The sequence below is a fragment of the Sapajus apella genome, unplaced genomic scaffold, assembly GCF_009761245.1.
Source record: "Sapajus apella isolate SASKATOON/1434 unplaced genomic scaffold, GSC_monkey_1.0 scaffold25, whole genome shotgun sequence".
Taxonomy (NCBI): Eukaryota; Metazoa; Chordata; class Mammalia; order Primates; family Cebidae; genus Sapajus; species Sapajus apella.
In genome coordinates, this window is record NW_022436965.1 from 25688061 (window position 1) to 25760149 (window position 72089).

Below are 72089 nucleotides of genomic sequence, written 5' to 3' on the forward strand. Positions count from 1 at the left end.
AAACTCCGCATAATAAAATTTTGTTATAATAGTTGCATTTCTAAGAATCACAGTCTTGTTTTGCAGCAGATCAAGGCCAATTTGTTTCTCTGAAGTGAATTAGGAGGCAAAAAGAAGTATTCTTCCTGTAGCAAGAGACATAGGAAAATGATAAACAGAAGCCCCCACTCCTAAGCTGTTTCTCCCGTAAGCTCTTTTAGGGGAGATCACATACCTTTTATTAAAGAGAGAAATTGGAATATTTGGGCTGGAATGGGGTCTATAGACTAAATGGAATTTCATAGGACCAAAGAGTACTGTATTAAAGCCCAAATTCTTCATTTCAGTTCAAAAACATGAAACATGATATACATTCTCAGGAACAAACAGTAAGAAAAGGATGCTCTCTCGTTCCCAATTTAGTACAAGCCCATAGTATTCAAGATCTTCCTCAATTAAAACCCAACTGCTATTGCATGTCTCATCTGTCTCTTTATACTCCCACCCACCATGTTACCTTGTCACACTACTACACTTTATACACATGCTATAGACTTGCCTGATTTTATGAATTTTCCAAATTCTCTCCAATTGGAATGCCTTTCTCCTTTTTTATCTCCCATGGAAATTTTCTCTATCTCTTCAAAGCCAGTTCAAACGCTACCTCCTCCAGGAAGTCTTCTTCAGGTTTTCCCAGTATTAGAAGGCATTTCTTTCTTTTTCCCTAATAATTATTCCCATATATTTCTGTTTGCTAATTATTTCATTTGGCCTCAGTTTCTGGTTAGTCTATTTATAAGTTCCTACATTGAATGCATGGTAAGTTTCTTAGGAACAAGGTTCTGCTTTATTTATTTAGAGTTTGTATTTTCCACAGCATCTGGACAATGTCTTGGACATAGTAAATGCCATGCTAACTTGAACAGGATTTGTCCGAGAAAAAAGAGAAGGAATGTTGGTACTAGGTTAACCATTGTAGAGCACTCCTTGGGGTGGGGGGAGGAATGAGGAGAGAATGAGTCATCTACTGGAGTATGGGAATTACTTTCTTTCATTGTTGCTCTCACAGGCACTTATTCATGGCTGTGAGATTTCACCTATGCAACATTCCTTCCCTTGTCTTCACTAGTCTCACGGAGGATAGCTAGTGACTGCAGGCCAACCCCTGACTTTATGGGAATAAGTATCCCCTATGGCTGAATATAACAGAGGTAAGGCATTGGTGTGGCAGCAGAGGGATGATAGAGAAGGACTGGGGCAATTCACTTCCCCATAATCAGAAAAAACAGAGGGAAAGATTGATCATTAAGTAGTCTTAATGGCATTTAGGTTACTTTTGTCTTGATTAATCCCTGGAGGAAATAGGTCTCCCGTTCAAGAAAATAATTATTTTCTTTGCAGCAGCTGCTGCTAACCAGTAACTGACACGTGCAAGGACTCTCACATGGAGAATGGCCTGAGCCTCCTTCACCACCGCCCTGCTTCTCCCCCCCCACAACTCCTGGGTGAAAGAACAGGCAGCCAAAGATTCCGTGGCCTAAATCAATTCTATTTTATCCCCAAGAATAATGAAGGCAATAGCCAGAAAATTTCCACTGCAACTGGTTAAATGATCACAAGAGAAAATTATAGGAGTCTCAGTAATTACTCACGGGTTTATTTCCTTGAAGGCATGTCTTATTCTATGCTTCTCTTGCATCTGAGACAGAGGGTTGCTCACCTCAGGGGTTCCATCAACTTTTGTTAAATGTGTTGATTGATTTATTTGTTGAACATCTACTTATCTGTTGGCTTGTGGCTTCATCTACTAAATATTCCCTGTCTACTTTGTCTTTCTAAATTGCACCCATGTTCAAATAATATTTCCCCCATAAAACCTTCTTGCATTAATTTTAAAGCACTTCCTGGCAGAATTCTGTAACTTGGTCCTAAATTGAGCAAACAGAATGAGGTATTTGTTCTATATAACCTCTCCATTGCCTTATTTGCCTTTCCCATCTAAACTTTTTTAAAGAGCTGACTGATTTAGACCAGTGCTTCTCAAATCTGAGCATGCACTGAAGTCACCTGGAGGGTGCCAGCACAGGCGTTTCTGATTCAGCAAGTCTGCTGTTCGGTGGTATGTCTAAAAAGTCCCAGAGATGCTAATGCCTCTGGTCCGGTGGCTACCCTTTGAGAAGCCTTGATTTGGGGAAAACTTGTTACAGCATTAAAGTGTCTCAGCACCACTCTTCTTTCTACATCTCTCTCTCCTGCTTCATCAGACTCCTAATGCCCTGTCAAGACACCAGTCTTCCTGCTGCAGCACGCACGTAGGACAGGGGATCACCTGCCGTCCTACCCCATCTCGCATCAAACAGTCCCCTGCAGTTCTGCTGGCCCTTTTGTGGTCTCCTGAAGACCTGCAATGCTGTTCCAACTTGTTTGCAGTGTCTGTACCTCTTGTTTGCAGTACCAGTATCTCTCCAGCTGGAGAGGTCTAGCTGAAGGAATTGAATTCAAAATTCAATTCCCACCCCCATCTTTCCTATCTGCTTTCTCTAACTCCCATCCTGACTCTCCTTCCGGAACCTCTCTTACATTTGCACATATAAAGTTAACCAATTTGTCCTCTAGCCTTTGCATAACAGAGTATCTGCCTCCATTTCCAGTCACATTATTTTGGATATTTTTATTTCTTTTAAGAGACGGAGTCTCGCTTTGTTTCCCAGGCTGGATTGCAGTGGTGCAATCATGGCTCACTGCAACCTCTGCCTCCTGGGTTCAAGCAATTCTGCTCCAGGCTCCCGTGTAGCTGTGAATGCTGGTGCATGCCACCATGCCTGGCTAATTTTTTGTTTTGTTTTGTTTTTAGTAGAGACAGGGTTTCACCGTATTGCCCAGGCTAGTCTTGAACTCCTCAGCTCAGGCAATCCACCCACCTCGGCCTCCCAAAGTACTAGAATTACAGGCATGAACCACCACACTAGCCTGGATTTTTTAAATGGTAGTCAGCTTCCCCCTACTGAGTATGAGTTCCTTGGGGGCTGGAATGATTTTTTAAGGGACATGGCCATTAAGTATTGATATAAATGAACATCTGAGGTTTGATATGTGTTTTACGTTGCCCTCTTGAAATACGATAAGTGGGTAGGGTGAAGGAATCACAATGATTAACAGACAAGAATACCGGATGCCATGGTCATGAAATTAGGGAAAATGTTAAAAATCTCCCTGAATAATGCCAGTGCTCCTGGCTGTAAAGTTTATGACAATAAAGTAAGACAAAGACTGTGAGAACAGTGAAAGAAAAGCCTAATACTCAGGGTGCACTGAAAGAATCAGGGTGCTGCATCCTGTAATGGCTTTTTATAGTGAGCAAGAAATGCTGTGAATCACACTTGGTTCTCTCCAGAAGTCACTTTTCTTCTTTTACTCACAGGATTTCCATTGATGCATTGCTTGAAAGGAGGCGTGGTAAGTGCTTGAAAAGAGCGTCCTCATCTTGGCTCCAGAGAGCCCACTGAGAGCTGACACACAAAGACAGTAACGGTGGGCCAACGTACAACATCCCAGGACAGGCGACAGGACCAAGGCAATGTGTCTCTTTAGAAACGTGAATTCTTGGCTCTTCAAATACGCATTTAGTGAGATTAAAAAGAACATCTCCAGCCTTTTGTAAAATGTAGAACCTTGAATTTTTACTCTCAGTGTGGAAAATGCCAAAGAAGTAACAACATCTAACAGAAGTCCAGAAATGTCTTCTCAGCTTAAGAGAACGGGTCCAAAAAGGTGACATCAAGTCTTTTTGTCTTTTCACTGGGATCCCACATTGGACACACGGTTTGTCTGTGCTATCCACAGCAAGCCTGGCATGGGGAGGATTTGTCCAGAGTGGGGAGGATTTCTGTGGAGGAGCGTACGCCCCTGCAGTGTGTTCCCTAGTCATGAAATGAGGTTGAATTCCAAAGCCCTCCAAATAAAGTTTTAATGCAGATACTTTAGTTGGAGGGAAGAATCTGTGCAATCAAGGGCCTGAGAGCAGATTTTAGAGGGAGCAGGGCAAAGACGACGAGAATATAGGTTGGGGAGAAGAATTAGGGGAATAGTTCAACAAGAGACTGTGGTTGACAGAGGATAAGGCCATAACCTGTCCTAGGGGTGCAAAGGCACCTGTGCTTTCTTCTAAAGTCCTCCAATTCCTGATCTGAAAATTGGCAATGATGGCCAGCTCTTGCCTCCTTGATTGGAGATACTAATTTTCTTCACACAGAGAGGGAGACATCCACTACATAGCTACTGCCACTTTCTTCCTGGGGCCCATTTCAACTCACAAGTTCTATAACTTCACAATTTTTCAAGAGAAAAAGAAGGAGGAATAAATATTAAATATGTGCTAATTCTTTTTGATGAGCTGAATTTGGGGTGGCGATGAGGGTTTCTAGGGGGTTGCATGGGAATGATCATTTACACTTATGGATATTAAAAGTGGTAAGGATTTTATCTCTGTTTTAATCCTATAGGCTTTACATTATATAGATGGCTGCAAAAAATTGTGTTACTTATCCAAGATCACTGAGCAGTTTCTGTGTTTATTCAAGTTAGAAAACCTCCTGAACCCATTACCCTATGAGATTTCCATTAGAACTTTAATCCCAACTGGCTTAGAGCATTCCAAAGCAGGATGCCTTTGTGACATGGAGTAAGAGGATCTGTCGGTCACATTTGGGTAACTGTTTTCAAAGCCAGACTTTGCAATCCTTTCATCACACCCTGTTCCTCCACCCCTAGACAGGATTACCCTGGTGATACTAACGGGAAGTGGGGTAAAGAAAGGTGTCATTACAAGTTTTCCACCCCCAGGGAATGCTCTATCTTGGAAAAAAACCTGCAGAACCCTCTGAGGCACCTGGTGGGTTTTAGATCAGGGGCACTGCTGGCCCTTACATGTGTCTCATGAAAAAAGAGAAAATGATTGATCTCAGCATTCTTTCCCATCACCGGGGCATTGGGTCAAGGTTATTTAAATATCATATTGTTTCCAAGTAGTTTAGATTTCCTGCTTATATCTCCCTACTTCACCCTCTGGGCATCCCTGAAATCAAATGTAGTTATACCCGGTGGCTATTTTGTCATGATGCACCTCTCTGCCCAACTCTCCAAAGCCTTCTGTCATGGCTGGATGCTCTGCTGAGTCCACTACCTTGTGCTGCCAACTTGCAAACAGCAAAATGGCTTTTCAGATAGCATAGTTCAGAGTACCCACACATCTTCCCACCAGGCATGTGTGCCCCATCTTGCTTGACCTTCTCCTAGGGTCCCTTCAGGGCATTCAGAAACAGGAACGCAGTTGTCCAAAGCTAATCATGAAGACAGCTGTGCGGCTGTAACTGAGAGCTGTGGCCGGGGACCATGAGTGGCTCTCTGAAGGATCCTGGGCTGTGTGCTCAGCAGCCTGCATAGCAGGTGCATATCTGGTGTTCAAGGGCAGAAGGGGCTGGGGAAAAGGGCCAGGCAGGTAAGACACTTTTGCCCTTCTCTTCCTTCTTCACCCTCATAAGTCAATGAAGTCTCCAAAATAGCAAACTTTTCTTAAACCAGGACTCTGCATGTGGGCCAGGGAACTGAGATATATCCAAAATATCAAGTGTTACAGGTGCTTAATTTTCAATATGAGAAGGAGCTCCTTGGAATCCCCTTTTCATGAGATGAGAATGGCACTGGTATAGGTAAAAATTCATGGGAGGGAGACGAACTGGAGAAGCCCTTCTCACCACACAGCTACTGAAGAGGTCTCTTTGCCTGAGACAGGCCATAAGCACCTGTATCACTCCCAGGGCTGCGAGCTTATTCACTTCTGACTCACAGGATGACTGTGATTAAATTTCATTATCCATTCAGTGTACAGGTCTAGAGGTTTTTGGCTTTAGGTTGGCCATAAACTTCAGCTCCTCTAAAGGGTTTTTGACTAATGTGTACTGTCATTGAATCACAGTAGATTTTCACACATTCATAATTACTCCTCTGAAGCAGCACATATTCACTGTTATCTCCGGATAAGAGGAGCAGAGAGAACAACAATGTCATTTCACTCCTTTCTTCTAAGAGATGGATGCAATTTGTGACCTAGTTTTTTGAGTATCCTAAATTCCCTTGAGGCTGAAGAAAAGAACACAGCCTTGAAAGACTGAAGTGAGGGTCAAATGGGAAAATAAAATCTGTTGCCACAGACCCCCGGCCTCCCTCACACTCATGAGGGGTGCTGCAGGGAAGTGGTGGGGGGAATGTTTATTCACTGTGCTATGCCTAGTGGTACACATAAAAATGGAAAAAACTGTTCATATAGGAGACAATAACGAATCCTGTTATTATACTTCCCAAATTTGTAATGGAATAGATCATTTTGATTTTCAATCTGCCCTGAGTTCCTTAACTTATATGTCAGTTCTAAATTACGGGCTTCAAGTACAGGGTAATAGTAAAATTGGGTTTCCAGAGGATGCACAAACCCATTTAAGATTTGGGGGGAAAAAGGGTTAAATAGCTACTTCTATGTGTAGGCTGAGTCAGGAATAAAACAGACAGGAAATCTTGTGTTCTGATGAGTGATCCAAGAAGCCCACATGATGGGGTCTATACCACATTCACACCCTTCAATATCCCCAATCTGTGTTTGAGTAGCTGAGTTTCCAAACATCTAAATACTACAGGGCATTTTAGTGTGGGGTCTATATGCTCTTAGCAATCTTCCCTCTTCCCCTACATTCCCTCCCATGCTAAGCTGCTTCTATCAGTAGACATGAAATTTTTGCGATGTAATTGGTAATGTAGAAGGTAATTCTGGTTAGAGAAAGAGGGGCAAGGTAAAGATGGGAGAGACAGAGGTGATGGTACAGAATCTTTTTTCTCCATTTCTTCATCCATGAGAATGCATACTTTGACCTCACCATCTCAAATGCTAATATTTGCTGTTTTAGAGTGATGAGGTATTACTAGCAGAAAGGAGATACTCTAGCAAGACTTATTCCTATCTTTCCACTTTGCAGAAGGCCGAGAAACAGGAAGTGATTCCAGAAAGGTATTACCACTCCTCAGTTATGAAACCCAAGTGAGATCACAATATCCTGTGTTCCAGCCTCGAGCTATCTCTAATGCGGTATATCTCTTTGCAGGAGCATATACACTGGGAACGGGACCTCTCATAGGTCAGAAAACCCTTCAAGCGCCAAATAAATGAAATAGAAAATATGCATGTGCAATAAGTGACAGGCTAAGGGAGAAACACTTGTATTCTGTCTATACTCACACAACTTAGCAGCTTTCCAAAGTGCTGGTTAAATGGCGGCAAGGTATATTTTTATAAGGCTAAAATATGTATGGTCTGAACTAAAAAGCAGCCTCGCAACTCCCACAACTTCTAAGGGAATTTCATACAAGGTGAGTAGGGTGAAAGTGGGAGTGAAATGACAGATTGTGAGGCCAACTACTTGTTTCTACTTGAGGATGGTCTTACTACTCCCTCTCCAAAACCAAACCTGTTCAGTGTGTCAGTAAAGCTAAACTGATCTGAGTTGCTATGGGAACACAGAAAGTAGTTCCTGGAAATATAATAATAATTGCTGTCATCTAAAAGGGCAGTAGCTTTCTACTTCAATATCCTCCCATTTATGTCTGCATTAAGCTGGCATTAGCAAATGGGTGTCAAAAGTCATTTGCATGCAAATTGCTAAGAAGATAACTTGCAGAGTTGGGTGCTGCTCTGCAGAGTTGATTTGCTAAAGGAAATTTTCATTGTTGTTTCCAGACTCAAATTCTTTTTGCATAGTATGGTTTGGCTGCCTGGGAAATAATTCAAATGTTACCTCTCTCACAAGACACAAATCTCAGGGCCCATGTAAGTCAGGCTAAGAGCTACATGTGATCAGAGTGTAGAGCTTGGTTTCTTAAGCTTGGCAAACATCTCACAAACATTGGAAACTTCATGAGCATCTTTACTTGGTGAAATGCTTGTGTTTTAGAGGAGGTAGTATGGAAACAGAGTGCTCATGATTTCAAGAGTCAAAGAACTAATGGAATCAGAATTACGAACCTGAAAGATGGCCTAAAGGAGTCTGCTGGTTTGTCCTTTGCTACTCAAACTATGATTGATTCATCAGCAGCACTGGTGTACTCTGGAAGCTTGTCAGTGATGCAGAATCTCAGACCCTGCCCCAGTCTTACTATCTCAGAGTCTACACTTTAACAAGATCCCTAGGTGATTTGTTTGCACATTGAAGTTTGAGAAGCATTATGGGGCCTAATGCTTTTACAAATAAGATGACTGGTGTCTGGGGAAGACAAGTGAATTGCTAACAGTCTTGTTGAAGATTAGTAATAGGACCAGAACAGAAGTCCAGTGTCTCTGAGAGTAGGACATCTGCCATTACTCCATGTAACTTCTCAGAAGCTGTGGTTGGGGCAGGATGCTAGAAGTGGCAGCCAAATTTCTGACTTTGTCCCTAGTTTTCTGCCATCCCTAGCACTGTTTCTCTTCCAATTTCAAATTTGCAGGTATTCCTGGCCCTGGTTATGTGCTCAAATTGGCCAATTTGAGCAGCAATTTGGGGAGTGTTCCATTGTCCTGTGAAAGTAGCTGATGATAGCTCCATTCCAAACTGAAAGAATAGATGATCTCTAGTCTTTGCCTTTCCTGTCTCCTCTTTCAAGGCCTCCAACAGGGGCAATCAATATGTCTTTGTGAATTACTCCAAAGAGGAATGTTTCTCCCATATTCTAAAAGCTAGAAGCAAGGTCTTTTTCTGGTAATTATGGGAATAAACAAGTGAGGACCAATAGGGAACCCAAAGAGATGTCAGATGCTTCCTGCCTTCCCAGGGCTTACAAAGCAAAGCTCTCCCTAGGCTAGGGCAAGCCTGGGTCAGTGTTCCATGTTTCACATATGAATCAGTGTAGATGGTGATTGCTTTTGCCTCTCCCTTAAAACCCTCTACTCCACCTCACCCCAAAGATAAGCTTGTTAGAAAGTGATATACGTCCTGCTTCCAGACACCAAAGGTACCTGAAAACACAGTAATTTTCTATAACTCTTAAAGCTTGGGATGAACTTGGCATATCTCATTTCTACTATCCTACTTCTCACATAAATTTCTGTGTTGACTGTTTTAGGCCCATTAATCATCACATTATTTTATGAACACAAATTATTTAATTCCCAATTTCTTATTTTTGTTCTAGCCATTTGTTTCTGATATCTACTGCTGCATAACAAATCACCCCCAAAACTTAGTGGTTTAACACAAGAATAGTTTTTATTATCTCTCATGATCTTATGATTTGACTGGGTATCCAGCTGGGCATTTCTGCTCCACATGAAGTCTGCTGGGGCTGTAGTTATCTGGTCGTGTCACTGGTGGGAACATTTAAGACGGCTCATTCACACGCCTTGGCAGGGATAGATGGAGAGCTGGGTTCATCTGGGATGTTGGTAGGGCTAAGTCTCTTTTTCTCTTTCTCTTTTAACTTGGCCTTTTTAGATGTTCTCTCTAGCAAGGTACACTTTTATATGGCAGCTTAGGGTACCCAAACCACAAAAGCACAGTTTCCACATGTTATTATGGCATAATCCTGAACGTGTTAACTCCAACATTATTGTTGGTTAAAGTGAGTCACAAAAGAAGCCCAGAGATTACCAACCACAGGATTCTCAAAGAGCTGCAGGGAACACCAAGTTTCCTTCTTTTTGCTAATCATTGTCACTTATCTGCTTTAAAACTGGGGTGGGGGGGCCTTAATCTAGAAGTCTGTAGGTACATTGCAAGAGAGTCTATCAATATGTAAACATTGTATTTTTACAAATATTTTGAGTCGTGATGTATTGTGCACTTTTCTAGGTAAAGGATTCCTAGAATTCTTATGCTAAAGGATTCTAAAATCAGATTCTCAAAGGGCGTGTCTATGACCCAAAGAAGGCTGCAATATAGGAATGAATGAATCGTACCTGATTCTACATCCCCTCTGCCCAATAATTATGTGTTGATGTGGGTCTTTTGAAGATACATGGTATGTGCTCATAGTGCCTTCCACCAACTAGTTTTGAAATTCTGCTAAGAGCCATATCTCTTCTTTATCTCAAGATCCCCTAGTTTTTAGCACTGTCTTTTAAATAATATTAATATATACTGCATAATACATGTACACTGATTTCTACGAAGGGTTTATCTGGGTCTTTGTGTAAGAAGAACACAGACAAAATAACCATGACTAGCATCATTCTTACCATATATTGTCTCACCCCTTTCAGTTTAAAAAGCTTTCATGTGTCTTATTTGATACTTATTTAATATGAGTCTATAAGGTCAGTAGAACAGATGTCATCATAGTATTATTTTATGCTAAGGAAACTGAAGTTTGCATAATCTCTCCCAAATATTTCAAGCTAGTTAGAGAAGAAACTAGGACTGAAGTCCGATACTCCTGAATTCTACTGACCCTGGCTGTGTAGCATGAGCCATTGTGATGAGGAGGAGTGAGCACAGCAAGACAGATGTGAAAAACTAGAAAAGCGAAAAGAGTAAAAATTGAAACTTTAGCATGTATCAGGATTACTTGGAGAGCCTGTTAAGCCACAGATTGTTGGCCCCGCCAACAGAGTTTTGGACCCACTAGGTGGGGACAGAGAATTCGCATTTTTAATAAGTTCTTAGGTAATGCTGACACTGCTGGTCTGGTCTAGGGACCATACTTTGAGAGCCCCTTCTCTAATCTGTAGTCACATATGATAACAGAAACTTCCCTGAGCCTAGTGCTTCTATTAATATGCATTTATTGATGGCCAGAATATGGTTGTCACCCATTTCTGGTCTGTATTTCTTATACTCAAAAGTGAGTAGTTGGGAAAACTCCCTCATCCAAAACAAACACATACAAGCACGCTTACATGCCACCCTCTGCTCTGAAAGGAAGGAGAGCATCCTGGTAGTCAGATGCCACAAAAGTCCTCCACTTTTCATTACCCTTAGAAATCTGCAATAGGAGAGTCAAGAGGCAAGGTTGATAAATGAAAAGTTAATAACCTGGACCTTCTAAAATGGGGGAATGAGTGTGTGCGTCATCCACTTACCTCTAACAGGGAATAGTTAACTGCAACTGAATTTGAGAATTATGCTCATCAGGTTATTTGGATCTTAATAATAATATAACAGAATATATCAAGAGCTAATTTTTTAAAAAAATACATATTTACTTTACATGAACTATTTCATTACCAGTTTTGTGGAAGAAGTGGTGAGTCCTCTTTATTTTTTAATAAGCATATTTAGTTGCTCTCTTACAATCCTTCCAGAAGTAGGTCTTGCACTATCACCGCCTTTGAATCCAAAAAATTTCCTAAAAGACTTATTGAGACTGTTGAACTGATAAACTCTTCATTAATGAAAAGGAGAAATGAAATTGGCCTGGTGACACGGCATTATAGAGCCTTCCTTTTTAGACTTAAGGTCATCTTGCAGAGCATACTTTGGGGCAATTATTGTCCCTTGCCCCTTTAAAGGCTCAGACTGTCACAAGATTCTGGAAAGCATTTATCATTTGCATTGGGAAAGGTTAATGTATTCTTCCCAAATATAAGCTCCTGTTTATGCAAAAGCATGTCTCTCCTGTTTGCCCTGCCAGAGCTCTGATCCAAGCTCGTATTTGAAAATTGATGGTCTCAGGTAGATATTAAAGGATTTCTAGGGCAGAACATGCTCTTGTTAATGCAATAGGGAGGAGTCTTACGCAGTCAAAATCATCTGGAATTGAATTGGTCTTTATCAAATAGAACATTTAGATTCCTATTAAATGTTCCTCTGTGGTTAGGGAAATGGTAGTTCTTCCAAGTAATTATGCAGGCAAGGACTCTTCACCCTTTTACATAGAGTATCTAGGAGTGGCAGGGACTGCCAGGTCTGTATGACTGCTTGTTAACAGAACTGTCAGCCAGGTCAGGATGATTTATGGGCCTTCCCCTATACAGGGCCACCACTAAGAGTCCAGGGACAGAAATAAAGAATTTTTTTAAAAAGTCATACTTTCCAGATGAGAAAACTGAGGCATGGTAAAAAGAAATGGCTTCAAATTATCACAGTTACAATTTAAGATACAGCCAAATACCCATAATTTTCATTAGTTGCTTCTGACAACAAAAATTTGAGAATGTGATCATTTTAGAGCATATAGTCAAGTATACTCACTTAACAAAGTAGAAAACTAAGGTTTCACAGCACCTAAGACATACGACTAGTTAGAAGCAGAGTCTGGACAAGACGGAGGTGTCTTGACTCTGAGTTCATTACTTAATCCATGCCTCTCTTCCTCTGGGCTTAAAATATTAGTTATGAGAAAAGTGATTTTATAATCAAACAGATAATTTCATGGTGTGACCTAAAGAAGTGCTGGGTAAATCCTTTGCTGCAAATATCTATCCTAATGCTTATTAGTTTATTATTGGAGTTTTACTCTTTGGGTCTCAAAGTCTTTTGTCCTCAGTTTTTCTCTGCCAAACCTCTGGGAAACCTAAGTCTTACCAACTTTCACCTTATATCTTTGCTAATCATCAGTGAAGAGCAAGACCCAAAACGAACCAAAATGGCACCTCTAAAGGGGCCCAATGACAGCCAAAAAGAAAAAGAAAACAGATAGGTAGGGCAGAAACAGACCTCTCAAGCTCTGTAGTTTTCTTCTCTTTGTTCTTCTTTGTGCTAAAACCTAAGCCTCTGAAAAGCCTAGACTCCCTCAACACATAATCTTGACTTCCATTGGCTTCATCTACTTGTTGTTCTGAGCTGCTGGACCACAGAGCAGGATTTCTGTGGGGGCTGAATCATAAGTCTCTGGTTCAGGCCCAGGAACTTTAAAGGATGTGAGAGTCCCTGAACAGGGCATACTGTAGCTGCCTCTCTGCTCCCACATATTTACACTTATCCAAAGCTGTAAACTGCTTTCAGTTATCATCAGGGAGATCAAAAAGAAAATACTTATCACTAGAAGGGAATAGGAGGGGTGGGTAAGTCCTTTGCTAAGGGAGTTGGAGAAGGTGTTTATAGACTGACACCATAGTTCTATTCTGTTCTATTTTACTGCAGATTAACTAAATCATTTTTCCACAGCTGGATGCTCCTTGGACTCTAGCTAACCTACAGAAAAAGAGTCTCACTAAGTCACTGCTCAGAGAGTCCCCTCAATTGGCTATGTGGTGACTCTGCTGGTCACGAGCGCTCTCATGTATCTACAGAATGGCCCAAAATTTTAGGGACATTTTCTCTTTTCTGTTTAAGTCCTCATCTATCCTGAGAATTCAGATGGTGGAGTAAGAAACAATGGCAGGTAATAAAACAAGCATGGGAAGTTAGAACCAGATTCAAGTTCAGAGTCTTTGCTTACTTTCTGGGTGACTTACCCATGCATGTTCTTCAACTAAGATATAAGCACTTACACTATATTAGAGCCATTGTTCTTAGTACTATTGCCCAAATCTACCAATAACTGTTTCCTCATGTGTAAAATGGGAATCATTTATAATTTTAACAATACTTTGTAGGACTATCTGGGGATTAAATAAGACAACATGTGAGTTCCTTATCTACTGTAGGCACACAATAAGTAACAACTATTATTTCAGTGGTGCATGTTATTTCATTCCTAAAAGTAAAGTGTGAAGGCTGGGTGCAATGGCTCACACCTGTAATACCAGCATTTTGGGAGTCCAGGGTGGGTGGATCACTTGAGGTCAGGAGTTCTAAACCAGCCTGGCTAACATGGTGAAACCCTATCTCTACTAAAAATACAAAAAATTAGCCGGGCATGGTGGCAGGTGCCTGTAATCCCAGCTACTGGAGAAGTTGAGGCAGAAGAATTGCTTGAACCCAGAAGGTGGTTTCAGTGAGCCGAGATCAGACCTCTGCACTCCAGACTGGGTGACAGAGTGAGACTCTGTCTCAGGAAAAAAAAAAACACATGAGTGGTTTTTGTTTTTTAGCACTCTTCAAAGGTACCTGAAGCGAATTTGCACCAAAGCAGCAGCTGCATTGCCTCAGTTCTATCTTCACCTTCATGATGTTTTCCTTGGTCAAAAACTCATTAAGTCATCTCCAAGTTCCAAGCATTCAGCAAACAATGGCGAGGCGGAGCCACCAGTTGGTGGAGAGATCAGTAATCATCCCAACTGGTGTAATACTTTATTTTTTTTTAAATACCTTATAATTGATGCCAAGTGAAAGCACTGAATGTCCTTAAGATATGGCATTATTGAAGAAATAATTTGTCAAGTTTCAAAAACAAATAAAAAAGTTATAGTGTAAGTCCTGCCTAGACCATGAACTAGTTAAAAATCAGAGTCAATGTCTTATTCATCTTTGTTTTCCAAGCCCTGTCAGAGTAATTTGCACATAACAAGCTCTTTATCCATGTTTGTAGAAATAAATGAGTACTTAGGAATTAATATATTGTTTGGTGATAGATAAATACATAATCTCACAATTCAAAGAAGTCACTGAGAACCTGGGGAAAAAGTAAAGAGTGTGTGTGTGTGTGTGTGTGTGTGTGTGTGTGTGTGTGTGTGTCTGTGAGAGAGAGAGAGAGAGAGAGAGAAGAGGAATAAGAAGACAATAGGGAATACTGTGAAATCTCCATCAAATTCCCTCCCATCCACAAGTTATACATTTAGTTTGCAGAGACAGTAAGTCATGAAATAATTCTTTCTAGGTCATTGCAGACTATTTACTGTTCCATTTTTACATATATGATCAATTTGAAAGTGCAAATTAAGAATTTCAGTGGGATTTGACTGACTTCCAGAGTCCTTGAGCTCTTGATGACATTTTTTCTTAAAATGGGGACCCTGCCTCCTTGTCTCCCACTCTCTAACTCTGTGGTTGCCTTGAGTAATGAAGTCACATGGGAACACATCAGAGATTCTGATTCGGAATGCATCTGATTCCTTTCTGTTTGGATCAGTTTCTCAGCACCCAGTTCATTTCTGAAAGCACATCAATTCCAGGATGTGCAAGACCCTGGGACAGAGTATTCTCTCTCACCGTCTGCTAATGAGATAAGTGCCACAAGTTAACAGGCGGCCACGGGAATAACAGCAAGCACTCCAGTATGCATTTCCTCTAATTACCCATGTTTGTGTTCTTGCTAATTTGAGAGGGATTTCTGTGATGAGCCAAGGCCTCATTTCTTTTCCTCCCTCCCCTAACTCTGGCCTTCTAAGGAATATCTATAAAATTTCCTCCTCTACTGGTAGGACTGAACCACTAATTAAAGCACTGTGGACTAACATGGCCATCTGGATCCCATCTGTTGTTCTTCCAAACAGAGACTGAGAGGTCAGCATGGAGGGCCAGAGTTGATCACTAACCTTCATCTGTGGTACTTTGCATCTTAGTGAGAAGGTCAGAGATCGAGAGGGCACTATTGAATATCACTTATGGGGCAGTGGAAGCACTTCCTCTGTTGTGTTGGTATATTTATATGGACTCAATTATACCAAGATTTTACAATAGATTTAGTGCCATATGGATCCTACAGGTGGCGTAAAAACAATATATAATATGGAGACTGGCAGAGAGAGAAAGAAAAAGCAAGGACAGAGTCTACAAGAAGAACAAGATCCATGTGGGCTTATTTCTATACCTCCAATAGCACCCTGTAGGAAGTAACAAGAGTGACCCACTATTAACACCTATCGTATACCAGGTGCTTTTCATAGATTCTTCTAAGCCTTGTATAACCTAAATGTTAGCCCTGACTGTCCCTAAGTTCTCCAGCTTTCTGACGTCATCTTGTCTTTTAACATTTAGGTAAAAATGGGCTTGAATGTCCATCTTATGTATATCAGGAAACTCAGGGTCCTTCTCAATATCTCCAAGGATTCTTAGGGTGCTCAGATTCCTTGTAATTCTTCCTGTTTCTGAGTTCCTTCTTCCAAATAATGCATTTGATATTGTCTTGCATTTTATTATGAAAACTAGCAAACCGATGCAAAAGAAAAGAGCATGATCAATTGGGTACTTAGCTTCAACAAGGGCCAATTTGTGATTAAAATTTTAAATCAGTGCCACTTCCTACCATAACTGGATCACTTTAAAGAAAATCCTAGACACATTATTCTTTCCAGGAATAAATAATACTTCATTCATAAAAAATTCAGTGTGTATGGCAAACAGACTGTAAGGTGGTCCTCATAATTCCTATTTTCTAGTGTTTGTGCTTTTGTGTAGTTCCCTCCTTATGAATGTGGACAGGACATGTGACTTCCCCTAACCAACTGTGTGTATATGATTAAATAACCTAAGATTCTAATATCCATCCTTCTAGGAGATTCTCTCCCTTGTCGATTGGAAAAAGCCAGCCACCATATTGTGAGTGTCCCAATAAAAAGGGCAGTATGGCAAGGAACTGAGGGTGGCCTTCAGCTGACAGCCAGCAAGAAACCAAGATCCTCAGTCTGGTAGCTTGCAAGGCACTGAATTCTGCCAACAAATGCATGAGCTTGGCAATGGATCCTTCCTCAGTTAAGCCTCGGTAAGACCCGAGCCCTGCTGGACACCTTAATTGCAGCCTTACAGACAACCCAGCTAAGGTATGTTCAGACCTGATCCACAGAAACTGTGAGATAATCAATGTGTGTTGTTTTAAGCCTCTGAGTGTGTGGTAATTTGTTAAACAGCATTAGTTAGCTAACACAGATACCTAGACGGCTGGCAAAGCATTATTTCTGGGCGTGTCTGTGAAGGTGCTTCTGAAGGAGATTGGCATGTGACTCAGTGAACTGTGTGTGAAAGATCTGCCCTCAATATGGGTAGGCACCATCTAATGTTGTGTTGTTGTATCTAGGGGCCCAGATACAACAAAGAGGCAGAGGAAAGGTGAATTCACTCTCTCTGTCTACTGAAGCTGTGCTACTTTTTCTCTTGCCCTTGGACATCATAACTCCAGGTTCTCTGGCCTTTGGACTCTGGGACTTGCATGAGCTATGGGCTTCTCAGGCCTTCTGCCTCAGATCGAGAGTCACACCATTAAATTGCCTGATTTAAAGGCCTTTGTACTTGGACTGAGAAACGTCATCAGCTTCCCCAGGCCTCTAGTTTACAGATGACCTATCAAGGGACTTTTCAGTCTCTATAATCACATGAGCCAATTATCCTAATAAATCCCCTTTCACATATCTATTTATCTACATATATATATCCTATTTGTTCTGTCTTTCTTGGGAACCCTGACTAATACAGTATGTATTGCTAAAAGATAAGGACATTAAAAAAAATTAACATGTCTAAAAATAAAATAATTTAACATTATGAAATATCCAAGTGCTCTCCAAATTTTCACATTAATGTTCACGTGTTGCATTTAATTTTAATGTCTCTTCATTCTCCTTTAATTTTGAGATTACCTTTTAAGCAAGGCAGTTTAGCTGTCTAGTCTCACGCTAGCCCATCCAAGGTATGTTCAAAGACCTCACCTTCACACTAACCACATCCATAACAAGCTGCTTCTTAAACAATGAGAGCTCTCACTCTCTGAAAGGAATCCTAAGCACACCTCTTAAAGTAATAACCTATTATATCTCTACTAAGTTTATAATCATAAAGAATGTGGGTATTTGCATTCCCATTTTACAGATGGGAAAATTAATGCAGGTAACACATACAGAGAAGTGATAAATACAGTGGTTTCCAAGAATGATGACTATTTCAGTGCGAAACAGAGAGTGGCGGTGGCAAGAGACAGCCCTAAGTAAACATGGAGAGTGAAGGGCCCATTTGGCCTTGTTAAAAGGTTCGAACCCACTCTGTAGACAATGAATCACTCAGTGAATCACTGAGCAGTTTTAATTATGGAAGCATCATGATCAGATTTGTATTTAAGGCAGGAGGATTGGTCGCAATGTAGAAGGCAAACACAAGTCAGAAAAAATTAGAAATAAGAAAAGCGAATGGTCTGAAGAAACTGGCCACAAAAGAGATGAGGGGGCTGGAATGACTAATTATGCATCTTATTCTGCAATATGTCTCTTTGGTAGTTGATTATTGACACCCTACATCCAAATAGTGGGACAGTTAACTGAGATGTCAGAGCCAGCCTTTTCAACACTTGTAGAGAGAAATTTTGCAAAGTTACATCTCTTGTACCTCCATGGACTTTTAATACAGACACGTGTATCATAAGATAACCTTCTAAAGAGCTCACAATAGCATATGATCAAACTCCTTATTGTACAGTCAGGAGCAATCAGCCATGTTGAGGGAAAAGACACCCAAAGTTACAAATTGGGATGAAAATTTTGTTTTCAATTCACTGCTGTTCTTACTAGAACTGTTTTCTTCAGCCTCATAGAAGTTCTGAGAAACAATTAGGCCCACACTACCATCAACAGTCAGATATGTGTGCCCAACCAGAGAGGTATTTTGAGAGAGGCCAGAAATGAAGTTGGTGAAGAGGCCCAGAGTTTCAATCCTATCCCCACTCAAGATTCATCACTCTCGTCATCTTTACCATAAGGAAGAGGGCATTTGGGAGTACAAATGAGATTGTCTGTGATAAAAAGGTACTTAAACACCAGCCAATTCCATCCTCCATTTTGCTGAGGTTCAAAGATGTACAGTGACTTACCCTTAGTTATACATGCGACTACGGAGAGCTGGATATTGGACTTAGGCCTCCTGAAGCCCAGCACTGTGCCTGCAAGAGCATTACCAACTCTTTCTACTCAATGCCTGGGTTAGAGATGAACAATTCAGGCTGCTCAACATGTGGTGGGCATTTGGGCTCTGGGGAGAACTTCAGCATCTCTTCTCTTTTTTCACGTTCTCCAACTCCTCAAGCAACTTACACACATACCATAAAGATCACTAGCCACCTATTTTCTGTCTTGAAAAACTTTCATAGTAAGAGTTTCCTAATTAGGGAAAGCATAGTCCATACACAAAACACAAATTACTAGGCTTTTTGTCTTTTTCAGAAGATGTATTAATCCATAAACATATATACTCTGTTGCCAAGTCACTACCATGCTATATCACACAGCGAAAGGATGCCAAAATGTATGAGCTCTTGGTGAATCAACAGCTATGGACAGCCAGGTGCTGGACTTTAACCAGAGGCACTGCTGTAGGTTGTTAAGTATATAGGCTCTGGTCAATGGTGACAAAGTTCCTGGGTTCAAATCCCAACACCCCCAGTTACTAGTTATGCGACCTTGGACAAGTTAATTAAAATCTCTGTACTTCAATTCCTTTATTTGTAATGTGGAAATGATTTTTTTAATTACCTATCCTCTGGGTCTATCTATTAAATAAGATAATCTATGTAAGGCTAACTATATGTGGATTTTTGCATACAGTAAGCACTCAGACCAATGGAATATATTTCCTTTTGAATGTAAAAAATTCACAGAGACAGTTTCTCTATAATAAAGGCAAGAATCAAGACTGAGGTTCTATAAATTATTTTTGCTTAGAGAAAGAAGTCATGGCAATAGATTGAATATATTTTAATTTAAAGTAGAAAGTTATATAGGAAAAATAGATATATCTTCCAGAGTTCAGTCTCAAAGCCCACATTTTATTTTGAGTATTTTAGTCTTCAAAACATTCTTAGTATATGGTAGAATTGCCTACTTCTGTACTGAGTAATGTTAGCTATCATTACCATGGTAACAGCAAGGGCAATAACTTGAACTCCAGTCATAGTATCTACAGTAAAGGGGAATCGGTTTAAAAATAATTAGAATCCATACTTTTTGAGACTGAAATTCATTGCCTTTAAGACTCAATGAAGATTCTTGGTGGTAGTCTGGAATCAACTTAAATCAATATACATCTATCTTCAAAAAGAATATAGGACAAAAAATCCAAAATAGGAAAAAAATCAAATCATCTTATCTCTCTGGTACATTTACTGGTCTGATGAGTCATAAGAAAATAATAACCCAGAGGCTAGAAACAAAGACATAAGCAGAATTCCTTTTATTTGATGGGTAAAATTGACTTGTAGTGAGTCCCAAACTATTTTTTTTTTCATAAAAACAAGGCAAATGGGGCCATTTTTAAGTTGAAAATATTGATCCATTGTGTTTTTCCTTCTATAATTTTGTATATTTCAAAATTATAGAATGTTGAAATTATAAGAAATCTTTCAATCTGATTTTATACATTTAACAAAAGTCCAAAGGAAAATGTACGACTACAGTCCTAGTACTTACAAAGGATCTAGGTGAGATTAGAACTCGTCATAATTTTCTGTCTTGTCTACCATATTAGACTACCCTCACTGAGAATCTAACATTTCATGTTATGCTTCAATAAAGCTCTTCTATTTAGTAAGGAAGTAGAGATAATTATTAAATCACTTTCCAATCACCCTACAGCACTGGGAAAACAAATAGTGATGAGTGGGTGTTGACAGCATCTCAGAAACGCCTGAAGATGCCTATGATTTGAGAGAGGCTAAAATCCTGTTACTTAACACTCCAAGGCACATTTATATTCTGCAATTATTCTTCTCCGCCCTCTAACTTCTGCTGAAAAGGGTCCTTTCCGGGTAGCTCATTTTCTCTCATTAACATTCTTCCAAACTTTCTCTCCTCTCCCACCACATTAAGAGAGTCCTGGCTGTTCAAAAAAGGTTGAAGGGCTCACACATCATTCAGGCGTCTCTGTTCCTCAGCCACAGGAATGAGGGCTCTTTGGGAGGTAAGAGACTCTAAAAGGAACAAAGATCCCCCTGGAGCCTCCATTTGTCATGATGTTTCCTTCCTAGTTCTGCAAACCAAAGTTCTGTTTTGTTGGTAGATCCAAAGGAGATCTCTCTGGAAGCCTCTGTTCTGCACAAGATTAACTGAATGGAATAAGTACCTGCACAAGCAAAGAAAGGGTCTTGGACTAACTCTCAGAGACCTGTCCTGCTCCAACTCTGGCCTGGGTTCTGAATGTTTTACATTCACACTTAAATCTAGAGCTGATCACAGCCTCCCCAGTCTCCCAGTTGCAGTCCTTTGTTTTTTGTTTGTTGTCTCTACACTTGCAATCCATCTATCTCACAGCCATTAACTCAGTCTTCATTAAGCCTGGTTTTCATTGTCTCTCTCTTCTTCTTTATTCAATTCCTATACCGTTCCTTTGCCCAATTTGATAAAATCCAAACTCCTCCACCTCAGGACACACCCTCCTTTCCAACCAAGCTTATGGATTTGCTCTTTTTTGCTACTAACTCACTGATGCACATTTCTCTGCTCTTGCCATTTCTGCCAGCAATGTCTTCCTATCAGGCCCACTTCCTGGCCCCACCCTCTTTGTTCAGCTGGGTCCCCTTATCTCTATACCAGCAAGGAGGTACCATGCTTCGGCAGCTCCTGACTCATTTGATGTGAGGCTGACGGCACGGCAATAGCCCTGCTCCCCTCTCCATCTGCCACTAAATCACAGTAGTTGACTTTCAGACCTTGGGCATTGGGCCTGCCCAGTCCTCATGTTATCTCACCTGCTGTATCGGCCCTGTCCCTAGAACTGGTCTTTTCCCTTGGTCCTTGCTCTTAGATACTGGCTGAGTTATCTTCCTGACCAGATTGTCCTCCCTGTCATTCTTCTCTGTTCTGAACTTCAGCCAATATATGGGCTCTACTGTCTGGACTGATCTCCAAAACACTACCCAGCCTGCAGGCATCCACCTACCTCTGTGTATTTAAATGAAGTTGTTCGATGTTCATAATAACAGCTCCCATCGATGGTTTATGTATTTCACTTTCGTTATTTTCTGAAGTTTTATTTTTTATTTTGTATTTTCATTTGTATTTGTTGTTCATTTATATGCTTTTATTATATTCTTTATGAAGTATTTTATCTACATTATCTTATTTAAACCTCATAACTCTAAATCAGAATATATTCATATTTGAATTTTTATATGAAGAAATTCATGTTCAGAGAGATTAGGTAACCTGCCCAAGGTCACATAGCTTATGAGTTGTGACAATCTTTTGTCAAACCTGACCTAAATTCTACTTCTTACAAGAAAGCTTTCCAATTAATATTTAACTCCTTGGCTCATGCTTTCAGTTTGTGGTACAACTTTATGGACTCACTGTTTAGTGTGTTTCAACTATTTGTATCTCAACCCTTAAAGATTCTCAAGGACAAGAATCTTTTCAAAAGCAAAATAATATTGATTATTCCAAATGACAGAGAATAGACTCATAGAAAATGGTGTTGACTGATTCAGTCTACCTTCACGTACCCTTAGAGTGAATAAGGAGGCATAATGATATGGTGTTTAGAAGTATGGATTAACCCCTCAGGTGACCTCTTTGATCTATGACTCAAGCTTCATTAATAAATGGGCACAGTAATGGCCAAGCCCTTACTGCCTCGTAGAAACAGAGAATATCCCACCAGAAAAAGGCCCACAGCTTCTTACTCATGATGGCTTAGATGAGAACAACACTTCACAGCTCCCAAACAGAATAGCACTGGATCCTCATCACAAACCTTTGCAGTAGGCAGCCATCCCTGTTACTGTTTTTAAAAGAGGTGACGGAAGTTCATAGCAAATACATAATTTGTTCATAGTCATTCAATAAGAAAGAGACAAAATTAGTACTCAAACCCAAATCCCCTGAATCAAGCCCAGTACTCTCTCAGTCATGCCACATGGCTACCTCTTCTTGCATGAAATAATTCAGTGATGTAGGCTCCAGATGATGAGAAAAATCAGCATAAGAAATTTCTATTTCTAAAGATAAATAGATGCCAATAACTTTCACATTCCCCAGCTAAAAATACTTCTTAAAAAGCTATGGATGGACCCCAGCCTAACTCGGCCTTAATGAAAAGATCGCATTATGCTGCAGCCTTCTAAACGCTTTTGTCCTAAAAAATGTGCATCTCCCTTTGCCTTATTTCCCTTGGATGCAGAAATCACACAGACAGTGGCTAAGTGATCAAGGGTACCAGGGATCTATAATAATCCAAATACACAAACATGAGGCCTAATTTTAGACTGTTCCAGGATAGTAGACATTCTGGGAGTCTGCAGTATTTCTGGTTTGGTTGCCGTGTTTATGGCTCCTTGTTAATTAGCAGGGATGGCTTAAAGGTCACTCAGAACAGTCAGCCCCATCATGTGAAATGGAAGAAGGACTGGGGCAGTGGAAATAACTCAAGCTATGAATTGCATTTGGAAATCGCATTTTAACGAACAGACAAAAGCTCTGTGTCTTGCCGGCTGAGTTCTAACACAGAAATTTCATTTGCTGACCCTGCCAGGGACAGAGCGAGCTTGTTTCTTAAATGCAGAAAGGGTAAATGAGTCTCTGCTCACCTGCCAAGGAGCAGGCAAGCAATTCACACCAAAAATATACTCTTCACCTTCACATTAGTCACTGGCATTCTATCTCTGGTCTTCATGGCCTTTGAGGAATATTTCTCCACGGACCCAATGACAGCAGTGGCCTTCATGTTTTTTCACAGCATTGCTACAACATGAAAAGCCAGAACAATAGTGGTGGAACATCTTTATTAGCAGAGAAAGACCCTATATATTCTACTCCTTACCTCTAGATAAACAGAATCTCCAGAAAAGGAACACACAGTGAAGAGGAAGGGAAGTCCTGACAACAACGCCCACCACCAGTCTACTACTCCTACCCTGGGGAGCGCAGTCAGCCAATGAGAAGGATCCATTTAACAAATTTGGTGAAACTCTTCGTATTAGTCTGTTCTTACACTGCCAAGAAAGACATAACTGAGACTGGGTAATTTATAAAGGAAAGAGGTTTAATAGACTCACAGTTCCACATGTCTGGAGGGTCCTCACAATCATGGCAGAAGGCAAAGGAGAAGCAAAGTCACGGCTTACATGATGGCAGGCAAGAGAGCTTGTGCAGGGCACCTACCATTTGTAAAACCATCAGCTCTCCTGAGGCTCATTCACTACCACGAGAACAGTATGGGGGAAACTGGCCTCATGATTCAATTATCTTCACCTGACCCTATCCTTGACACATGGGGATTTCTGCAGTTCAAGGTTAGATTTGGGTAGTGACACAGCCAAACCACACCACCCCTCGTGTGTCAGGAATAATACCAGGTAGCGTGAAAGCAGAAAGGAATCAGAGTCTCCACCTTCACAGAGAGCATAGTGTAACAACAACAAAAAATAGATATGCACTTTAAAAAATACTATAGATATTTATTTATGAAATCATTTAGGGGGATAGAGATAAGAGCAATCAGTTCCGCCTGGGGCTGGGTGGAAGATTCAGAAAAGCCTTCATGAATAAGAGGTCACTTGAACTTGGCAATTAAGAATACATATAAACACACTGTAGGCACAGATTAACATAAGGAAAGGGCAGGCCAAACTAAGAAAAAGTATGAACAAAAATAAAGGGAGGCCAAGTACATACGTGGAGGATAATGACCATTTTGTGATAGCTCAGCCAACAAAAGATTTTAAGCAGAAGGCGTAGGGTCAGCTTTGCATTTTAGAAAGAGGATTTTGATGGCAATGTGAAACGTGGAAGTGAAAAAGCAAGCATCTGAGCCAAGAGTGACTATTTAGGAATCTACTTAAATAGATAAGAGGAGAAGAGATGGAGACCTGAGCAAGACTGAGACCATGGGGATGAGAGGAGAAAACTTCTGTCTCATAAAGACGCTGAACGCGGCTGATAGATTTTTCAAATCCTATTTTTACAGTGTGCTCAATGTGTGTATGGTTCTAGAGTCAGCAGAGCACTTTCATCTTCATGATCTGATGCCAGTCGTTCCCTAAACCCGGTGAGGTAAGCAGAGAAATTATCTAACAATGCTGTTTTAGCATCATTAGAAACTGAAATGATGCAGTTTTATAAATTGAAACTTTTAGAAACTGAAACAAAAAACAAATGAAGGCAAGGAACGGAGGTCAGAGTGTGGGGAGGGTAGCCCAGAGCATGGAAGAGCCAGGACAGCCAGCCTCAGAGACACAGGCAGGAGTAGGCGTGCCTGAGGGCAAGGGGACCAGGAGCATTGGGAGAACAGAGGAACAACCAGAAACGAAGACAGGGTGGCTCTCTCCTTTCCAGCACTTGAAAAAAAACAGAAGAAAATCTTGCTTGACTCCACTTTCCTTACATGCTACCATTCCATTTCTCAAAACCATTCTCCTTACTTGCTGTTCCCAAATCCTCTCTTTCCATTCACTTTTGAACCCATGCTAAAAAGGCTTTCTCTACCACCACCCCATAGCAATTCTTGTCTGAGACTTTTCTAGTGGATCGTGTAAGAAGAGAAATTCTTTGGGGTTTGGATATTCAGGAGGGTGAAATACCTGCCCACTGTTGTTTGGCCTACCATATAGAAGATAAAGAAAAACAAGTGAAAGCAGAACTGAGCAATAAAGGGAGAAAGCACTGTAATCATCCAACAAGTTCACTTTGCAAACTGCCTGGATACAGCCAATTTATCCAGACAGCAGAAATACAATAGAGAAAGAGATTAATTCATGCAGAGCAAGCTGAATGGGTGGCCAGAGTTTTATGACTCAGTTCAGTCTCTCTGAAAATTCAGAGGCTAGGTTTTTCACAAATAATTTGGCAGGCCAGGGAATGGGTACTGCTGATTGGTTGGGAGTGCAATCACAGGGGTGTGGAAAATGATCTTTATTGGTGCCTGAGTCCACTTCTGGGTGGTGCCACAGGACTGGTTGATGGGTTCAGATGGAGGCATTGGTTATCAGAAATGCAAAAACCTGAAAAGGACATCTCAAAAGGCCAACAGTGATATTATCTGCCGGAGTAATTGGGGAAGTTGCAAATCTTGAGACCTCCAGAATAAAGACTGGTAATCATTTATATCTACACCTTAGCAGAATTCAGGCTCTTCTCATCCTCCTAACCTGGTGGTCTTTCATTAGCTTTTCAAAGTCAGTTTAGTTTTGAGAAAAGGCTTTCATCATAAACTAAATGCCTCCAAAGTTAGCTTGGCCGAAGCCTAGGAATGATTAAGGGCAATTTAGGGCTTAAAAGCAGGAGAAGTGGGTTGGTTAGATCAGATCTCTTTCACTATCATAATTTTCTCACAGTTATCATTTTTGCAAAGGTAGTTTCAATGCTACGATTCCATTTCTCACAATAATGTAGTAGCAGAGACTGGATGTATCCTCCACGTACAACAATAGAAAATGAAGCAGACTATATGAAATAATGATTTTAAAATGCTGGAAAATAAGCAGGAAAGGTCTCTTATCTCTAAGAGAGAGGAAAACAACTGGAAGCATTTTCCAGGTTGCCATACAGAGAGGAAAAACTCAAAGCCCAGCACTCCTACGGAGTTAAGGAGACAGAGGCAAGAGTTCAAGGAGATCAAGTCAGCTAGATTTAATGAAAAAGAGTATCAGAAATAAGGGAGGTGCACAGAAACAGAGCTTCAGAGATCTGTAGAAAAGTCTCCTTGGCACTTTGGTTGAGTACTTATCTCTGCCTGAGTGAGAGGAAACTTCCCAAGATTAGGGAAAAAACAGCAATGGAAAAAACAGTCCACTAGATAATTTCAAAACATCACACGGGGCCAGGATTAGTTTACGTTCCGAAAAGCTAGAGTGAAATGACCTCATAAGACAAGTGATATCCTGCAGTCTTTAGAAGGTTGTGGCTGTATTCATAGTGTTACATTTTCCCTAGAATGATAACCAAAGTGAGGGACTGAGGGAAAGATCTCAATCAATTGAGGTTTATTGAGACAGCTGGAGGGCATGTCTGGGAAAAATATGAGATGCATCTGTGGCTTTTTTTCTGAAGACATTTGTCAGGAGGTTTAGTATTTATACGTTTCCTTAAAGGGTGAGGACAGGCAAGTAGGAAGACAGATAGGTAGGCAATAAGGTGAATAGTTACATTCTCGCGGAACCCAGTAAATCTACATTTTACATTAGACAAGGTAAATGTTTTACGGGGGAAAAAAAAAAAAGGAGTAAAAGAAGAAACAATTATGTAGACATTTCCAGATAGGCGGAGAAATGATTGATCTTGGCTTGTCTTTGTTCTACACCTGGAAAGATAAGCTTCAAATTGACATCTTCAGTGGGGAATGGAACAGACTTTAGCTTTAGAAGCTAGACTTAGTTTATGGACCCAACGTTACAATGTCCTTGGCATGTCCTTTTTCAGGGGGGTCCAGCAAAGAACTTACTTAGGAATGATCTGGGGTAACAGTCATTTGTAGATGCCTGAGGCCTTTTGTATTTCCATAGGGATCTGGTTGGTACATAATGCTAGTAACATCTATCGATTTGGAAGAGGGTGTTGTGTGACTCAAGCCTCCAGACTTAATCTTTCCCTTGGCATAAGGAGTTTGAAGAGCCTGAGATTTGGAATTTTTCTTTATAAGACCAAAGGCAGCTCTAGAAATGTTCTAACAAAGGTTAGAAGTAACTTTGAAAAAAATTTAACTGACTCCAGGTAACATAACCAAATGCCATTACACATTCCAACTCTATTTAAAAGGATACAACAGAATTCAGCACATAGTTATACAAAATTCACAATATCCAGCATCCAGTAAAAACTTGTAAGGCATGTAAAGAAAAGAAAAATGTGACCCATAAGCAAAGAAAAAATAATCAATTGGAAGAAACTTATAAATGACAGAATTGGCAGAATTAACAAAACACTGGGGGTGGCAAACATTCTGCAAAGGTCAGATTATTGAATAAAGGATAGATATTATTAGATTTGAAACCTATGTGGCGTCTATCAAAACTACCCAACTTTGCTGCTGTAATGCAAAAGCAGCCATTGACTCGGCATGAAAGTCCACGCCAAAAACTGGAAACAACCCAGTCATCCATGGATGCATGGATTAACAACTGCAGTATATCCATGCAGTGGAATACTCCTCAGCAATAAAATGAAGAAACCACCTAAATATATAACAAAAGTCATGAATCCCAAATGCATTATGCTAAGTGAAAAAAAAACTAGTTTCCAGATGTTACATACTACATAATCATCTTTATGTAGAATTTTAGACAAGGCAAAACGCTAGTGACAGAAAGTAAACCTGTGGTTGTCAAAGATTAGGGATCAGAGGAGAGGACTGACCACAAAGAGGCATGAGGAAACATTTTGGAATGATGGAAATGTTCTATGTCATGACTAGTAATAATTACAGAATTGTTTACATGTTTTGAAATTCCTTAAACTATATATTTAAAGGGTATATATTTGTAAAGTAGATTTTAAAGGAATTAACTATAAAAATCTTGGAAATTAATCATTTGAGAATTGAAGTACAAATTTGGGTTTTATAATTGAATTAAAAAAACACAATGGACACATTTGAAGAGTGAATTAATAAGCTAGAAGATAATGTAATGAAACTCTCCCCCCAAAACTACATAACATTCAAAGACTGCAAAGTATGGTAGAATTAGAAAATGTTCAGTATAGACATAAAACTTCCACGGTATTTCAGAAAGTGGTAACAGAGAAAAGAGAGAACAGGAAATGATACTGTAATTCTGATGACTATCTTCTTTTATTACTTTGATTAGCTTCTTCCTTTAAATAACAAAAGGCTGCATAAGAAAACTGAAAAGACTCTAGGCTGACCCAGGCCTACGAAAAAACAAAAGGAAGAAAGAAAAAAGACATGACATATACTAGTGAAAACATCTGCAACCTATGTGACAATGGATTTGAATTTAGAATAAAGAACAAACTAAAACATATGAGAAAAAGATAAATAATTCAATTTTACAAAAAAAGGAAATGAGCAATTTACTGAGTAAGTAATAGACAAATATATAAGAAGGGGCTGACTTTCAAAAGTGATGAGAAAAAGGTAATTACGATATAATTTTGACATCATATTTACAAATATTTAAAAATAAAATCAAATAATATCAAAAGTCAAAAGCTAAGATTTTGAGAAAATGGCATGGCTAGAAACTGCTTATGCAATATTGTTTTATTAAAGCTACAACTTAGTAATGTTTATCAAAGATTAAGATGAAAATCTTATGATCCATCAAGTTCACTTCTAGGAACCTGGTCTAAAGAATTTTTTTATCTATAGACATACAAGTACAATGATGATCGCATATAATAGCAAAGCATCGCAAACAACACAAATGTCTAATAGGGAACAATTCAACTCCATTCTACAGAATCCTATTTAGATTAAAAAAAAAAATTGGGTAATCATCATGTAGTGACATGGAAAGATCTTCAAGACGTATTATTAAATATAAAAATCACATATATGGATATCATCCAAACATACATATATGGTCATATTATTTCTCAGTTGTATTTTCAAATATATATGTAAATGTATATATTTGAATATTAATGTAGAGGCAGCCTGGAAGAATGTATGCCAGAATATTCTACTAGTAATGAGGAATAGAGGGGAGATGAAGGAGAGTTTTCCCATTTTGTTCCATTTGCTAACAAGTAATTCTTTTCTCTATGAGGTTCTGGATGAATATGAACTTACAGGAAAAGTGGCAAAGGAAAGTATTAGCAGGGATTATAGGTGGAACTCCTAATCAGAACCATGATAGTTATGATAGTTCTGATAAATGATATAGATCTAATCGACTTAAGCCCAAGACCTAAAAATGAATTTGTGAAACTCTTTAATCTTTTTAAGCCCAAACCCCAGATTTCCAGTTAATCACAAGGGATAGGAGGTCAAAGAAATAAGTGTCTGAGAATATTCAACGAATAAAAGAGGGCGACATCTCAATGTCAGGCCCTTCTTCCTTCTCCTGTAGTCTGGACCCTATTACTTCAAAAGGCCACTTGGAGGGGAAAACAGAAAGAGAGAGAAAGCTTGCAAGCTCAGAGGAGCTGGAGCAACAAGAAGCAAAGAAAGCCAGCCATGGTATCTATTCCCAGGGGTAAATGTGACCCAGGAACAACCTTAGAATAAGATTAGTATGTCTTCTTTTGGGAAGAAGAAGAGAAATGTGGAAGAACTTTCCCTTAGAAGAAGAGAGTAGCTAAGAACTTGTCCTCTCCTTCAATTCTGTTTGTTCATAGGTCTGGCTACCTTATTTGCAGAGCCCTGTGCAAATTAAAAAGGCAGGACTTCTTGCTCAAAAACTATTAAGAATTCCAAGATAGCAGCAGCAGAGCATTTAATGAAGTCCAGAGTCCTGTTGAGTACTAGGCCCTGTGAAACTATACAGGTTGTATACCTATGAAGAAAACCCATGTTTTCTTTTAAAACACGGTGCTTTGCAGACAACACTAGTCAGCGGGGATGTGGCTGGAGGAAAGAAATGGAGACTGTGATGGAAGTCTCTGACCCACAACTCTGCACCCAACACCTACTTCTGCTTCCATATATTTGTATCGGTCAGGGTCTCAGCAAGAACAAACAAAATCCTCAAAAAGGGGTTGTTTAAAAACTATTAATGAAGGGACTTTATACAAAAGTGTGGCAGAATTGAGGGAAAGCGGGAAGCCATTGCCATCCTTAGGCCTGAAAAAGCAAAGTGATGTTTGGTTACTAGAACTCAGGGATGCTTGTAACTATGAGAGAAGACCAAGGAAATGAGCACCTCCTTAAGAAAAAGAAAAAGCCCCTGTCAAGCAGAGGCCCTGGAGAGGGGAGCCAGGAGAAAACATCACTCTCTTCCTCCCTCATGAGCCTATGCTTCCCACTGGCAGGACTGAAAGCCAATGGGCAAGAGAGGCAGTTGGTCAATGCTGCCCTTAAAGGTCTGCCTTCAGGAATCAAACCAGGGTAGAAATGGGATCTGAACAGATGAGAAGTAGCTTTGATGGTGCTCCTAGAACCAATGAGACAAACAGGGCACCGGTAGCCCTCAGAAGCTTCTGGAAAGAGCTAGAAAGGAACATCAAAATAATTTCCGGGCTACACTAGTCACAAATAAACAGCATGTTCACTTCCCTACCTTAAATTATACTGAGGTAGATCATCCACCTCAGCTCACCACAAGGTTATGCAGAGAGCACGAAATGGCACCAGGGACCAAATAATCGGCAAGCAAAGATCCCTCAGAATTAGAGAGTACAAGCCCTTTCCCAGAAAAAAAGAAGTCAGAACCTAGAATATTAAACATGTGACGAGAGGGAATAGTGCCCTAGGAACATTCACCTGAGAAAAATGTCACTTTAGGGGATTTCTTGGTGAGCACGATCTCTTTAAGGAGTATTTAAGAAGAAAGGATAGCAGAGATTCTCAGTAGGTGCTTTCAGAGAAGAACAGTCAATTAAGCAATTCCAGGGGCATGAGATCATTCTGCATCCCATAAACATGGTCAATGTTCCTCTATGTTGGTAACAGCCTGTGCTGAAAAATCTAAAGCAATTAGTTTTGTCCTCTAAGGTTTTTGAGCACCTACTTCAATCAGATGGAAAGGTTAAAACAAGAGCTAAATATGCCCTGCTGTCACCATGAGGGCAGCTTTGTGCTTGATGGAAGCATTCACTGTGATTAACCCATTCAAGATTTGGGAGCGCAGGTAACAAAGGCGGTCAATTGGGACACTCAGAAACAGCAATTCCCCAAAGAACTGGGAACAGGAACATTTGAAATCAATATCACTCGAAAAATAAAGCGCAGCTCATTGTGTTCCTATTATGATTTTACTTTGCCTTTGCTTTCCCGAGGAAACAGTAATGACAATTGAAAAACATTTTACTCATTCTTTCCTTCATGGTATTTTTTTGTTGTTGTTGCATGTATTTTACTGCCTTTTTATCTCTGGTTATATGTGGGGCATTTTTATAATAAAAATCAAGGGAAAATACTTCATTATAATGTCATCCTCTAGCTGTGTGACCTCAGGGAAGCCAATTCATGGAAAAATAACCTTTAATAACTGAAATAAATTTCAACATCATCTTCAAACTCTCACTGCAAAGATGAGACATAGAGATAGGCGATACAAAAGTCTCCAAGTAAGCAAGGGTAACAGATAGTTCTCTAGACCTATCTGCCACCTTTCAGTGATTGCTCAGTTCAGTTCCCCATCCAATTCTACTCAATGACATAATTCAATTAACATCAAAAGAGGGCCAGCCACATGGAGGGCACTCTGTTCATTGGTATTAGAAGTTTACTGATGAGTTTAATAGACTCTGTGATAACACAATAGAAAAGGTATAGATTTTGACATCAGAATGTTTTCAAGTCCTAACTCAGCAAATTACAAGCTATGAGATGTTTGGAAAGCTGCTGGGTCATTCTTAGTTTGATTTCCTTATTTGTAAAATGGGAATCATACCACCTAAACTCGCAGAGTTTTAAGAATTTAATAAACTAATGGATGTAAAATCTTAGCACAATGCTAAAATGGTTGTTTTTTTCTAATTCCATCTTCCTCCTTAAAGGCCTCCAAGTTATTATTTCTCCATATTCCCATAGTAGTTTGCAATATCTCTATTATAACATTTCTAAAACTGATCTATAATTACATATTTCTGTCTTCCAATAGAGCTGTAGCACCTTGAGGGGAGGACCATGTATTATTCATTACTGGTAGCTAAAAGTGATAAGATACGTGAAAGCACTTCATTAACTATAAAGCACTTGTGATGGTACGTTTCATGTGTAAATTTGACACATGAAATACAAGTTATTTCATTAAATACAAATCAAGCCACTGCTGTGAAGCCATTTTGTAGAAGTGAGTTGATTTTGAGTTAGGATGATTATCCTCCATAATCTCGATGAGACTCATCCAATCAGTCGAAAGGTCTTAAGAGAAAAACTGAAGTTTCCCAAAAATAGAAGAAATTCTGCCTGTGACCTACAGTGTTGAGCTACAGTGCTTCCAGCCAGTGGGCCTGCCCTACAGATTTAAAACTTTCCAGCTTCATGACCACATAAGCCAATTCCTTAAAATGAATTTCTGTTGACATAGATATAGATAATATAGATAGACATAGATGCAGACATCACAGATACAGATAGATACACTGCTGCTTCTCTTTCCCTGGTCAAAGCCCAATTGATATAGATTTACCGTCATACAGTATCACACAAACACTTGTTGTTACCTATTGTCTTAGCCATTAGGGCTGCTATAACAAAATACCATAGACTGGGTAGCATATAGACAACAGAAATTTATTTCTCGCAGTTCTGGAGGCTAAGTCCAAGATTAAAGTGCTGGCATATTTGGTGTCTTGGTGAGGGCCCACTTCCTTAGACAGCAATCTTCTCACTCTGTCCTCCCATGGTGGAAGAGGTGAGGTGACTCTCTGGGGCCTCTTTTATAGGTGGACTAATCCCATTCATGAGGGGTCCACTTTCACGATCTAATCACCCCTAAAGTCCACACCTCCTAAAACAATCACTTTATGGGAAGCGGGGGTGGTTAGCATTTCAACATAAGTTTTAGGAAGTGGGGGAATATACGCATTCAGACCACAGCAGCTGCGATCCTTCTAGCTATGATCCATGACCTTATCTTGAGTCATTACTCAGGATAATGACTCATTATCATTACTGCTCAATAACTCTTGTTAAGACATTCATTTAATGTTTTTACTCTAAATTCTGCCAAGAACTTTTGCAGGATTTTTTACATTTTCAAAGTCTTGTTTCTTTATATGTCAAATGAAATATAAATGGAATAACGTAATAGTGTTTTCACTGTGCCTGGAACATAACGAGTATTCAGTAAATGTTAGCTGACTTTTTATTATTTTTGTCATTATTATTGTATTAGCCTATTTTTATGCTGCTGTAAAGAACTGCCTGAGATTAGGTAATTTGTAAAGGAAAGAAGTTTAATCGACTTGCAGTTTCACGGAGCTGAGGAAGCCTCAGGAAACTTACAATAAAGGCAGAAGGGAAAGCAAACATGTTCTTTTTCTCATGGCAGCAAGAAGAAGTGCCGAGCAAAGAAGGAAAAGCCCCTTATAAAACCATCAGATCTCATGAGAACTCATTCACTAACACAAGAACAGCATGAAGGTATCTGCTCCCATGATTGAATTACCTCCTGCTGGCTCCCTCCCACAACACCTGGTATTATGGGAACTACAATTCAAGATGAGATTTGGGTGGGAACAGAGCCAAACAGTATCAATTACTATTGTTGTTGTTAGTCTGAGACCCTGGAAGAAGTCCATAGTGTTACCTTTCTGACTCACATTTTAGGTTGTAGACCTCATTTCCTGAAAAGAACACTAGGAAAGGAGGCTTGGGAAGTGAGTTTTGGCATTATCTGCAATAACTCTCTGTGTGAACCTTGGATAGTCACTTCATGTCCTCCAGCTCAGTTACTCAATAAGGTAATTATTGGCCCCATCTTCTTCATGATTCTGAAGTTCAAATAAGTCAGTGTAAGAATACACCACAAATGCTCATACACATACAAAAACAGTAGATACTCAAAACATACTTGTTGAAGGAATGAATAGTCAAATGGATGACTGTTGATGGAAAAAAAGCTTTTAAAAGTAAAATGATACATCAATTCATGAGAAAAAGGGCTTTCACTCTAACCAAGTTACCCTCTAAAGCAAATCATGAAGTCTGAAGTTAACAGTTCATAGGCAGATGCAAAAGCAGATACATAAACCACACAATAACATAATGTCATGTTTATTCATATCACTGATGTCAGTAGTAAATGCCCAAGGGGGAAATCAGAAGTCACATGATTGAAAATAAGAGACTGAGGAGAAAATGATGAATTTTACCACATGAAAAAAAAAAAAAGAAACAGTTTGCTCTGTAATATGTTTTTCAAACAGACAATAGCCTATACTTAAAGGTGGGAAATGACACAAAAAATACAATCATATAGAGAAAAAATGAAAATGGTGATTACTATTTACAAAATCCCCTATAGTTTGCTGTGCCTCGTGGCTCACACCTGTAATAGCTACACTTTAGGAGAACGAGGCAGGTGGATCACCTGAGGTCAGGAGTTTGAGACCAGCCTGACCAACACGGTGAAACTTTGTCTCTACTAAAAATACAAAAATTAGCTGGGTGTGGTGGTGGGCGCCTGTAATCCCAGCTACTAGGGAGGCTGAGGTAGGAGAATCGCCTGAACCTGGGAGGCAGAGGTTGCAGTGAGCTGAAATCCTGCCACTGCACTCTGGCCTGGGCCACAAAACAAAACTCCATTAAAAACAAACAAACAAACAAAAAAAAACCCACAATAGTCACACTCAGTCTCTGCTATTTTAAATAAAATATACAAATGCACATACACATACACGTGTGCACATGCGTACTATGCCACCCAAACTAAAACAGCAATCAGTAGAGCTGTAGATTAGACAGTCCAAGTTCTACAGCGAGTGTCACGGGCCAGATGTGTAGAAAGCAGGATTAGAAACAAGGTAAGACCAGAGAGCAAGGCAGGTGAAAAACCTCTGGGACAGGCAGTTCAGCCAGTGGATATCCTGAGTGAATGAGGCAAGTGCAAGCAGATAAAGGCAAACAGCATCTGGAAAGGACAGCAAGAGATGCATGTAACATGGAGGGGGACAAAAGGGGAGTTAGAGAACGAGCTATGGGAGTGGGAAGATGAGGTGTGGTATGGAGGGTGGGAGGGTGAAAGGAGAGGATGGGGAGAAATCAGTATATGTCTGGGTAGCTACCTCCTAGGATTCCCTGGACAGGACCCCAGCCTCTTTCCTGGGTTGAGAGAGCAGACTTTTCTTTTTGTTTTGTTTTGAGACAGTCTCGCTCATTTGCTAGAGGCTGGAGTGCAGTGGTGGGATCCTGGTTGGCTCACTGCACTCCACCCTCCTGGGTTCAAGCAACTCTCATTCCTCAGCCTCCCAAGTAGGTGGGATTACTGGCATGCACCACCACACCTGGCTAATTTATGTATTTTTAATAGAGACAGTGTTTTGCCACGTGGGCCAGGTTAGTCTCGAACTCCTGACCTCTGGTGATCCACTGGCCTCGGCCACCCAAAGTGTTGGGATTACAGGCATGAGCCACAGCGCCCGGCCAAGAAAGCAGACTTTTCTTTAGCTCCCTACTCCTGTTCCTTTGTTTCTTCCAAACATTCATCCTCGACCCTTTATTACCCTCACTTTATCTGCTCTCTCTGAAAGTCTCATCTTCCTCCATAGCTTCAACTTTTTCCTCTATGTTCATTGCTCACAAATCTCCAGTTTTAGTCCAGATCTACATCTGAGCAACAGATCCATCCACCTGCCTACTAAACATTTCCATTCATATGCCCTACAGCTTTGTTAACCACACCATTCCCAGTGCTGAATAAGTCCTGTTTCGTCTCTTACTTCTTGCATTTTTTGTCTCCATTTGGGCAATACCATCTACCCAGATACTCATGTCTGAGTCATTTCTATTTGTTTCATTTCCTTTGCCACTTTGGTTCTTCCACATGGCCACTTCAGCCACTGGGACACTTCTATTGCATGTATTGACCTACGATTAGTTATTTGTATATTTTTCTCCTTCCCTCACAATGAGTTTTTCACAAATAAAGAGTTAATAATACAACAAGAACTTGATGGATTAGGGTAGGGCAGTTAGGTTACAGGATACCATTTCTGCCATCACTCCTTTCATCTAGTTGACAACAGATAGCAAAGTTGTGAAATTTGCCTGTTTGGGCTCAGTCATCCACCAGAATTGGACACCTCTGTTTTATTAAACCAGCAGCAGCACCTGTTGAGTGTTGAGCGCCCCAGGCAGTTTGGCCTATGGGAGACCCTGGTGTTTTGCTAATCCAGAGATACTTGAATTAAAAAGGACACAGTTATACTGTTCATTTGTGCAATGGTATTTGCCTTTAAAATGTATTTAGCTAAGTAATCATTCTGAATAGTAGCTGATTTGTATTCCTGTGGAGATGTAAATTTGTTATTTGAACCAAGAAACGTAACCTCACTTTATTTTGCCTCAATATCACCATCGAATAAAAAGAATAAGCTGGCCAGGCATGGTGGCTCACATCTGTAATCCCAGCACTTTGGGAGGCCAAGGTGGGCAGATCACAAGGCCAGGAGTTCAAGACCATCCTGGCCAACATGGTGAAACCCTGTCTCTACTGAAATACAAAAACTTAGCTGGGCACGGTGGCATGCATCTGTAGTCCCAGCTACTCTGGAGGCTGAGGCAGAAGAATCACTTGAACCCAGGAGACGGAGGCTACAGTGAGCCACGATCATGCCACTACACTCCAGCCTGGTGACAGAGCAAGACTCTGTCTAAAAAAAAGAAAAGCTATGCACACATAATCTGCTATTTCCTGTCACCTGGTTTACTCCCTTCTACAGGTGCAAGACCCAGGTCAGCATCAGCTTTGAAACAAACTACAGCTCTCCTGTGAGCTAAAGGCAGAAATGTGGAAATGTTGAGAAAATGCCTGTTTGCACCACAGTATGTATATCCTAGAAGGACTTTCTTTTAAAGGAAAGGAACATATATTGCAAATAGGAGAGATTTGATTGGGTCTAAGATAAACCTTTGAGAACCGGGGTTTCTCAAAGATGAGAGGGGCTCACCCAAGCCATCTTCAGTTTTTGAGACTCACAGTATATTAAAAGTTAAATATAACAAAATAGGGTTATAAACACTGTGTTACACTTATATTCAACATTTCAGATATTTTAACATAGAACATGTAACATCTGTATGCAGAGCTGCATTTGATAACATGCTTGGAGAACTCGAGGCCTGACCAAACAGCCCTTCTTTCTCTTCTTCCTCAGCTCACTCCCAGAGGCTCTGCCAAAGGTCACTGCATCTTTTTAAAGAGCAAGAGTCTGATCTTTTTCTTATTTATTTCCCTATTAAAGCCAATTCATGTTAGAAAAAAAAGAAACTAAACCATATGGCATTTATTTGATGTGTAAATCTTTTTGTTAATAATGATGAAAATAGTCATCTGGTAGATTCTGAAACCTAGTTACCTCCAGAGAGTTCTTAAAAGTTTTTTTAGTGAGGCAATATTCCTTCTGTGTTTCACATCTTTGAGTGCAAGAATGCATTCAAAACTTCCTTTCCTGGCTATGGCGGAGCATAACAAAAATCTAATGCTCCCAATGAGGACAATGAGAAAAGCCAGACATCGTTTGTCAGAAATTAAAAAAAAAAAAATACTCACCTTTTAAAAAGCATCAGAGAGCTGTCAAATCCGTTATAACTGCTAAAGACAATATCCTAGAGAGAAGGAAACTCATAGAGATAAACTTAACTTTCTGGCTGTCACTTTTCTCCTTGGAAAAAGTCAGATTTTGACTCAAGGTTGAAAGCTGAGGAGCTAGGCAAAAGACAGCTGGTTAAGAGGCAGAGAGGCAGCAAGCTTTCAGCAATTTTATGATGTTGAGAAGACAAAAGTGTGAGCTCTTGGCTGGCAAGCCATCCAGACTTGAAAGGCCCAAATCTCCAAAAGAATGAAGATGCAGAAAAGTTTCAACACTGATCTCCAGTTCTTTCTTGAGGAATCTGATGGTTTTTAAGCTCCTTAGAACAGAGGGTCAAGAAGTCAAACAGAAAGTGATTAAAAATCATGGCAGAATTTGGGGGAGTCTCATGATACTTTGGAAATGAACATCGGAGTTCAAGGCATACTCCAGACTGGAGACACTGCTGACTAGCATATAGCATGGATTCTCACTTAGAGTCCCTGGAATGCTATATGCAAAGAGTGGGAGTGAATAGACTTGACTACATATGAAAAAACTGAAATTCAGGATTTCTACTTCCACCTTGGATGTAAAAATTCAACATAGTGTTGCTTTCACCCTAACAGTGAGAAAAGGCTAAAGGAACTATGAGATCATAACTTTCCAAGCCCAACTAGGAAGCTAAGGTAACAGAGGAACCATGTTGCCTGAATTCCAAGGAACAATAGGCTCCTCCAAAGGTAACAGGATGTATGGTCTGAGCGACCTGTGGCAGAGCACGAAAGGACCAGGTGACTGAATTGTTGGAGGTTGAGTGTGAACAGCATGTCAGTCTGATGGCCTCAGACACTGACCATTTACACTCATTCACAGGCTCTTCTTGATGGGCCTCTACCCGTGCTCATGAGAGAGACCCCTAGTCTGTAAGTGGTTCAAGTCTGCAGGAGTCAATTGGCTGTCACTTCAGAGCCACCCCATGCTGAATTCTTCTTTCACGGGAAGAATAATACTTAAGCTACCAAGGGAGAGAGAGCAAACAGCCAATATGCACATGAAAAGGTGATCCACAGTATTATCCATTAAGAAAATGCAAACTAAAACTACAGTGAAAAATCGCTACATACTTACCAGAAGAGCCAATTTCCAAAAGGTTGGCAATAGCAAGTGTTAACAGAGGTGCTAGGCCAATGAGACCTCTTATAGGTTATAGATATAGTCCACTCTATTACACACTGTTAAGCAATATTAGCAATTCTTTGAAAAACTGTATCTAATAGAATTGTATGTATGCATTTCACTATGACCCAGAATTCTACTTCTAGATAAATACTCAATAAAAATGAATACATATATCCATCAAGAGCAATATACAGAAACGTTCAAAGCCAACCAATTCATAATGCCCCTAAGTTAGAACTTACTCAAATATCCATCAACAGTAAAATAGTATATTCCATGGTACATTCCTACAACAGAATGCTACAGAGCAATTAAAATAAACAAATCATTTCTACATGCAATCACATAAATGAATATAATAAGCATGATTAAAGAAGCCAGACATTAAAGGAGCACACTCTATTACTCCATTTGCATAAAATTCAAAAACAAGAAAAACTAATCAACAATGGACAACATATTAATTTGGGGATGGACATAGCAACATGGAATAAATAGGAGGATGGCCTCTGGGATGCTAGCAATGTTCTATTTCCTGATCTGAGAGGTATTTATGCAGGAATTTACTTTGTGAAAATATATTGAGCTATAATTTGATAATTTGTTCACTCCTCTGTTGTGTGTCCTACTTCAATATAAATTTATATTAAAAGTATTTTCAAGCAGAAAATAACATTTACAGTGCTGAAATATAGATGTACATTATTCTTTAACAAATTTAAATTATGCATACAATTTATCAAGTCCTAACTACTTTATAAATAATAATGCATTTAGTTTTCATAGCAACCCCATTTTACAGATGGAAAAAACTGAGGCTTAGAGAAGTTGAATACGTTTTCTAATAAGTATAGCTAATTAGTGTCAAACCAGAAATTTGAACCCTGGCAATGAGTGTTTTTACCAGTGCCTAATACTACAAGGAGTTGTATCCTCTTATTGCCTTCCTACTCTAAATAAACTTGCTAATTTGAACTTTTTTAAATAGGGTCTCACTCTGTCACCCAGACTGGAGTGGATGGCACGACTTCAGCTCACTGAAACCTCCGGCTCCCAGGCTCAAGCTATTCTCATGCCTCAGCCTCCTAGGTAGCTGGGATTACAGGCACCCACCATCACATCCAGCTAGTTTTTGTGTTTTTAGTAGAGACAGGATTTCACCATGTTGGCCAGGATGGTCTCAAACTCCTGACCTCAAATCCACCCTCCTCAGCCTCCCAAAGTGCAGGGATAACAATTGTGAGCCACTGCGCCAGGCCATTCTTTATTCTCTTAAGTATACATGTATTTAGACTATAAGATCATCAATATGGGTAAAAGCTTCTATTTGTTTTCTGTTCTCCTTCTTAATATTTTCTATATTGTGAAATCATAAGCAATGGGTTCATGAGCAATGAATGACATTTATAGTTTCAGACAATTCCATCCATCTGAAGGCAGGGAGGTAGGTGTTGATTTCTCAACTCTCTTCTAGTTCTTGATTTTACAAATTATGCCTCAGAGTTACTCCTGGAGCAAATGAGGTTGGGCTAGTCTGAAGTCATTCATTCATTCATGCATTTATTTACCAAATAGTGTTTGAATACCTGCTATGTTCCAGGTACTATTTTCAGTGTGAGGGAATTTTATATAAGATGACCAGGGAAGGTCTCTGTAAGGAAGCACCAATAGAATGGAGGACTAAATAGAGTGAGAGATTAATGCAAGAGATATAGATGATTGATTGATTGATTGATAGATAGATAGATAGATAGATAGATAGATAGATAGATAGATCTGGGTGAAGAGCTGTCCTGTCAGAAAGTCAAGAAAGTGCAAAGATTCTGAAGTAGGAGGCATTTGGAAGTTTGGGAAAATAACAATTAGCCCTGCACACCTGGAGTGGAGAGAGCTAGGATGAGAGAGGAAGAACGAAGTGGGAGGAGTCATCAAAGGTCAAATCCTGTAGAGCTATGTAAACTCTCTTAAACTTAGAATTTTGTTTCCAGTGTGACATGAAGCCACCGGAGGCTATTGAGCAGAACTGACGGATGATCAGATTTTCATTTCCAAAATATCACTCTGGCAACCATACAGAAAATATATCACGGGAGAGGTGAGGGGGTAACAATGCTGGCTAACACAATAATATTGTTATCAGGCAACATGCTTTTTGAATGTTTTAATAGCTGAGGTTTGATTCAACTCACCTAAATACTGTGTTTATTGGTCTAGTCTCACTCTGTGATCTGGAATTCAGTTCTGTTTTAAGTAAGTGAATAGGTTCTCTCATTATAAAACAATGAAATAATTTTGAGCCATTTCTTCAAATTGCCACTAAGACAGCCTTACTATAGTAGTTTGCTAGGGCTGTGGTAACAAATTCCCCACCAAGTGGGTGGCTTAAACCACAGTAATTCACTGGCTCGCAGACATGGAGGCTAAAAGTAAAAAATCAAGGTCTTAGCAGGGTGGTTTTCTTCTGAGGGCTGTGAGGGAAGAATCTGTGCCAGGCCCTTTTTAGCTTGGAGGTGAATGCCTTTTCCCTGTGTCTTCACATCATCTCCGCTACGAGCTTGTCTCTTCACATGATATTGTCTTATAAAGACATCAGCTGGCTGGGCACAGTGGCTCATGCCTGTAATCCAGCACTTTGGGAGGCCAAGGCAGGCGAATCATGAGGTCAGGAGTTTGAGACCAGCCTATCCAATATGGTGAAACCCCATCTCTACTAAAAAAATACAAAAAATAGCCAGGCATGCTGGCAGGCACCTGTAGTCCCAGCTACTCGGGAGGCTGAGGCAGGAGAATCGCTTGAACCTGGGAGGCAGAGGTTGCAGTGAGCCGAGATCGCACCACTACACTTCAATCTGGACCACAGACTGAGACTGTCTCAAAAAAAAAAAAAAAGAAAAGAAAAGAAAAGAAAAAAAGACACTAGTCAAATTGGATTAGGGCCATCCTAATGGCCTCATCTTAACTTCACTAATTACTTAAGTAATGACCTATTTCTAAATAAGGTCACATTCGGAGTTAATGGGTGTTAAGACTTCAACTTTAACAATCAGGGTAGGGGGTGACATGCAACCCATAACATTTACAACAGGCAAAGCATAGAGACTTAGGAAAATAAAGACTTCAAAAATAGCTGTTGCATACATAGGAGCCTTGTATTATTACTGCCTTTTGTGGATGGTGGTAGTGAAATCTACCTTTAGCATGATTGTAGTAATATCCATGACTTGAACGCCTACTGTTAGCCAGACCCTATAGTCTTTCCATGTGTTATCTCATTGAGTCTATACACACTCTTTATGAGATAGATCCTATTATCTATATTCCACAGATGGAGAAACTAAAACTCAGAGAGTATCAGGAACTTGACCAAAGTAAATACTTTGGGCAAAGTAAAATGGCACCCTAAAATCTTGGCCATACTATTGTTTTAATTCTTCATTAATTAGGATTACAAGGCAATTACAACAAAAAGTGTGAGCACTGGGTATTAGGTTGGTGCAAAAGTAATTGCAGTTTATGCTATTGAAAGTAATGGCAAAAACTGCAATTACTTTTGCACCAATCTAAATAGAATCAGAGAGCAGCTTTTATCAAACAATATTAAACAAAATAAAACCCCAAGGTTGTGTAGGTACTATAACGGTATCTACGTAAAAAGTATCTATATACCTAAGTATACATTGAATGAAGTCAGAGAGGAAGATAAATTTTGGGAATTTGAGTAGTGGGATTACAGTCTAATTTTTTCTTAATGTCATAAATATATAAAGGTTAACATTACATTTAAAAGCAAAAGTATAATTAGAAATTGCTAATATCTTAATCTACTTTTCATACTAATTAGAATGAAGCTTCAAATGCCAGCATGCATCTCCTGGATGTACTCATTGTAGGCCTTCAAACATACATACACTACACCGAATCTCAGCATCAAAACAATTCATAATGTTATGTTTTACCCTTCACCCTGACTTCAAGGGCTATATGGGAAAAAACTAAAAGGCTTCAAGGGCTTCCTGCTCTATCAACTCTATAAGTATTAGAGATCGAGTATCATGAATGAAATAAGCATAAATCCACATCTAATTAGATGTGTCAGAGAGGACAGCCAGCCATCTGGCTTGGATTACACTCCTGCACATTCAGCTAAGATGGTGCATCAACTCAGAGGGCTGCACAGAAAGACTGTTTTATCTTTATCTGCCTCCACCCCTTCCCCTCATCTGTCCCTTATGGAGAAGGAGCTTACAGAGAACACCGTGAGTGCTATCTGGAGATCTTTCTGCCATTCACTGAATATTCATGGAAATTCCCTAAATATTAATCTTTATGACAATTCCCTAAATATGTGTCCGGTGTGTGACTATGAAAGACTCATAGAAATTAATTATTTTCTTTGAGTTGCTACCCGTTAGATCAAATTTTCATGCTGTGGGGAGAGCGGCTGGAAGTGGGCCTCTGGCAGGAAGCTAGTGGAGCCCTCTGGATCTGATTCAGCTCCCTAAAGGGCAGATACTTGTTTTAGTTGATAATGATATGCCTCTAAAAAGTGGGTCACCAAACAACCCTTGCGGTTTTTCTGGCCACACCATGCTGAGAGAGAATCTAGTAAGCGCTAATTTCTGTTTTTCTCACCAAGCTATGTTAATCCAATCAAGAAATATGTGTCTGTAGATGCAGGAGTCACTCTAATCAACACATTTTTTTAATTCTGAACTGCCTCTAGGTATCTCTATTTCAGAGTGCCTCTGAAGTCAATTTCTCAGAAGTGGAAGGGTGTTCTGAAGTGATGTCTTCACAGCATCATAGTTATCCAATTAGCAAGAGACCTAACAAAAGAAATCACAGCCCTAATAAGTAAGGAATAGGAAGGAACTCAAAGGATAGGACTAGTGTGTTTCCATCAGAGAGGAAGGAAACACACCGCCACAGGCTCCCATGGCAGGTTCCTTGAGAATGCACACTGACACATTCTAGTCCGAGTGTAACACAACAGCTAGATCAATGAATCCATACATTTTTGTAGATTGAAAAATTAAAGAGTCCACACTCCTCACTAGCCCAAGAACAGAACACTGTGTCTAAAGGACTTTATTATGTTTCATGTTATTCAATTATTATAATAAATGTTCCTTTGATTGGCGTTCCTTGATTATTCAGTTTTCAGATTTTGCTACTATTTTTCAGTCTCATTGAGAATTCATATATTCATCTTTTCCTTAAATTTTATGCTGTTTCTCAAGTACTGGACATCCAGACTAGTGTATAAGAATAATTTGATACTTTTCTAAGAGATAGAGAATCGCTTTAGTTCATTGATTGCTTTTTCATAACCTTTCTGTGTGATTTTCTGCATCACAATTTTTCTTTCCATGCCCTAGAGGGCAGGGATCATGTAGGTGTACATTTTTTAAACTTTAACCTAGAAAAAAAATTTAACCCAGAATTTTATTTCAGGTTTCCAAACCTAATAGATAATCAAATATTTTCTGTGTGTAAAGGTTATTTTTCCGTTAATAAGCAATCATAATTTGTACTACTTTTATACATTAAGTTCTACATTCAAAAATAAATGTGGTGGTTTTACAATTATTAACTATAGTTAAAGCTATCATTTATTGAGCATTTAAAATATGGCATGCATTTTTCTAAACACTATAATGCGTACTCATGGATTTAACCTTTCTAGTGGCTAAATTAACTCTAGGTACTACAGCTATTACCAGCCAAGTTGGGATTGGAACACTGTTTCTTTAAGTATAAAGCTCTGTCTTTAACCACTATACTATACTAACCTTCAGGTGTTTCAGGAGCCCTGATGGTATATTTGATTACAAACTTAATCTCTGCATGGTGCAGCTGTTCTTGTGCATGACATTTGTGTGAGTTATGAACTGCTGACTATGTTTGCCAACAGACAAAGCTCAGGATTGGAAGAGTCTATTCCCGTGGCCACAGAGATCTAGTTGCAAATTGTTATGTCTGGGTATCTCACATGGATTTCGCCGACTGTGGGATTAAGAGATGCTATGTTGGGGAAGACGTGAAACTTCTGGATTATCACGGTGCCTCTCTCTAATTCTAAAAACATTTTATTTCGCAACCCCCATGTTTTAGGAAAACATTTTAATTTTAAAACACAGATGTCTTTTGTGGGAATGGAAACTTCACACAAATTCTTAAGATGAAACACGAAGCTTCAAAGAAATGTCTTGCTCTTAACCTACTCTTTTCCAATCCCTCACCCCACCCTCTGCTCCCGAGGGGTTTCCATTTAGTTCCCCTGCAGTTAGGAGAGTGGAAAAGTTTGACACACTCTTTGATGTATTTTAAAGTCTCTGCCATTATGCAATGAAATTTGGCTCTCAGAAGGGCTAGTCAATTTCCTTGAGGGAAAAGAGAATATTTATGAAAGGGAAACCTCTGCAGGTAAGTTGTACACAATTAGCACCTTTACTAAAGCTTTTAATAAGCTACGGTTTTATCAAAGAAAGTGTCCATCCATCAAGCCCAGAATAGCCTGTTTAAATCTCAAGCTCAGCCTGAAACATCTCATGCCAAGAACTCCTTAGCCCAGGCAGAGAAATTAACATCTGATCTTGTGCTCACATGTACAGGACAGCCAAACATCTGGGACAAGAGAAGTGTTCGCAGTCACTACTGCTGCTTCTTTCAGCTGCACTTAAATGGTTTCATGTAGGAAGCTGTGCTGATGAGGATACTCTGGCAAGCTGTGCCCTTGCTACTGAGTAACAGGGAGAGCAGTGAGAAGCAGCATGGTATACGAGAAAGCTTATGCTCTGAGCAGTCCCAAAGATCTCCTTAAATTCTGGCCCTACCACTTAATTGTTATGTGTTCCTTAGCCTCTTGGAGCCTCACTTTCTTTGTCTATAACGTAGGGTTGATGATAATAGTACTTCCTAAACTAATTGAGAATATTGAGACGGTAAATACATGTAAAGTGCATAGATCAGAGCTGAGTGCATAGACAGTTTCCCAGAAAGACAGCTGTCACCATCATCATTAATTTGGGGACACGGGAGAAAACTTCCCAGTTTCTAGTCACTCTCCTCTTTTCCTTCTGGTACACAGAGAGTTAACCATCTTTCAGCCCATCACCTTAGCCTGTCGCAACCTGCCGGAGACCATGCAGTAGATTCCCTAGGCCAGGAATATCAAGTCCCAATTCCTCCACTTTGGCTTTAAGACCTATCCGTTACTTCCTCTCCCAAGGCTTCACTCTCTTTCCTTACTTCTTCCTTTTTGGTCACAGTGTTTCACCTTTATCAAGTTGTTCTTTCAGTCTTTGTATAACTGACTTATTTCTCTACCCTGGTACTAATGTTCCTGAGGGTTTTCTCAGCTGAAATTCCAGGCTTCCCTCTCTGTCACCTCTGTGAAAGTCACACATTTCGGGGCAGACTGCGTTGGAATCCACATCGATCCTTAGTAGTTGCAGGACCATCCATACTTAATTTTCTTCTTCAGTCTTCAGTTTCTTAATCAATAAGGTGAAAATTGAAATATTTGTTTACATAAGATTGTTAGAACTAAATAAGATATGTAAAAGCAGCCAGTAGGCACATAATGGGTGCTAGGAGAAAATTTCACAATCCTCAAAGCTTAGTGCACACTTCTTTTCTTCCAGGACGCACATACTTATTATTGCCACTAATGTCTGTGGTCCTCAACTATAATGCACTCAGGTTGAGGGTGGTGGAAGATCTCTGTGAATACTGAAGTTTGAATTTTAGTCCCAGGACTTGCTTGCTGTGTGTGAACTTGGGTAAATTTCTCAATGTCTCTTAACGTCAATTTCCACATCTGTTAAAAAATTACAAACCACATACAAGGAGTATAAAAACAAAATAAGAGAGTGCCTATAAGCACAGCATCGCATTTTAGAAATGTATGGAAAAAATAGTGCCTACCAGACATTATACTAGTTTGTACCCAGGATACTTTTGATTGCAAGTACATATTTTGCCCCTCCAGCTTGACCTTTTTAAGGGCATGAATTTTTGTTTTATAATTTTTTTTAGAACTTTAAGCTTCTTGCCAGTGAAAATTCTGTACTTTATAGCAATTTTAAATGAATAAAAAGCAGCCATGAAAAAGGATGAGTTCACGTTCTTTGTAGGGATATGGATGAATCTGGAAACCATCTTTCTTAGCAAACTGACACAAGAACAGAAAACCAAACACCACATGTTTTCACTCATAGGTGGGTGTTGAACAATGAGAATACATGGACACAGGGAGGGGAGCATCACACACTGGGGTCTGTTGGGGGGGTTCTAGGGGAGGCGCAGTGGGGGGTGGGGAGACTGGGGAGGGCTAACAGGCGAAATGCCAGATATAGGTGACAGGGGGATGGAAGCAGCAAACCACCTTGCCATGTATGTACATATGCAACAATCCTGCAGGATCTGCACATGTACCCCAGAACTTAAAGTGCAAAAAAAAAAAAAAGGGATGTATCCTATTGGAATGGCTTGTTTCAGATTTAGAACTAAGTAAGACATCAAAGGGTGATAAAAGGGAAAGGCAATAGAACAGCCTACGCAGGGAATAGAAGAAAAAGCAGGATAAGGAAAGCTACCATAGTCTATTATCCTCTGTAGAAGACATGGACTGAGACTCCCTGTTGTCACTGCTCCCAGGTCCCTCCTGTCAGTACCCCACTGAGGTGTTGCTGCTGCAGGCCCAGACTTCCTCCTTCAATGCCATCTTTCTTCAAAGCCCAGGACTTCCAACTTCCACAGCTAGAGCTAAGATTAAAAGTAATAGCAAAACCGCAATTACTTTTGCACCAACCTAAATAGATGTTTCTGTTTTTGCCTAATTGTGCTCGCCAGAGACCTAGGCACGCTTGCTTCTCTTGAGAGGCTTGGTAGCAGGAGCTGGGCTACAGAGCTCCCTGGGAAAGAGCTAATCTAAGTCAAAATCCAAGAACATAACTCATGACCTGGGTTAGATAAGAGGGATGCCTGTGTGGGACTGTGAGACTTGTCCATCCTACAGCAAGTATGGAGGACTTTTTTTCTAACCAGCATTTCTTCAGTACCTTTTTGTTCACAAATAATCTGAATAATACATCTGAAAATGAAGCTTTCGTCAAAAAAGACTTATGTTTAATAAAATAACTATTTAGTGTTTAGTATCGAGCACCAGACTAAGAATCAGAAGACCTAAGTTCGGGGTCTAATTTCTCCCTCTGACTTGGAGCATATAATTAACTTTTCAAGTGTCAAGGATTCCTCCTCTATCAAAGAAAAGGATTAGGCTGGATGGTTTTAAGTGCCTCAGAAGTCCAGCAATCTAGCCACAGTCTCTAACCCAGAGAGCCTGAGGCTAACTTCAGATCAACAGACCCACTCTAACCCTATCTGTGAAAACCATGGCCCAAGGGCATGTGTTACATTTGCTTATAAATTAGTTACTCTGGTTACTTTGGTCTTCCATGATTTTCCTCTTCTGCTGGGAGCTCAGAGGTGATGCCTCTGTATTTACCAATGCTGATGCCAAATGTGGCTGCTACATTACCAAGACCCACTAATATGCCACCTACCTAAGGCTGCTCGTGACCGACTTCATAAGCACTGAAATGGCTTCTGTTAAAGTTACTAGCAGCCTCTTTTGCTGCTGCTGCAGGTCTGCAGAGTAACGCTGCTATAGCTTGAGCTCCCAATGTACCACAGAGATTTTTAGGGAGACAGTTTCTTTACCTATACTTTTACTGTATCTAATTCATTCTAAGACTCAGGCATGGTTCTTTGTGGGTCGGGCTGGTTTGCAGTCTGTACCTATCAAAATCACTTCTCTTCTCCAACCCTAGCCTTCTGGCCCTGAACAAGAAATGGACGACACTATTTTCTTTAGGGTTTATTTTTTTCTTACCTACACTTTATGGAGGCTCCTGAGCCCCTCATACATAGGGCCTCTTCTCAGGCCCATTTCATCACCACAACATATCTAAATCTTAGGGTAATTAAAGTTTAAATTCAAACTGAGAACGTTGATAAGATGAAATGAGATAAAGGCTGCATGACCTAAAGATGGAGAGCAAAAATTGAATCTGGTTGGAAGAAGTTCAGTTTCCTAAAATGCGGACAGGAGGGAGCAATTTTTTGTGCTTTAGAAAGGCTAGAGGTCATAGCCCACCTCAGCAAAGTGGGGTGGAAGGAGGAGTAGGAAGGAAGGAAAGAAGAAAAGGAAACCAGTTTTTTTTCTCTCTCTTTAGACATCCTATTGTTCGTCTCCGCTTTTGTCCCTCTCTAGGGAATCCTAGCCAGGCTACTAATAAATATCCCTTTTTGGAATTCTAAAATATCATAATTACTTTCTTAAGTATTTCTAAATAGGAAAACAAGCAGATCAATTAATATTTCATCACTGTTGCTACTACTATGTAATTCAAGGTCTCTACATATTTGTCCTGAGCTTCGAATATCGTTAAGATTTACCTTAGCACTGAGCAAGTATTCACTGAGCTCAAAGAGCAATCTGCCTGATTACTCTTTTCTAATTAGCATTTCTTCCAGTATAAATTCTTGAGTCCCTCATCCCAGGAGTGTTTGACACTGTCTCTGTGTCCATAGGTCCTTCCTACTTCTCCACATTCACTTCCACTCACTCCCAACATCCTCACAAACAGCCTTCCCCAACCCCCAACACATATGCACTTCATGCATACATGCACATAAGCTATCACTGTGAAACTGCATAGCACAACCTCTACTGGTTATTCAAGTTCAGGGAAGAGATACATCTCTACAGTCTGAAAAGACTCAAGAAAGAGGAAAGTCACATGTTAAAAAGAAGTGGAGGTCAAGAGTTGGAGGACTCTTATTGGTAGTATAAGGATCTGTTTTAAGACAAGGGTTTGTCCAAAGGAGTGAGGCAAGGAGAATTATAATCAGAAGACAGATAGGAATTGACTGTAATAATATATTACATCCCTCCCATAAGGAAGGGATTCAAGTTGTGGCAGAAGCATGGAGGAGAAATGTTATAAAGAATCAAGAAGACACAGATAAAGTTTACACAGGTATCCCCATTGTTCTCAGGTATTCCTGAAGCCAAGTCCCCTCTGAGGCAGACGTTTCTAGTTGTTCCACTGCAGCCATCCTCCTCTTCATCCAGTGAAGAAGGCTTTTGAGTTTTAGCTACACATACAATAAGTCTGAATAGAAATTACATTCTCTACCACCCATTACCCCTAGGTGTGGCCATATGACTAAGTTCTGGCCAGTGGGATGGGAATAGAAGTAATGTAGAACTTCCAGGTCCTACCTTCAAAAGCAAGATCCAAGAAAAAAAAAATTAAAAATTAAAAAATAAACTAAAAGCAAGGGCCATGGCTTTCACTTTTTCCCCGTTCCTCCAGTGGAATGAGGATACGGTAGAGGGTCATTGTGGACTACGCTGAGAAGGGCTGCCCTGGGGCCCCTGCTTTTCCCAGGATGGAGCTGCCATACTAGCAGAGTTTAAGAGTGAAAAAACTAAACTGTCTCGTTTAAGGCCTTGTAATTATACATCTCTGTTTTGGGCAACTGAATCTATACCCTAATTAATAAACTTTTTAATCTCACAAGTAGAAAGCATTTTGAAAACAATAAGGTTTAAAGTAATTTAAAATTGTACGTTTGAAAAACAAAGAGATTTTACACATCAGAAATTACCTTAGGAATATGACTATCTTATTTTGAAAGATGTCTTGATAAGTGTTAGTAGTAATCAACACCACCACCCCCGACCAGGTCTTCAGGAATCAGTGGATGCCAAAGTCTCAGATAAGAAAGTTGCTTTTCCACTAGACAGAGAACAATCTAGAGTTTTTTTGTAGGGTAATCCAAAAGGAACAGGATAGGAACAAAGATGAGGCAGATAAAGAGAAAAGCTGCATTGTGCAGTAAGATTCTCTGATTCTTCAGACATTTTCAGTGAAATACAATAAACCCAAGAATGTCTGATGTAAGTGCATTTTATTGGGTAAACCCGTTCAGAGACTGAGTTTTCTGTCTAGACTAGCAAAGCAGACAGCAGCTGCAGAAAAAGGAGACAGGAGGCGGAAAGAAACATGAGAGTGTAAGCCCCTAGGTATTTACAGAAATAAAGTCGTTTTTTCAATTTCAAAACTACAGACTTTGGGGACTGAATAATTCTTTGTTGTGGGGACCATTCTATGCATTGCAGGGTATTTAGCAGCAGCCCTGGCCTCTACCCACTAGCTGCCAATAGCCTCCTCCCCTCTCCTCCCAAGTCATGACCATCAAGTCTTTAGATGTTGCCAAATGTTCCCAGTGGGGCACAGTTGCCCTAGGCTGTTCCTGGTGGGAATAATTGCCCTAATCCCCCAATTTATGTTTTATTGGGGAACACATAAATTTATGGGTCCCCAATATGAAAATCAATGCTAAAGATGGGAGTCAGATTGGCTCACTGAAAGGGAGAAAAGGAAAGGGCAACAGACTTGACCTTGAGAAATTCCTACCATTTGAGGCAGGGGGAGAACCAACTTAAAAAGATAAACTGTGTATTACTTAGAACCTATTTTGTGAGATTGGCCTAATTGCCAAAGGTTTTTCTTTCTGGAGACAAAAGAATGATGAAGGAAGTGTTAGGAAGAAAGAAGCAACAGGGAATGGGTGACTAAATACAAGAAATAAAAGGCAGGGAGATGGTCTGCGGGCATCTATTCCTAATCTGGCCAACTCAATCTTTTATATCTCTAGGTGGTAGCAAAGCGTTACTGAGATCTAGACTTACATGATATTACATTTCAAGTCCTTTCCACGCTACTTCATCTATGTCTTGTTTATACAATGGCATTTTGGAAATGTCCAGGGCCTCTCTGTTGCACAACTTTAAGAGATATAATTCTCACTGCGAGTGGTGCTTTTGGGGATGTGTAATGCAGGAGTCCTGAGCCTCTCACGTCTAAAATCTCCAACACAGATGTTCCTGTTTCCAAGAACCTGAGTTATATCAAGTTCTACTCTATCTAAATATGATTCACACTCCAATTAAAATGCTGGCTGGATACACAGCTGAATCCTTTCCACATATTCTTCTCCTTCAAGTTCTTTCTAACTGAAAATTGGATTGAGAAGTAACAAAAAGGAAGTACAGACAGTCTCCCTTTTACTAGCAGGCTATGTTCCCAAAGCTTATTTAAATGGATTGTTTGAGATTTATAACATATTTTTTCATTAAAAAAAATAAAATTAAAACTGCTATAAGGAAAAACATAGGTTTCCAGGTTAGACCACGGAGGTCATTTCACAAATAGGTAAAATGAACTTCAATACAAATAGTCTTTATTCAGGTTCCTAGAAGTTAAAATAAAGTTTTCTAAGTGAGGTGACAGATCCAGAAAAAGCCTTAAAAAAGATGTTTGAAAACCTCTTGTCTTGTCTAAAGTACTAGAATAAAGGCTCAGTGGACAATATACCCTGTTACAAAACTACTGTCAGAAAGAATGGTTTACCACAAACTTCTCTAAGACTCAAACCATAATGTTTTCAAGACATTCTCCAAAATGTAATTGCCTTACCCCAAAAGTTCTATACTGCATATCCATCTTTAATTATTGAGGATTACATTTTGAAACAAATTTGACTTGGCAGTTTCATAAGAATATTACATTGATTCAGGATTACCTTTCTGCCGACTTGTCATCTCACATGTATGTCTAATATGCCTCTAAAAAATAAAGCCAAAACAAAATTCTCTCTCAGTTTCCTCCTTAAATTCCTATCTGCCCTGGCCAAACCTCTTTTTTTCCCCTAAAACCGTTCCCCCTTTCACAAAATGCTCTATCATCCACTTTGGTTGCTCAAGTTGAAAATCTAAAAGTCAGAGTTAATTGCTTTTTACTTTATTACCCACCCTTCACATCCAAACCACAATAAAATTTTGTTCGTTCTACCTTTAATATCTGTTCTGAATCTGTCTACCTCTCTGCAACTTCATTGGTCCCAACATAGATACTATTTTCTCTCATCTGGTCCATTGAAAAAGCCTCTAAACTCCTTTCCCTGACCACATTTTTCCTACATGTCCATCCTCCATCCATTCGCTAGTATGGAAGAGAACAGGCTTTGGAGTAGAGGTACCAGGCATAGGCTACAGCCAATTGCTATTATTAATGTAGCCTTCCCCATGTCATCTTGGCATTTCCTGTTGCTTCCGTTTAACACAGAGATATGATCATTTGGACTTTCCATTTCATAAATCCAGTTCAGTATTGTCCTGACTCTCATTGAGAGTGGCCAGCCTTCAGGTCCTAGGCTACTCAAGAGCAAGAAATATACCAATCCGTTGAAAATATATAACTTAGACTCAAGCGCACCATTGTATTCCAAACACAGAATCATCTTCTAAGTTCTAATTGCTCATTATAATCAGCTTGCATAAGTCTGCATTTGAGGATAACCTGATGAACAAAAATGTTGCTGTGAAACAGCATTCAATTAGAAGTTCCTAGTCTCCACAAAGCAAACTGTCCTGGTGAGACCTTACCAAGGCAGTTTTCTAGGTTCTTTCCATGTCTCCTCAAGAACATAGCTCACGTTGTCCATTCTGCTTTGTTCACTCTGATCTCTTCAGACAGGATACTTCAGACTTCAGGATACCATACTCCACATGGCCCCCAGGTCCCCGGCCCCTGTTCTGGCTTACCCCCTTGCCCACTTGCCCAGCTCAGCATGGGGAGAAAGAGGTAAACACTTAATTCACATTAATTTCCACCAACCCACTTTCACTAAACTTGATGGAATGAATAAGTACTGATGGCCCCTTAACTCTTCCAGATATTTATATTTTTAAAGATGATGTGATCTTTAAAGCTAATGAGATCTCAGAAAATATAACAGCTTTTCTAAAAATGTATAATTTGGAGAAAAAAGACCTTTAGCTAGACAAATTAACCCTTACCCCTATTTAGAAGTCTGGCCCTGAAATTAGCTCTGCTAAAAACTTAGGGTGTGCAAGAAATGAAATGTGACGTGTGAAGGGTGGGTAATAAAGGAAAAAAGAGGTCTGGCCAGGGCAGATAGGAATTTAAGGAGGATTTGTTTGTTTGCTGTATCTTCTGAACCCAGAGTACTATACTGTCTGTAATCTAGTTTATCATAAGGTTTTTGATGTAGATTAGTTTAAACCATACTGTAGAGACAATCAGTTGCTGTAGTCAGTTATTTACAAGACAGGGGTCAGCTAATATTTAGTTTAAAGCCAAACTCCATAGGAAATTACTACCAATGGTTTTAGCTATCATTATTGCCCATTAACATCAGAGGCTTTTTAGCACGATGAATAGTAGAAATGAGTTTTTTATTGGTAAAAATACTGGCATTTTAGTTAGCTATATGTACAATAATCAATTCAGTATCTTACAAGCTAAGATAAAAATCTGAAAACCCTAATGGGACACCAAGGACTTGAAAAGCTTGGATCAAGTTCCAAAGCAAGCTCCAGCTGCTTTTCAACCCCTGCCTTGAGTCTTATGCTATCTCTTTTAATTGATTTTCAAAACAACTTCAAGCTGGTTGCATATATTTCTTTATCTTTTATATTTTTTAGAGATGGGACCTCACTATGTTGTCCAGGCTGGACTTGACCTCTTGGGCTCAAATGATCCTCCCTCAGCCTCCAAAGAAGCTGGGACTACAGGTACACTCCACTGCGCCCAGCTTTGTACATATTTCTCTAGTACATAACATGTACTAGATCTGGGTTACTATTGATGAAAGCTGGTTCTCAAAATATCTGGATTGTCTATAATATTCTAGAGGTACTTTATTTGTATGAAATTAGGCATAAGAATTTAGAGAGGTCTACAGCCTGGGCACTTAGAAATAATGGCTGATGCCTGCTCCATAAAAGCTATAAAATATAGTATATTGAGCCATTTTGTAGAAAATTCTGGTTGCCCAATGCCCACAGTAATTTCGCCTCTAGAATAGCACACAGGTCAGCTGTAACCATATTTGAAGTTCCTGTTGATTATCAAGAAATCTCTATTTCACGTATTCCCCTTTCTGTGGAAGCCTTGCTAATGCACTGTGGCCAGCTAGCAAAAATGAGTCCTAGTGCCAATTTCTCATGCCCCTTCCTTGATTTGGCATGGCCAAATCATCTAAAAGAACAGAGGCCGGATCTTGAATAAGCTTACAGGATAGGTTTTGTAAACTGTTGTGCCTGGTCTACTCTTTTCTTTATTCTTTTTTTTATTTCTTTTTTTTTCTTTTTCTTTCTTTTTTTTTTTTGTTATTTTGTTTTCATTAAGTAGCAAGATTATTGGGACATACTGAATCTCAACTCCTTCTAACCAGTAGTACCTACCATTCATGACCATGAAAATGAATTCATAACAAGTCCCTCTAATGATTCAATACAATACAGTTTAGAACCAGAGGCTTCTGTGTATGCCTGGGATCTTGCCTTTGATTCCCTTTGAAAGACTTGGAGCTGAGTTAATCAGTCTTCAATCTCTTATGTCCCTCTCCCCACTGACAGAAAATCCACATATGGGCTGCCATGTTCACAGGAGCCTTTGCAGATAGATGGTCTGTCTGTATGCTACAGTAGAACAAGGGCAGTGCCACTGAGCTCCTAGTGCCAGACAGAGGAAAAGAGGCAAGTTGAGAAAAAGAAATGAAGAAAGGTATGAGTGAAGTTTGGCAGTGGGAAGAAAAGAGTATCTATAGAAAAACTGTAGACAGTTCTGCCTCTTCAAAGTGGAGAGTTAAACTCACCTTTTGACAGCATACTTTCTTTGCATAGGAGGATAACCCAAAGCGGCCTTTAGACACATGAGTTGTACTAGAAATGTAACTGCTCATTATGGAAAAAGTCTGGAAAACACTGTTTATCACAAATGACTTGGTTTTTGAATGGACTTTTTGAGTATTTTATTCAAACACAAATATTTGGCATCAAATATTTAGACAAAGTTTTTAAAAGCAAAAATTAACTTTACATTTCATAATTCCAAGATTATCCTCAATAACAAGAACACCTAAACTTTCACCACCAGTGAGATGGAAAGGGATATTTCGACACTGGGGGTAAATGAGGGACATATGAGATTTGGTACTAGCACCCATTTTTACTAGTTGGCCACAGTGCATTAGCCAGGTTTCCACAGATAAGGGGAATACATGAAATAGAAATTTCTTCATAATCGATAGAAACTTCAAATGTGGTTACAGATCATCTGTGTACTTCACAACAGCCCCTAATGCAAGCAGAAATGAAACGTGTCCTAGCCAGAAGTTTAACTGGGGACCAAAAAGGGACGATGGACAGGAGGCAGAAAGGGAGAAGAAAGAGGCCGTCTCAGTCTCTTAGATTACGAAAATACGAAGCACTTTTTAAAAGTTGTGGCAGATTAAACTAAGAAGTAAGAAGGAGACCAGTCTACAGCGACTTACTTGTCATATATTGAGGTTTGGATATTGGTAGGTAAAGACAAGCCATTAAAAGAATTTAAGTAGGAAAATGACAAATCAGATCTATGTTTTTGGTTAAATACTTGGGTTGCAGTGTGGAAGACATCTACTCTCAAATCATGAGAAACACATTTGTGTCATCAAAGTTATCCAGTCTATTTACTGTCTAATGAACTATATAATCATGTACGCACACATGTGTGTGGGTGTCTACAAAATCTATTAAGTTATATAGCATTTGGTAGTTTGTTGACAACGATTAACACAAGGAGTCTGTGATGTAGGCAGACATAATCATCTCCACTTAACGGATAAGAAAACTAAGCCTTAAAAGTTTAATGACTTGCCAAAGGTCACATAAACAATAAGGGCTGAAGTCAGGCCTATGAAACACCTCTCTTTACTTCTGGTCTTATATTTTTCTGTGACTGTATAATAGTGCAGTCTTCTAATACATTTAATATGTATTTTTTTAATTTACAGAATTGGGAGAGGGGTAAGGAATCACTTTGTTTTATCACAGGGAAACAAGACAGGAAACACCTTGGGTTTCCCTAGCTCTATACGCTCTTCCTCTGCATTCTAATACTCAGAGGTCAAGTTTATCATAACACGTATTCTGGATCATGAATGCCTGTTTACCTCCTCACTATGTCTGTGTCTCCTCACTAGACTGTGAACTCCTAAACATAGGAAATGTACCTCTTTTCTTCCTATATCCCCAATCCTGGCACAAGGCGTGGTACACTTTAAGGGCCTAAGAATGTTTGTTCATCTGACTTTGTTGAATAACATTTGCTGAAGGAGCTGCATGCAACCTCCCAAGGTTAGGAATAAGATCTATTCCTTATGGAAAGAATCCCTGCACCTTGTACCAATCCTATCTCTATTTAAGCTCTAATCTCCTGTGCATGATTTATCACCAGAGCAACTGTCTGAAAATGCTTTTTCCTTATCTCACAGAGCCATAGTAAAACCTAGTTTACTTTAAGCAAATGGTATCTTTCTCCTTCTATTTTTTCTCTTGCTATTTTTTCCTTCTATTTGCTTATCTACTGGCAGAAAGAAAAGAAAAATGACTCAGATCTCTATTTAGATATTTGATAGACAATGTTTAGATAGGGATAGCTATAAATTGCTGGCTAGGCACCATTTGAATATCTAAAACATGTTTGTCCTATTTTGGATTCCATTATGGCAGAGAAAAGAAGGGAAAAAACACACACCACATATAGATGGACTTAAAGATTTAGATTTTTATGATTTCCAAGGCAATGTTTGAATTTATGATCAGCATTAATCACTGAAAGAAACGTGTCTGACACCAAGAACACAGGGGTTAGCAGCAATCTTCAGAGTTCAACGCAACCAGCCTTGGTCCTGCCCTGGTTCTGGCCTGACCACAAACTGGCTGTGTTTGCCTTGGCCAGGTGCATGCTGCACTATGTCTCAGTTTCCTCACTTGTAAAAGAAGGAATTAGGGACAGATAAGACTTCAAAAAAATCCAATTCCATTTATTTCTCCCTGGATTCACCGCAACATATCCATACAGCGTGCTCTTTCAAGGAGCGATTTGGTGGTATCTCATGCTGAATGGCCAGTCTGATCTCTTTCTATCAGAAACCCAGGTTGTCTGCACCTGGAAACGTGCTGACACTATTTCCAATATGAATATGTTTATGGCGATCTTTATCTTTTTTTCTTTATGAAACAACATTCATATTCACAGACTTAATATAATTTATTCAGTTTTCAACTACCTCCTAATAAGGGATGAGCCACAATTTTTAAACAATGCCTTCCCAAAGTTGTAAATCAAATTGATTATTGGTTCAAAAAAAGGATCTCTTGAAATATTTGTCTCTCTTAGTGCTTTCAAAATATCAATTGTTAAAATAAGTTCGTGACATTTGATTTTCACACAATTCTGGAGAAACACATGAAATGCAATCTAACACTGACTTCATAGAATCTTAGGAAATTTCCTTTCCTAAACGATAAACAGGTTTCCCATATACTCTTAGAGAGCTAAATAAATATTAGCCAGCTCAAAAATGTTTCTCATGCCCAGACCTTATTATTCAAAAATGTTCCTTGGCCTCCATTATCATCAGCATAAAGTTCAACTTTTCACCTCTCCCTCTGCAATCTGGTCTCCACTTAGTTTCCAGACACGTCTTTCACTAATGCCTTCTCTTGCTGTTAAATTGAATTAAACCATGTGCCCCACTTTTCTCACAGATCCTATATTTTCTCCCCTTTCATCTTTGCTCACATAATACTCCTTTTCCTGATGCTAGCTGTCCCCAAGTCTGCAGACATTTAGATGGCACAATGTACATGACCACTGTTAACCCAGTTTCTTAGACAACTTAATAGGCTCTCAATAAATGATGGGTGCTATTCACTCAATCATTTGTCTTTTGTTCATTGGTCTGTGGATCTCTTACTCTGTTCTAAGCAAGGTTCTGGTTACCTTCAGGGTCAATAAGAATAGAATGGCTACATAATTTGTGGGCACAGTACCAAATGAAAATTCAGACTCTGTTTTAAAATAAGAATTTCAAAACAGTGATAACAGTACCTTAGAAGCACAGGGCTCTTCTAACTGCAGAGCCCTGTGTGACTACACAGACTGCATACCCATAAGGCTAGCCCTGAATAAGACACGGACCTTATGAGTTCCCCAACCCAAGGAAGCTTGCTCTGGGGGTAGACAGGCAAGCAAAAACAATCACTGTATATGTGCTATGAAATGTGTAAGCACGGATGCTGTGGGAACACGGTGGTGGAGCACTCAACCCACACTAGGGTAAAGATGGTGAGTGGGAGGGAGTTGAGAAAATCTTATGGAAAAAGGCCATGCCTAAACTCAGTTTTGCAGTTCCTACTGGAGTTGGAAAGGCAAGAAAGAGGGAGTAGCAACAGAAGGGTAACTCAAGAAATGAAATGATCCAGTGCAAGGGACAGGAAATCAAAGAAACGTGTCCAAACCTTACTCATCCTTTAAGGCAATGACTTTCAAACTTTTTTGACCATGAATCACAATAAGAACTGTACATTTTGACCTAGGACACATACTGAATCAAAAACTTCAAAAAAAAAAAAAAAAAAACAGTACTCATCCTTGCGACGTGCAGTCTCTCTTCTCTTACATAATAAATTTATTACCCACAATTTGAAGAATCCTGCTTTAAGGACTGTCTCAAATGTCACCTCCCTGGCAAACCATCTGATATCTTCAGCCCCTAGCCATCTGAACTCCTGCCGGGCTCCTCTCTCGACACTTTGCTTTCTAATGTCTGGGATGTACCATGTGTCTCCTGTTAGATCATAAGCTGAAGGCAGCTTCAGATGTTCTGCACATAGTATGGTCCAATAAATGTTTATTGAGTGACGGGGCAAGCAATTTATTATCTTGCTCAGTCCTCAGATCCATCATCCTTCTTACAACCACCAATGCTTTACATTGTTCTCATTTTCCACCATTTTAGGAAACTGGGCTCTATTTTATTAATCTAATAGCAAATTCCGGTTCTAGCATCCTAAGACTTTATACTGCCAAAGAAATCTCCCTAACAGGTCTTTTTCACTTAAAGAGAAATTATTCTTGCCTTTTCAGGTTTCAAAATATTTTAATGATAGTAACTTTAGTTTTTTATAACCCCCAAGGTCCAGGAATTTTTACATGCATTTTATTATAACATTATTAAATCAACCTGTGAATCACATATCATTATTATGACCATTAGTTCCCATAAGTTCACACAGTCTTAAGTGTGTCTGATCCAAAGACCATGCTCTCCCCATGCTGCTAGTTAAATTAAAATCGTGACCAATTTTATCTACTGATGCACATTTGGCTGATAAAGGCCAGATGGACCCAGCAGCTAGCAAGTGATTCTGGGTATGACAGTAACTTCGTCAGAAGTCTTACAGCAAATCACAGCTCCTTACTTTCTGGGCTTTGTGTGAGGCCCAACTTCCTGCCTCCCTCGCTGGCTTGGCATTGATGGCCTTCCCTGATGTTTTCTCATGAGCAATGAGCTATTTCCAAACCCACACTGGATATGTCACGTCAGATTCTAAAGGTTAACCATCCTTTTTCTGTCACTTATTTGTTGTTTTGTGGAATTGATCTGTTTTATTGCCCCTTTGGGAACAGGAGCAAAAAAAGTACTTCCTTGCTTTCCCGGGAGGTGTGCAGAGGATTTAATATAAGTTAGAATTAAGTCCAAATGTTTTCAGAGATTTTCCCTTTGCACATTGGCTTATACTTACTGTTAGACTCCAGCCCCAACCAAGATCTGAGGGGAGTCGGTGGGGTGGTGGGTAGCTGAAGGAACATTCACGAGACCACAGATAGGTGGGACGTGGCTTTATTCAGCAGCTCCCTCACACTGTCAGTGCTGCTTTTATGCACCTCACAGACAACAGCGGCTCCGAGGCAGGCGATGAGCCCTCCCATGTTATGGCTGCAAAGCTGTGGTTATATAATGCATCAGTTTGTGCGTCTGTGTTCCAATCTTGCTGTGCCATGCCATGCCGGATGTGTACCTCTGCCTATACTTGACTGCAATACAGTCATTGGCCTTGCACTTACTTAGACCTCTTCCATCACAGAGGCCATTCTGCACACTACCTAGGTCTGCAGAGGCAGAGACAGCTCTTCAATGTCTCTGCCTCACCTGGACACTTGAGACAAAAAGTCTCCTGTGGAGTAAACCCAGGGTATGAAAACATTATGAACAGGAGATAATGTGGAGCTCATTTCTAACCTTATAACAAGAAAATGTTTCCCAGAAGACAGTGTGGTGAAGTGGGAAGAACCTAAACTGGGAGCAGGAGACCTATTCTCAACAATTACAGAATAAAATATTATATGTGGAAGTGCTTTGTGAGCTTTTTATAGCAACACCGGCAGAAAGAATCAAGACTTACTTTTGACTCCTGATACTGAAAGGTAACTTGTGGAATCAGCTGGGTCAACTCCCTCATTTGAGGAAAGTGAGACTCAGAGAAGTCACAGCTGCCTAGAGCTAAGCCTAGGCAGCAGCCCAGACCTTCTATTTATAGAATGGGACCAGGTGTCCCATCGTGCAATCATGCACATTGTTTCTGGGTATTAGTTATGCATACCTCCTATTTCTCAGGCCACCCATTTTTTCTATTCACCCAAGGTCTCATGTTAAAACATTGCACTGTATTCAGGATATTTTAGATACTTGGGGCTCCAATTCTAAGAGAACCTGGTGTTAGCAAGGCCACTCCCAAGCTACCAGGTGAGAGTTCATGTCTATATTCTCTGTAGATCAAGACATACATGGATCCATGTCTTTTTTAGGCACTGTTTGGTTCTGATGGGGCCTCAGGGTCCTCCCTGCCAATGCTTTAATAATGCCAACAATTCTATCTCTTCCTAGAAGCCAGTGACCTGCCTTAGCAGATACCAGCTCCTCTGTGAAATACTCCATTTCGATCCATGAGTACTCCCAGTGTTAAAATCTGCAGAGAGACCAAAAATATCCTTACTTCCACAGTTACTGTTTCCTCCATGGAGTAACTTAAACTAACCCCATAGGATCTATAGTGACAGATCTCACATGGAGCCCAGCCTTGCTTCATGGACCTATGAGCTGTGACCATATCAGAAGGGTGCTCTGCTTGATTTAATTCTCTACTGCTGTCATCTTAAAATGACAATTTTTTTTTTTTTTTTTGAGACGGAGTTTCGCTCTTGTTACCCAGGCTGGAGTGCAATGGCGCTATCTCGGCTCACCGCAACCTCCGCCTCCTGGGTTCAGGCAATTCTCCTGCCTCAGCCTTCTGAGTAGCTGGGATTACAGGCACGCGCCACCATGCCCAGCTAATTTTTTGTATTTTTAGTAGAGACGGGGTTTCACCGTGTTGACCAGGATGGTCTAGATCTCTTGACCTTGTGATCCACCCGCCTCGGCCTCCCAAAGTGCTGGGATTACAGGCGTGAGCCACCGCGCCCGGCAAAATGACAATTTTTTTTAACAAGGGGTCCTGCATTTTTATTTTGCACTGAACTTCATATATTATATAGGTGGTTCTGCATGGAGTTAAAGCTATCATGTATTCTGAAAATGTCCATATAATCTCTGGCTTTCCTCTGCTCTCCCATGCTGAAAACAATTTGATGTATGTGGATTGGGGTGGGAGTGGGGATAATATAAAGTTCTCACAGGGTTTTTCCTCCATGAATTATAAATCTTCAGAGAAATGGGCTTCCATAATGGAAACTATTCAGAAAGGGCAACAAGTTTTCATCTTGTTTTCGGAATCTTGGACTAAATGTGAATTATTAATGTTGCATTTTCTAAATAATTTATCACAGTCAAAGTATCTCATGGATTCTAATTCAGAGTGTGTGAGGGTCTACTACCTGTCTGGCTTTTTATATAAATGTCTTATTCATTAGAACTTCTTTACTAAAGTTCTAGTTACGAACACCATCAACTTATTCATCCAAAAAATATTTGTGCCAAGCGTTTCTCTAGGTTTCTGGAGATAAAACAGTGAACAAAAAAGACAAAGACATTCATAAATGTTTGCTGTGCAATGCTTTTGCTAGACATACAAGAATATAAAATAAAAAAGACATGGCTTCTGTTCTCAAGGGGCATGTACTCTAAGAGGAAGAAAGACGAAAATAATGCAAGATATATAGATCCATAAGTACTGGATGAGATATGAAAATTAGAGATGAAAATGAGGGCTTTCAGAGGAAGGAGCGAGAAAGAAAATGACTAACCTGTTTTATAACTGGATAGAAAAATTATCAGATTTATACATAAAGTGTGACATTTGACATTGAAAATCTTCACACTTTATGCAGAAAAATGTTGATTAAAATGGAAGGCTGATTGAAACTTCAGATATTGAATATGCAATAAACAATGATCATGAAAATACAGCCTTGCGGAAATTTAAGTTGGAAATGCTGCTCTACAAAGACAATCTATGGGGTCAATTAAGTAGGGAGATAATTCAGTAGTGTCAGTCCTAAGAATGAGCAAGAAGAGAACATGGAATTATAAATAAGTTACTAGCCCTCTTTTCAGAAACCAAATGATTCATCCATGTAAGAAAAGTGAGAGGTTGGGGATTTGATACTAGAAAATGCATGCAACTCAGATTTAATTGGAAAACTGTTATGAGACTGTGAACGATTAAATAGGAAGGTGAAGGAGATGCAGAACTGCTGGGTTGTACAAATCCAGAGAACACCATTCTTATGAATTTCCTTTGTGAATGGTGGGTACAATGCAAATGATACCTGTACGACAGTGCAACATGGCATTTGTGACCATAAATGAGCAAATCTGAGACTGCCATGTTTAATTCTGAGGAATAGTCAGGTTGGAATGGCCAAGATAGAAAGGTGAATCAGATGGCTATGCTACTGTCAAACAGTGACCTGAAAGCAGGGAAGATCTTCAGATGACATAGTACAAGTGCAAATGTGATCTAGGTCACCTACAGAGAGAAGTAGCATTAATTCTAGCCTTGTTTTATGAGGGAAACATGTTTCTGGTCCATTCATTCTGGGAACCCAAATCTTGGTGGTTATTATCAATTGCAGTCTACCTGCTACATTTTAAGAATGATAGGGGAGATTTTGATTTGGCCTTCAAAAAAATAAAAATATCAAAGCAGTTCAATGAGAATGACTTAATGTAACATTAAGTTATAATATGAGTTCTAATGCAGAGCCCTTGCCGGTCCTAGGTTGGACATTCAGTTTTTTTGGACAGGATTCAAACTTTGTAAAAAAAAAAAACACCTTTTTCAGCTGCTAACATGGGGCAGAAGGCTAATAGGCTTTATTTACAAGAGTTTTTGGAAAAATTAAATAATGTATATGTAAAGAACTAAACAGAGATCCTACCAAATTACTTTTCAATGAATGTTAGCTGTTTTTATTATCTTAGTTTGCTAACAACTAACATACTTAAATATAAACACACATATGCAAAAGGGTGTGTGTGTGTGTATATGCACATGCATACATACACATATATCACACATGCACACACCTAGGACACTCCAAAACCTCTCAGGGAGTAAGCAGGAAATCAAACAATTGGGTTGACTAAGACAAATAAGTCTGTCATCATCCTGTACTTGATCACTCTCTACTCTTCATCAGTATCCTTGTCTATACTGAATTGATGTTTCTTTGAATGAGAAAAGAAAATTTTTATAATAAGAAAAGAGAACTGTTAGTTTTTCCATATATAATTGTTGAAAATGTATTAAGTAAAGTCATCATTAATTATTTGTTCTCAACACTAGCTGGTATTTCCAGTCTTAAATCTCAAAAATATGCAAATCAAGAACTTATAGAGTTCATACTTCCCACAAAGTGCAACATCAAAAACCGCCTAATGCAATGTTTTGGTTTGTCAATGGGTTGGTTGGTTGGTTTCTGTTTTCTATTACTTGGGAAATATTAAGACAACTGTGGCTATCGATGAAAGAGAAACAACTTTGGAGAGCTACTTGAGTAAATCTCTCCTGAACAGGAATTTTAAACCTATCTATCCCTTACTACATAATAGCCTGGTTTTGCTATTTAGATCCTTTAAGCTTCATTTTTAGTATTAGAAAAGTGCTTTGTAACCTCTTTAGTGTTTTATTACTATTACTATTCTTATTATTAAGTAGAATCCAATCAAAAATACTTCTAGAATGTCTTAAAGGCATATTAGTAGATGAGAACTACACACACACACACACACACACACACACACACACACACACACACACACACACACACACACACACCCGAGAAGGAAATCAGAGAATAGAGGCAGTTTTCAAAGAGAGCAAATTAAAAAACTATATATCCAGGATTTTTCCAGAGGATGAAATCTGTGCTTCTGAGAGGGTGATGTTGCAGCCCAAGTCTCAGAGGTGATCATCAGAAATGTCACAAAAAAAAAAAAAGAGGGCAACAACACAGAGAGGTCACAGAGGAGTCACAGAAATATGCCTCAAGGTCTACCTGGGGACCTTCTGTTAGAATGGTGCATAGACTTAGAAGCAACATCATATTCCAAGTGACAAAGACTTTTCACAGAAATCAATTTAGTGTGAAAGAAAAGCTCTATCTGGCAGCCAGAAAATGCAGCACTATGGAAGGTGTTGCTTGCACATATGAGGGACGTCCTGTGTGTCCTAGACCTCCAGGGAGGGCCAGAACATTAAATAGAAGGTGACTAAAGGCAATGATTGGAACCAAATAAAACCACATATTAAACCCTCAAGTCTTACTAATTTGTGAGGTCTAAGGAAAAATGTTCATGTATTTTTGAACCATAAACCAAACTGAAGTTTCTTGTGTATTTTTTTGTATTGCTTTGTAAATGTGCATACAGTAAAAATCCAGTTTAGTGAAACAGTCCTTGAAGCAGGTGCTACTGAATTTAGGTGTTTCTTTTCTTTATTCCTCCCATTCACTTGTTGAGATAGCTTGGCTTATTCACGGCAACTTAAAAGCCCATTAACAGTCCTTTTTGAAGTAAAAAAGGGGCTATATCCATCCCTTGTCCTGGAGCCTGTGAAATGAACTAAGAGCCAACAGCCACCTCCCCACCTTCCATAAGCTCTTCAATAGTCACAAGTAAACAAATGCCAAATAATTCTATTAGCTTTGGCAGTAACTTTGTCCTTAATTGTACCAAGAATAAGAACCCTTGCATTTGGTCCTCCTGAGCTCTGTTTCTGCTAATTGTAGACACACAAGGCAGCCTGCTATAGCGATCCAACCCTAAGGACTCAGTTTACAAATATGCTAAGACAATGCCCTGTGTTTAACCCCTCAATATACAGCCAAGAGTAAACAGCCTTTTCTTTAGACATAATTTCAGTCACTGTGCGTACACCAAAGAGCCATCAAGGGGATTTGACTCAAGGGGACAAAAATTTAATTGCCTCTTGTCACAAGACACATTTTGATTCTTTTAAAGCAGCTTCCTTCCTCCTTGTGAGTGAATCACAGTTATTTCAAAGAGATTTTAGCAACTGGCAAATTCTGAATTGGCCCCCTGTAATTGGTTGCTTTTGTTTTTTGCCTACCTTACCTTTCTAAGGCAGCCATATCCTTCAAACCTATGTGGTTTCTAGAAAGAACAGAGACTTTATCAGCAAAATGACAAATTTCCCTCCTTCCATTTGCCAGTTATGTGCCTTTGGGCAAGTTACATAATCTCTTGGTCACAATTTCTCATCTATCATATGAGGATAAAAGAAATCTAGCTGGATCTTTGGGGAGATTCTAATTAATTTAGTTAAAGGTATTAACCTTGTTTGGTATAGCAGATAAGAATTTTAATCTGCAAACTGAAAAATGTTTAAATGCAAACTTATTTTTCTGTAACTCGATTCAAAATCTCCTTTACATCTTTTTGTTTGTTTTGAGATGAAGTCTCACACTGTTGCCCAGGCTGGAGTGCAGTGGCACTGCATCGGCTCACCACAACCTCCATCTCCTGGGCTCAGGCAATTCTCTTGCCTCAGCCTCCCAAGTAGCTGGGATTACAGGTGCCCACCACCATGCCAGGCTAATTTTTTTTTGTTTTTTTATGTTTTCACCATGTTGGCCAGGCTGGTCTCGAACTCCTGACCTCAGGTGATCCATCTGCCTCGGCCTGCCAAAGTGCAGGGATTACAGGTGTGAGCCACTGTGCCCAGCCCTCTACTTGTGCATCTTTAATCTGCTGAGAGGCAGAAACTTAATCCTTTTGGTTATCAGCCCCATCTCCCAGCTTCCTCAGGGTTTGCCTGGTTTCTGAGGACAGATTATGCAGAGCTGAACAGTGGGTTCAGGGACAGGTCAGTGGGGCCTAGGGGAGGCGAAGAGGGCTGTTACCTACCTGAACAGATACATGTGTGTTGGTTTTGTGCCTAGCCAGTCGGTTCAGTGCAGCTCCCTGCTGAATCACCCCTCCTTCTCCATCCAAGATCTTTAGCGACCAGGGCCCTCTCAGATAATGCCAGTGTCCCTCTCTGGGGTGAATGTGGTGTTGCCCTCATGGCCCATGAGCTATAGAAACCACATGGGGCTACCATAGTCCTGCATCAAATTCAAGTTTCTTTCTGGCTCAAATTTCTGCTCCCACATCATGGTGAGCAGTAGTGGTTTTCAGAGTCTCTCAGGCCTCACACACTAGACATTCTACATGTCTTGTTTCACTGGCCTCCATCCAAGAATGAGGTGTAGGTCCTGTCTGCAATTGGGCGCTCCAGTTCACCAGCATAGTGACCTTCCGAGCTTCCTCCGCGACTGTCACCTCCTTCAGACAGCCCACTGCCTTCTTTATTCCAATAAACTGTGGTTTGGGGGCATGAAAAATAGGTCTGATTCATCTCACATTTTCTGTGCTATGTATCTTCTCAGAGCCTAGGCTTCTGAATGAAATTCAAGGCTTTTCTCTGCTTCTAGCATAGTATGTGTTAATGCCTATGATCTAGCCACCTAAGTAGGGGAGGAATTATAAAATAAGTTAAAATATTGGGAGCAAAAAAAACCCACAATATTTCAGAATACTATTTCACTATATGACCTTTAAATAATCATAATAATGTTAATAATGATGAGAAACTGTTATTAACTATTTTTCAGAATTCCTGATAAGAAATAATGTGTGGACTACTTCAAGCCTTGATAAGAAGGGCATAAGAAAAATTTTAAAAATTTATACAATGTTAAAATTGGAAAGATCTTAGAGATCATTAGTTCATACTTTGGTTCCAAATCTGTTACCACCAAGAATCCCTTACAAGTCTTTTCTCTCTACAAAGTGGATACTGTCTTGAAAAATCATATCTGTCAGACAGTGTGTGTTATCAGTTGTTTTATTTCCTTATTATTGATCAAAAAATCTACATTCCCTATTGTTCTTTTAATTCAGCATGAGATAAACTTTTAGGGCTGGACGTAGGCCACATATGCAAAGGATTACTGATCAAAGCTGACAGTTCAAGAGAGACATACAGAAGCTGCTCTCAGGCCCTGTCACACCTTACGTGGACCCTGTTTACATACTGACCACTCTAAGCATATTTGAAGACACCTACCTGCGTAACTCCTCTAGAAATAGCATTGAATGTTTTCTGCTCTCGTTTTATAGCCTTTGACCTCTGTGTCCCAGAGACAACCCACAGCCCCTTTGCTGGTGCAGCTGCAGTGATACCACACTAATCACTCTGTACTGGGGCGGCAACAAAGGGCCTAGTCACCTCCAGTACACTACAGCCACCATACCACTGTTCCTCTTCCTTGTGAGCTTCCACCCTGCCACTCTTCACCAGGCAGGGCCCCCAGCTCGGGATTGCAGATCAGCCACCCTGTGGCAGTCCAGTTCTCCCTGACGGTCTCACAGACAGGCCTGCATAGCACTCCAGCTACACAGACAAATTTCTACAGTGCTGCCTTAACATTGAGCAAATAAATGAGTTAAACCTAGGGAAATCGGTCCCCAGACATCAAACCTGGAAATGAAACATAAGATCAGTAGGAGCCTTGCATGGACTTTTCCCTAACCTGAAGCAAACAAAATAATAGGAAAAGTTTTACATTCCTAGTGCCAGGACACATCTCAGGTCGACAAAATCTGAGACGTGTCAAGGTAACAGAGGCAGGTGTCTGAGCAGATTCATTGGAGAGTGTAAGGCAGCTCTCCAGAACAAACTGTAAAGGACAGAAGATAGAAATAATCACTCTGGTACCACAGTAGACAGGCCTTGAAGGTACTGGGGCTCTTTTAATCAGATTTATCAAGCACTTTTTTTTTTTGCTTCTGACCTTCTAGTTGAAACAAAATTAGTTACCAACAGACTTAGGTGAATGCTATGCTGCACGTAGGCACATAACCCCAACCTATATAAGCACTAGGAAAACCGTAACACTTTGAGTTGGTCTGGTGGGATAATCTCCGGCCTTCTTCCTGTATCCAGTTACAGTAATAAATTCTCTTCTTTCCTAGTTTGTCTGCTTCTCGTTATTGGACCTTGAGAAAACGCAGCCAGACCCAGCTTGTTTCCAGGAACAACCCCACCCATGGCTAAGCAAAACCACTGGCAGTGGCTCTGAGTTTCCCTGGGGCCACTGACAGCTCCTCTGCCACTGCCACAGGAGAGGCTCGCAGACGCCACTGACAGCTCCTCTGCCGCTGCCACAGAAGAGGCTCCCAGGGGCCACTGACAGCTCCTCTGCCGCTGCCACAGAAGAGGCTCCCAGGGGCCACTGACAGCTCCTCTGCCGCTGCCACAGAAGAGGCTCCCAGGGGCCACTGACAGCTCCCCTGCTGCTGCCACAACAGTGATTTTGCCCCTGGGGAAGAAACAGTCTGAGCCTTCTGTGCTTCTAGCATACCACAGTCACCATATAGACAAGAGCCCAGTCTCTCCCCGCTGTGAGCCCTCAACCCCCTTCTCCTAAACAGGCAGAGCTCCAAGCTCAGGCCAGCAGCACAAGTGTCCCACTCTCTGGCTGAACATTCCCAGTAGCATCAGCTCTTCATTTCTCTGAGGTGGTGCTCCCAGAGGCAACTGAAAGCCCCTCTGCCACAGGGCTTTTAATCACACTTTCCTTGGGCTAGAGAAGGAGCAAAGACCCTGAGTGCTTTAATCACACTTTTAGCAAGCTGCCATTGCCCTAAAGAGAAAAGGAGAGCCTGTCTCCCATGTGATACGTCCACCACAGCCCTCACCCCCACTACCCCACTTGTCAGGGCCACCATCCCTCCTCACTTGGGCCCATAGGGCAGTTGCCCCATCCCAGGCCAATTGCTCTGATTGATAGCAGATCCACATCTCTCTGGGGTGGAGCCCCTGGAATCAAGTGAAAGGTCCCCTGCCACAATTTCTGCCAAGGTCCCTTCCTTAGCAGGGGAGCTGCTGCCTCCAAACTGTGGAGGGAACATACAGCCTGAGCTCTCTCTCCCCAGAGCTGCAGTGGGCAGCCCGGGAGTGCCAAGCCAAGATCTTCAGCCAGCACTCAAGTGGGAGAGGAACCCACACATTCACAGCACTGAGAGGGAGCGTGGCTGCAATCGTGAGGAAACACAGAGGAGCCACGTGGCTGAACAACAGCCTACCTACCGGATCACAGCCCAAGCTTTAACACCAGAAACACTTCGGTAACAAACGCCCCCTGTGAAACCAAGAACAAGAATTCAGCTACACACAAAGGCCCTGGACAAAGCCATGGCCCTCTAAAAACATCCAGAATAGAAGTCCACTGACTGTACTCAATTTATACCACAGTTAAGGGAACACCAGCCCACACAGATGAGAAAAAACCTGCTCAAGAATTCTGGCAGCTCAAAACCCAGTGTCTTCTCTCCTCCAAACAACCACACTAGTTCCCCAGGAATAGTTCTTAACTGGGCTGAAATGACTGAAATTACAGAAATACAATTCAAAAAAACATAGGAATAAAGAGCATCAAGATTCAGGAGAAAGTCAAAACCCAATCCAAATAATCTAAGGATTAAAATAAAATGATACAGGAGTGAGATAGATGAAATGGCCATTATAAAAAGAACCAAACTCATCTGACAGAGCTGAAAAATACACTACAAAAATTTTATTACATAATAACAATTATTAACAGCAGAATAGACCAAGCTGAGGAAAGAATCTCAAAGCTCAAAGACTAGCTGTCTGAAATAACTCAGTCAGACAAAAATAAAAAAAAATAAAAAAAGAATGAACAAAAACTCTGCGAAATGTGGGACTACGTAAAGAGACCAAACATATGGCTCATTGACATCCCTGAAAGATACAGGGAGAAAGCACGTGATGTGGAAAACATTTTTCCAGATGTCATTCATGAAAACTTCCTTACCCTTACTAGAGAGACCAACATTCAAACTCAGGAAATGCAGAGAGCCCCTGTGAGATACTACACAAAGAAACCAACCCCAAGACACATAATTATAAGATTATCCAAGGTCAAAATGAAAGAAAAAATATTAAAGGCAGCTAGAGAGAAGGGAGACAGGACACCTACAAAGGGAAGCCCATCAGGGTGACAGCAAATCTTTAGCAGAAGCCCTAAGCCAGAAGAGATTGAGAACCTATATGAAGCATTCTTAAAGAAAAGAATTTCATATCTAGCCAAACTCAACTTCATTATGGATGGAGAAATAAGATCCCTTTCAGACAAGCAAATGCTAAGGGAATTTGTTACTACCAGACCTGCCTTACCAGAGGTTCTGAAAAGAGTGCTAAATATGAAACAGAAAGACCACTGCCAGCCACTACAAAAGCACACTTAAGCACATACATCAGTGATACTATAAAGCAACGACACATAGAGATCTGCTT